The 72,089-nt window shown below is 38.6% G+C and overlaps 5 protein-coding genes, 1 long non-coding RNA gene and 1 other non-coding gene across 7 annotated transcripts; 4 read left to right on the forward strand and 3 right to left on the reverse strand.

Moving 5' to 3' along the window:
* Positions 1 to 3,021: 3,021 nt before the first annotated feature.
* On the forward strand, positions 3,022 to 5,194 carry LOC141609314 (B3 domain-containing protein REM5-like). The gene is made up of 5 exons (XM_074428413.1): positions 3,022 to 3,145; positions 3,425 to 3,695; positions 3,904 to 4,031; positions 4,167 to 4,398; positions 4,848 to 5,194. The coding sequence occupies exons 1-5, from the start codon at positions 3,071 to 3,073 to the stop codon at positions 4,850 to 4,852; spliced, it is 711 nt and encodes a 236-aa protein (XP_074284514.1). The 5' UTR covers positions 3,022 to 3,070; the 3' UTR covers positions 4,853 to 5,194.
* Positions 5,195 to 5,588: 394 nt separating this feature from the next.
* LOC141606295 (protein STRICTOSIDINE SYNTHASE-LIKE 13) lies at positions 5,589 to 7,963 on the reverse strand. Its single transcript, XM_074425361.1, has 4 exons — positions 7,321 to 7,963; positions 6,801 to 7,085; positions 6,358 to 6,525; positions 5,589 to 6,101 (listed from the first exon to the last, which is right to left on the reverse strand). The coding sequence occupies exons 1-4, from the start codon at positions 7,692 to 7,694 to the stop codon at positions 5,693 to 5,695; spliced, it is 1,236 nt and encodes a 411-aa protein (XP_074281462.1). The 5' UTR covers positions 7,695 to 7,963; the 3' UTR covers positions 5,589 to 5,692.
* A 19,481-nt stretch (positions 7,964 to 27,444) lies between these two features.
* LOC141606296 (protein ENHANCED DISEASE RESISTANCE 2-like) lies at positions 27,445 to 31,730 on the forward strand. Its single transcript, XM_074425362.1, has 3 exons — positions 27,445 to 27,760; positions 28,954 to 30,078; positions 31,363 to 31,730. Exon 2 carries the CDS (start codon positions 28,970 to 28,972, stop codon positions 30,074 to 30,076), a length of 1,107 nt encoding a protein of 368 aa, XP_074281463.1. The 5' UTR covers positions 27,445 to 27,760; positions 28,954 to 28,969; the 3' UTR covers positions 30,077 to 30,078; positions 31,363 to 31,730.
* Positions 31,731 to 32,421: 691 nt separating this feature from the next.
* LOC141606297 (RHOMBOID-like protein 13) lies at positions 32,422 to 34,111 on the reverse strand. Its single transcript, XM_074425363.1, has one exon. The coding sequence runs from the start codon at positions 33,435 to 33,437 to the stop codon at positions 32,622 to 32,624; it is 816 nt and encodes a 271-aa protein (XP_074281464.1). The 5' UTR covers positions 33,438 to 34,111; the 3' UTR covers positions 32,422 to 32,621.
* Positions 34,112 to 36,942: 2,831 nt separating this feature from the next.
* LOC141608473 (uncharacterized) lies at positions 36,943 to 37,845 on the reverse strand. The gene is made up of 2 exons (XM_074427824.1): positions 37,674 to 37,845; positions 36,943 to 37,370 (listed from the first exon to the last, which is right to left on the reverse strand). Exons 1-2 carry the CDS (start codon positions 37,843 to 37,845, stop codon positions 36,943 to 36,945), a joined length of 600 nt encoding a protein of 199 aa, XP_074283925.1.
* A 6,985-nt stretch (positions 37,846 to 44,830) lies between these two features.
* On the forward strand, positions 44,831 to 44,937 carry LOC141610420 (small nucleolar RNA R71). Its single transcript, XR_012528329.1, has one exon. It is a non-coding gene; the product is annotated as a small nucleolar RNA R71 (small nucleolar RNA).
* An 18,939-nt stretch (positions 44,938 to 63,876) lies between these two features.
* Positions 63,877 to 66,271, forward strand: LOC141606298 (uncharacterized). The gene is made up of 3 exons (XR_012526643.1): positions 63,877 to 64,113; positions 65,404 to 65,492; positions 66,058 to 66,271. It is a non-coding gene; the product is annotated as an uncharacterized LOC141606298 (long non-coding RNA).
* The last annotated feature ends 5,818 nt before the right edge of the window (positions 66,272 to 72,089 follow it).

The raw sequence follows: 72,089 nt of genomic DNA on the forward strand, positions 1-72,089 counted from the left end.
CGGCACTCACTTTCACCTTATCCCACCACTCACCACCGCCTCTCTTAGATAGAACGCGACTTGCTCTACTCTCATCTCATCGGACAATGAACCGGGTCCAAGATATTCTCCATCTCACGATGCCGCTTGTCAAGAAGGTTTGGTTCTCCGGTCCCTTTGTACTCCTTTGAGTTGAACCTAGCTATGTAAAGGCTGATCTTAGAGTGATCAACCTCCTTATCCTTATTCACTTTCTTTAAGGCCTCAGTAAGAGCATCCTGGTGCTCCAACATCTTAACAATATCATCCGTATTCATGGCCTTAGCTCTCGCATAGTAAGCGTTTCTCTTAGGTGGCATCTTGAAGCTATATAAGAAAGGGTAGACATAAACACATGTACTAAACCTCAAAACACGAAAACAGGCTACCCAGGTGCTACTCGATCGAGTGTCCCAACCTACTCGATCGAGTAAGAGGCTACTCGATCGAGTGCCTCCCATACTCGATCGAGTACCTCGACTCCGAACACAAACGGACCTTCGACCTCTAACATACTCGACCGAGTAGCCAGGCTACTCGATCGAGTGACCCCCTACTCGATCGAGTACCCCTAGTTACTCGATCGAGTACCCTAAAACTCGATTCTGGTCGAAAAAACGTCAAAAACCCACCCGATCAAGTCAGTCCCACTCGATCGAGTCATGCTAACTCGAATATGCTACCCGCATGCTATGACATATTCTAACATGTAAAACAGCTTATAAACACGAGATCATGTCCTAATTATTCATACCAAGCTACTCAACTGCTCATGCGATTAACAAACAATTATATCATGTTATTAATGCCACATAGTAATCACTCAACATGCTTCTCATTCCAACATAGTTCTATATATATATATATATATCTTCAATTTCATTCATATTCTCAACTTCTACTTCAAACATCCAACATTTACAACACACCTCATCACATCCACACACAAGCGAACAAACAACACATACGACTTAACAGATATTCCCCCCATGTGACCGGTTCAAAATTGTAGGGCGAGTTCGCGACTTTAGGACGTCTCCCAAGCCTTTGCATTAGCTCCTACAACCTTTACCCCGGGTTCATTTTAATTGACTCCCTATATTCATTGGGTTCATTGGTTACAGGTTTCAGGATCGTCGCTCTGATACCATTTTGTAACACCCCCATACTCCAAGTGCCTTACCAGGACCACTCAGGTATAAGGACGTTACCATCTCGGTTACCCGAGGCAATGATAATCAAATAAACAATAATGAAACGATATTTAAATAGTAATACTTTAGCGAAAGGTTACAATCACCAAACCAAATACTAATACTAATACATGTTCTCAAAACTACATCTCTTGAACTAATCGAAATGTATATGAAACCCGACTCATGTCATACCTCGCCAATATCTCACTCACCATCCCCGAATGGATCACCACAGGTTTTAAAACATTAACCGCGGTCAGTACTATTTACACAAGAGGTATAATCAACAATACAGTAACCAACACAACTCAAACAATCATACACGATCAAGCACTCCACTCCATCTCCGTCACCGATCGTCCACCTGGACCCGACCACGCCAGTGGGGGACCGCAGCCGTTCCCACCTAAGCCCCGCTCATCATACCGAGCGATAACCCTGTCCCATTAATGTGCACATCCCCTTCCGTGGCGGGTTCCACGAAGGGCGAAACTAGGGCGTGAAGCCACTCCCGCAAGTGACTCCACTCGATCGAGAACGCATCTCGAGAACCACGGACAAACAATCACAATCACAATCACAACATCGTCTGAATCAACCAATTATACTAATTACAAGACAACACCACACCTCATGTAAGTAATACTTGAGTAGGAAACCCTACCGAAAAGCACAATAGTCGACGATCTCACAACTTTGAAGTCAAAAAGCTTCCTCTACGAATCCTCCTCCTAATTATACAAGCACATAATTACTACTATGCACATAACACAACCAAATCCCCAATTCCCAATATTAGGGTTTAACTAACTTTGACGAAATATAATAAAAACGGTATAAAGGTCTTACCCTCGACGCAAGGATTACAACGGTGTAAAGACAAGTGAAATCCGACCTTCCAAGCTCCGGGATTTGTTAACAATGCGATTAAGGTGATGAACGTAGTTTGCTTTCTCTTCTCACAGTGATTTAGGTTTTAGAAAAGTGATTAGAATGAATGACGAAAAGATTATATACCTTAATCGCATAATTAACAAAACCCGAGAAAACAACCCCAGAAACCTAGCTACTCGATCGAGTAGCCCAGGTACTCGATCGAGTACCCCCCTACTCGATCGAGTATCGTAGTTACTCGATCGAGTACCCAACAGGTCAGAAACTATTTTATTTCGCAAAACTCTCTTACTCGACAGAGTAAGGCCTACTCGATAGAGTACCCCAAGACTCATAAATACGGAGTATTACAGTTACCCTACCATGAGGGCGTTCCCCTTTATCCAATCGACTTAGCTACCCTATAAATGAGAATCAGCATGAGCATGAATTGGTTATATCGGTGGTGATATATCAGTCCCTAGGCTTTCCTTTCATTGAATTACAACCTTAGTCATTTCACTGTCTTCATTTATTTTAATTTACATTTCATTTTAGTTAATTTATTTCATTAAATATTAGATAAACAAACTTCAAGTTGGATCAACTTAGCTAAATATAAAGTTAAAACTCACCAGTACTCATTGTTCCTTGTGGTTCGACCCTTAGGCCTCAATTAGTGCAATGATTCTCGTTCACTAGTGAGGTTATTTAAAACATCACTATATCACTCGTTTTAATAGTAAGACAAATATACTTCGTCTTTATGCAATAATTATTTGCGAGATACTCCCTCCATCCCGGTCAACAAATGATTGAGAGTTGAGATACCCTAAAATGAAAAAGGACAACAAATGACCGAGACAGAGGAAATATATAGTAGGATGTCTCATGTTAAGTAGAGTCAATTAAGTGCCCCAACAGTCCCATTTGGCCTTGTGCCCTATAATATACGGACTAGTCAAGACCTTAAAAATCCTTCAATGGCAAACAATTCATCTAACCTAATGAAGCCTCATTTTTTCCAACCTCTAAAGCCTGGTTTTCAATCAAATTTCGTAATAACTTCTCTACTTCCTCGCTTTCTCTTTAATGGCGTAATTGCATGACCATTCTATCTATATATATGTTCTATGAATTTTTGAATTACATATACTACGTACAATATACTAGTAACATTATTAATTTATATATTATCGCATTTCCTTTATCTCAATCATTTATTTATCTTTTCATTAAAATGACACTCACAAGAATATAAAAAGTAAATAAATAATTGACGAAGGAGTAACTAATATACAAAGTACTTGACTATCTATTTGCATTTATGTATGTAGTCAATCCCGAAGGCTTTCCAGAGGCATCTCCGAGGAGATGAGAAGTATCTCATGTTAAGAGATAAAAGACACGGTGTTTGGTACGTCAAAGTATCACATGAAAAAGGAAAGATGCATATGAAGGATGGATGGAAGAAATTTTGCGAGGAACATGATTTACAAGTAGGCGATTTCTTGGTGTTTAAGTATAATGGAAACTTGATTTTTGATGTGCTCATCTTTGATCCTAATGCTTCCGAGCGCACCATTCCTCGTATCCCTACGGTTTCAAGTGAGTTATTTATTCATTGCATCAATGGAAAATGTTAGATTATTTAATTTCATATTAAAATTCTTATGTAATTAGTATATAAGAGGAAAAGACTATTATGCATGCGTGTTTTCTTTTGATATATGAGAATAACATATACGGAATATAAAACAAATCGGTTTTGATAGTTGTTTTGTTGATAACTTATACGGAGTAAAATTTATTGAAGGGGCCGCCGGTGCCAAGATTGAGGGCATTTCCGATGGTGGCTCGGTAGCGAAAGTGGTCTTTAAGCCAAGGGGGTTTCCATACTGTCACACCTCAGTGAAGCCGTACTGGAGAAAAGTGGGTGGAATGGTATGTTCTTTAATATCATACGGAGTACTCTATAGTAATTACTGGCTAAGAGCCTAAGATCGTACGTTATATGTATGTTTATTATTAAATGAGGTGTATAAGATGAAACACGATTTTAAAATTATACAATTGCAGCCAATACCGGTGAAGTTTGGTAGGGAAAATGATTTAAGCAACAAATGGTGTGAAATGATCCTCATAGATCAAAAGGAGAAGTCATGGCCAGTTACACTAAAGCAAAGCTATGGTAATCATCCTTATATTGGAGGATGGGGTGCCTTTGAACAATCCAATGGTTTGAAAGCTGGTGATTCTATTGTTTTTGAGCTCATTAACTCCGGCAAGATACCTATAATGAAGGTCTATTGTAAGTTTTTTTAATATTTTTGACCCTGTGTCTTAAACGAGATTGTCTTGTATAAAACCGTTATATGTTACAACATAGTAATAGTATAAAAGATAAATTAATGATTGTGACGAAAAGAGTAGGTATTATGGAAATAATTAGCTAATACACCCTTTGTTCCAGTCATTTGTTTACAATTGGTTAAGGCACAAAGACCAACGAAAGGGAAAGGACCATTTGTGACGATTGTTAGTGAACAAGTGGACTATAATAGAGATGTACTATGGTTAAATTCCCGATAAAAAAAACTTCCCAATATAGAAAGGTAAACAAATGAATGAGACACATTAAAATGAAATAGGTAAATAAATAACGGAACGGAGTGATGAGCAGTTGAAATGTTGAATTAAATGCTTACTTGAACAACTAACCAAGTAGATAATGCTAATGTAATTTATTGCATTTTGCAGGGTAGTGTATTGTTTAGTCTAATAGTGTGCCTTCATCAGTAAGATGTGATATGATGAAGACTGTCAGATTTATATGGAGCTCATTTTGTATGATAATGTTTATCTATGAACAATGGCGGAGCTAAGAAATGACCTCAGTGGAAATGAACGGTTAATGGTTTAAGGGAAATTTTGAAAAAGTTGGAAAATTTTAACTAAAAACTTTGTAATTTCCGATCGCCAATAAGCGAGGGCAAGCGCCCTTGCTAATAATCCCCCTAGATCCACCACTATCGTCTATTTATGAAGACGTCAATATGCATAACTTTGTACATTTTATGCTAATAATGAATGAACTTATATTTTGTAAGATGGTTTAGTTCTGTACCATATTGACATGGGATAAAGTCCTCTTACATTGGACAAGGGCATGAAGACTTCAATTTGCATGCACTTGTATTACATGTTTCCATCCATTTTGCCCTTAATTAGGCTCGGCATATTTCCTCGGATTAAAATAAACCGATCCACCCGATACTAATTGTAAATTTTCTCTCTCGAGATTGTTCCCTTCCCATTTTCGTGACTTGGTAATTTATCAACTACGTACTACACTCGTGAAATTGACCCTCCATCTCTCCTTGACCTGGCCCGTCAATATCAGGTTAAATTTGTATCTTCTTTAACACCGATTTTTCTTATACATTTGTGAAAAAATAGAAAAAAAATACTTGCATTTTTTGTGACATACATTTCACATCATTTTGTACATTAACCTAAACAATAGATTTAGTATTTATTCATTCAAATCACCCTAACACATAAGAAATCTCTTACATCCAAAAGAAAGATTAATTAAACCCTAATTAACTAATAACAGGATAAGGAAGAGTGGCAATATGATTATGAGCCACAGTTCCAATCCAAAGTTTACCATTAATCTCTCTAACTTCACTAACAAGTTTCATAACTACACCATTTTGATCTTCCATGACTTCAAGAATTTCTCCTTCTTCATTAAACAATGAAATTACTGTGTACATTTTCATGCCCATCATTCTTGCTAAGTACTTCATTGGTATCGGCAATCGAAAATAGATCCTTCTTAGCCATGGATTGTGGATTAGCAACTCTTGTGATGATGTTCTACAACAATCTATTGCAACCCAAAACTCGCCTTTTTCATTTACTCGAACATTGTCTGGAAATCCCGGTAGGTTTGCTACAACGTCTATGCTTCCGGTTTTTGGACCGTCTAGCCACAATCGTAACAATCTGGGTAACTAAAAGTAGTAAGTCTCATGTAAAACAGTTTTGGTGTCAGTCTGTCACACCTTATTTTTACCTAGTCAACTAAATGTCAACTTTGACTATTAATCCACTGAGAATAATTATTTCGATATATTTATACAATGTAAAATTCGTCATATATTTTATGAGAATAATTATTTCGATATATTTATGATTAATAAGAAGATGACCGGACCGTGATACTATGCATGGAAAATATGGAATAGAAGGGGAATAAGACCTGCAATTGGTAGTCTCAGTGAATAAAAGGAAATTTTGATCCTTAGACAATTGAACTCCATTAGGGAAAGCCAAGCCCTCCAATACAACATGTGTGTCTTTGGTAGTTAGATCATACCTAAGAAGCCTTCCTGTTGCTTCTCCCTCCAATAATATCAAAAAATGATTCCTACAATACAATAACAATAATAATAATAAGATAGTCAAACCGTCTTAAGCTAACACGACTTTTTTTTTATGTTATGTGGTTCCATTTAATGTTAGTTAAAATGTCTATGATAAGACAGAGTCTTGAACTGATGTATTTATAAAAACGAAGAAAATAGTCAAATAATTGACTATATCGACTCCAATCTGGAGCGATTGAACTAAACCCGACTTGTCCAACCTGTTTAACGTGTCTAAAGAGCGAAGTTTAACATGTGTTAAGGAGTAGTCACTTACACTCTATTGTATCTTTTGCTAGTATCCGTAAAGAAAATGGACCCATTCTTGTGAATGTCAAGATCATTGGCAAATAGTATGGGCTTTCCATCAACATGGGTTGCCAAAGGGGTTGCAAGACCACCTTCCGGCCCAACAACAAGGAGCCCATAATATGCGTCGGCGATGTATAAGTTTCCAGTATTCGGGTCGAACCTTAGGCCTAATGGGCGCCCACACAACTGCTCAACCTTCCATTGCTTTGGTGTTGTTGAGTCTACCCCTTTTCCACATAACTTCATTGACCTTGTGAAATATTAATCAATAACATCAAATTAGCAATTATTTATATACAATTATTTAGGATTTAATATGTGTGAAAAAACCATTGATTTCATGTGTTTTATGGTGCATTTTTGGGGTAAGAATATATTTTATTTACATCATAATCGACTTTTTAAAAAGCATTGTCTCTATCCTAATCATTTATTTACAGATGTCCAATTGAAATGTCAAGCTACTAACATGGTTAAAAACGTACCAATGAGGCGACACGGTTGCAAATGTCTCCCACCCATTATTCTCGCCCATCCATCTCACAATTCGACCATCGGCCATACCCGTGTATGGTCCTCGACCCAACGGATCAAACTCCAACGACTCCGGCCCAAACACTTGGTCCACAAACTCTAGTTTCGCGTACCGGCCCAATCGACTTTGATTGTCTCTAGGCCATTTCTCCATCACTTCCTTAAAAGGTGCAATTTGGTGTGAAACGGGCTTGAACTTGTGACTTCCTAATGGGCCCATCCTAAATGGATCCATTAATATGAAGCCCAATGCAACCACAAATATTAGAAGAAATGGATGTTGCACTAAAGGATCATCTTTAATTGTCACAATTTTCTTTTTCATTTTTTGGGATCCTAAAGTGAATATTATGGCACTATAATGTAGGAACAAAAGGTAGAAAATATGTGTTTTAGAGTGCAAAAGAAAAGATCATGGAGAAAGATTGAGATTATAAAGGAAATAGTGAAAAATTGAAGATTAATCTCTTAAAATAAGAGAAAACAAGCATGTATGACTTGTGATAAAGTTTATATATTTGGTTTAGGTTGAAGCTAGGTAAATTGCTTCTTTTGTTTTATTGACCAATGACAATTGTATTGTAATTGATCTTTAAGAAAGAGGAAAAGTGGGTGACATTAACCTTATGAGCACATCCTTGTGTTATTTATTTTTTCTATTAGATAAGAGTTAGTTTTAGTGCTTCAATCTAAATGCATTGAGTGCCTCTTTCAACGGTTATATACTTTTGAAAGGTAAAAGAAAAAGGATTAAGAAATCACTTTACATCTAAAAATCAAGTTAGATGCTATGACTTTTTTTTTAAGTATAATTGTTAGAGTTGTGAATTTAATTTGTGATGTGAATCATGGTATATTGTATATCGACATAAAAAAAAGTAGATATAATATAATTATGAATTTATGATTAGTGAATAATGTTTGGTCTTAACTGAAAGTAATTAAATCCCTTGGAAGGTTTCTCGTTTATTATTCACAATATATACTCGAAGTACAACTACAACCCTAAGATTACGATTACAACCGAATATATTTTAGGCTATATTTTAGGATTACAATGTGAACAAGATAATATGGAATATACAATAAAATATGCAAAGATATTTACTAATACACCCCCACAGTCGGAACGGGAGCGGAGCGAACGCTTAGACTGTCTCGAAACCGGGTAAATAAGTACTTGGGAAGACCTTTAGTGAAAATGCCCGCGTACTGATGTTCGGAAGGAACGTGTAGGAATTTAACGAGACCAAGGCGAACTTTTCGCGAACAAAGTGAATGTCAATCTCGATATGTTTAGTTCGCTGATGTTGGACGGGGTTGCCGGAAAGATAAACTGCGGACACATTATCACAAAAAATTAGACTGGCACTGGGAAATAGGCATATGGAGCTCGAATAATAAGTTTCGAAGCCAGCTCGTTTCGGCAACCGCATTTGCTACACCCCTATATTCAGCTTCCGCGCTAGACTTAGAGATAGTGGGTTGTCTTTTAGACGACCAAGACACTAAATTATCACCAAGAAATACGCAATAGCCGGAAGTTGATCGCCGTGAGTCAGGACAACCTGCCCAATCCGCATCCGAACAAGCAGTGACATTGTGATTGTCGGATTTGGAGATTGTCAAGCCGTGGTCTGGGGTTCCCTTTAAGTAACGTAAAATGCGCTTTAAGAATTGAAAATGGGGCTCACGGGGGGCGTGCATGAATAAACAAACCTGTTGAACGGCATAAGTGATATCGGGCCTTGTAATTGTGAGATATTAGAGAGCTCCGGCAAGGCTACGATACAATGTTAGGTCAGCAAGAAGAGGTCCAGCCGTGGTAGATAGCTTGGTACCGGGTTCAACAAGAGTGCATACGGGATTACAGGTATCCATGGAAGCACGGTGTAAGATGTCACGAGCGTACTTGGATTGCGAGAGAAATAAGCCCGTATGATTACAATGTACCTATATTCCAAGAAAATGATTTAACTTCCCAAGGTCGGACATAGCAAACTCAGCCGAGAGTGCTTTAATAATCTGTCGAAGTAGAGTAGTGCTAGAGGCGGTGAGAATAATATCGTCGACATATAAAAGCAAATACGCCATATGAGTGCCATCTCGATTAATGAACAGAGATTGATCACAAACACTACTCGTGAAGCCTCGAGATTAAATGAATGTCGCGAACCGTTGATACCAAGCTCGTGGGGGCTTGCTTTAAACCGTATAATGACTTTCGAAGGCGATATACATGATGGGGAGCAGAGGAATCAACGAAACCGGGGGGTTGATGCATATAGACTGTCTCAACAAGATCACCATGTAAAAACGCATTCTTGATATCCAATTGATGAATTGGCCAAGAGCAAGAACTAGCGAGACTGAGCACTGTTCGAATAGTGGTACGTTTAACGACCAGGCTGAACGTTTCATCGCAGTCAATACCAACCTGTTGACATTTCCCATTTACTATAAGGCGTGGCTTGTAGCGCTGCAAAGACCCGTCAGATTTGTATTTATGACGAAAGACCAGAGGCACCGTATAACTGTAGCATTAGTGGGACGCGGTACCAATTCCCATGTCTTATTTTCAATTAGATCTCGATACTCATCGGCCATGGCAGCATGCCAATTCGGGTCCTGGTGGGCGAGGGTGGGTGACTTGGGTATAAGGGAGATGGCGGGGGAGCTGGTAGCTACTAGGTCCATGGGGACACGGGGTTTGAAAATCCCGCGCATAGCTCGGGTGTTCATGGTGTGAGCACGGGGTGGAGGAGGTGGGGGAGGGGGGGAGGAGGTGGAGGAGGGATATTTGCGGGGTTCTGGGCAGGGGACGGGTTTGTGGGCGGGGAATTGTTTGGGTTGGCAGGCGAGGTATGAGGTGGTGTGACAGGAGTGCGTGGGGAGTTGGGCAGGGGCGGGTCGGGTGGTGGCATAGGTGTTAGAGTAAGTGTCCCCGACAATAATGCGATCACAATTGTCGATCATGATGATCACATGTTTAAATCTCATATTTAAGAATACACGAGGGAAAGTATACCTTCATTGTCAACTGGTCCACACATATCTGTAATGATTGGCTGACTAGAGTTTCACATTACTGTCGTACGACGGTGGTGACCAGTTGATCCCCTAAGGTCATACCTATAGGGTAATGCTCTTAATTGATTATTTAATTAATCGTATGCCGATAAGAGTTAATTAAATTCCTTAAAATTGACAAGTGATTTTGTGAGTAAAATTACGTCTCTTATTGTAATTTGATTAAATAAGATTCGGTCTAAATAATCGAATTGTTTTATTACTTAGATTAATTTATTGTTTATGAAACAATTAAAAATAGAATGAATAATTTATTATAACCACATGTAGATGTGATTTATAATCATATGACCCATTTTGGTACAAGTAATTGTGAATTACTAGTTATTTTTGTATGTGACATATTAAAATGATTTTTTAATATGTTAAAAATGCATTATAATGTAACATGTCATGCAACATGTCACATATGTCACAATTGACAAATGACAAAAATAATATGAACCTCCATTTTATGGGTAGAAACCGGTTTTAGTGGAGGGAGTATTAAGGTTGTGTTTTATATTTTAAACAATTAGAAATACAATGATTACCTACCTATATGTAGCCATGCAAGCCTACTCTTCTTGGGAAAAAGTTGGCTTCAGAGCATCCGCAAAGGTGAGGCTCCCCATATCTTCTCTTTCCTTTTCTTATTCGTCTACCTCATTTTCCACTAACTTTTCCATTTACCCTCCCCATTTCATAATTACATTTATGCAACAATGGGGTTCCCCAATTCACACACAAAAATTTGGGAACCTCCCCAAAAGTAACACAAATTGCCTTACTTTTTTTGGGGGGAGCTCCTCTAAAAACAGTGGAACCTCAAATGTTGGGGAGCTTTGTGCAACAATGAGGAGCCCTATATGAGGAGAGAGAGGACATATGGGGAGGCACCTCCCCACCTTTGCGGATGCTCTCATGCATTGGCTCCCCACTCCCCTCCTACCCGGTTTCCCAAAGAGCAAAATAAAGAGTTTTTTCCTCTTATTTTCATGACTATAAGATTAAAAATATACATGTTGTATTTTTAAGTGTTGCATAAAAAATTACTCTACACTTTGAGAAAGAATAAGAGAGCAAAATCTCACAAAATACCTCCTCTTGACCGAAATACATCAAGAGCATATACAATTTATTTGTGTCTTTTTTGAGGTAGTTTTAGTTAATACTAGTCTCATATTAATTAAAACTATTAAGGGTGTTATCTTGGTACAATCCTTGGGGAGATATTATACACTTGAATCTTATTCTTCCATCTTTGGAAAGCTCAATAACTAGTAAGAAGGTGAACTTACTAGTGCCCATATTGCCGAAACACCAAATGTAAGGAACCCGTTTTCTTTACTCTTGTTTATGTTTTGCATGCATAAGATCCTTAAGTTTTATGACTAAAACTTTAAACCAAAATATGTGATATTTAAAATATAATTTCCAACAAGTGGTATCAGAGCACATGGTTGTTGCATGCAAAATTGGGTTTGTTTTTCCGAGTTAATTAGTTAACGAATAAAACTTGATATTTAGGATTTATGAAGATAAATCACGAAATAATTTTGCATGTTAAAATTTTCTGGTCCTAAATGTATTTTAGGTCATATGGGACAATTTATGGATTTTATTGTTCATTTTATATATTATTGACATTAAAATGTGATTTTTATGAGAAAAATGTGATTTTTATGAGAAAAATGTCATTTTTGGATGAAAAATAACTAAACTTCGAATTTTTCAGTGATTTTTGGATATGTTTTCACATATATTATCTACTGGTTGCATGTTAAATTTCATGAAAAACTAAGTTATTTTGCATAAAATATGGATTTTATAAGTCAAAATCGAATTTAAAGGGTTTATTAGGTTAATATGACTATATGAGTTATATTTCGAATCTGGTCATGAAAATTTTATATGTTGTCACATGCATTTTTACTCAATGTATGTAAAAATATTAGACAAGTTGAACTTCTTATGCATGATTTATGAATTTTTGAGTAAAAATTCAATAAATAGTGACTTAAATTAGCCTATAATGCTAAAACATATTTCATGACTAAAGAAAAACGTCATATGTTGCATTTTATCCCACATTTCGGATCTAAAAGTGAAAAATTGATTAAAATTAATTTTTTCATATTTTAATGGTCATATTTGATAAATCGATAAACCGCAACGATGTTTTTTTTCTCGAAAAATTTTCGGAATTTTTAACCTAAGTTTTGAACATTATGAGTGTCATGGTATTTTTTCCAGAATGTTCATGAGTTTGAATTTCAAAATTTGAAATTATTATAATTTAATTTGGAGTTTATAATATAAAATTGTATTTTTGGGTCCATTATGAACAATATTAAGAAATCAAGTTGAATTATTGTCAAAATAATAGTGAAGACTAAGTTTTGAGTCCTAAGATGATTAGGGTAATTAACTTGAACATAAATATGAATTTATGTAACATATTGTGACTTTAATAAGTTAAATCACGCAAATCAATAAAAACTGATGTAATATATGATATTGGCTCTTAAAAGGCGATTTAGCATAAAATTAAGCATGTTCATACATATTATAATGCTGCATTTTATTTATGATTGTCATATTTTTGTTTTATATAATTTTGAATTATGTAATTTTACTTAGTATGGCCTTAATTTTTAATTGGTATTACCCGAAATGCATGCGAATATCGATTCGGTTGTAATTATTGTGATTTTGTATCACCGTTTTGTAATTTAATAGATTTATTTTATTACAAATGTATAATAGGAAATTATGTAATTTTTATTTATTATTTTGTAATTTCCCGGAGTTTCCATGAAGGCGGTGTTACCTCGAGATGCGTGCCAAGACCGAAGTTCAAGGGACCAAAGGAGTTGGTTTCCGAATTTGTAATAGTTTATTAGATTTACTATTTTAGGAAGGCCATACTAGGACTTTATATTTATGCTTTGCATTTTCTTTATATGTTTGCATGCATCGCTAAATCGCCATAACTAAACATGCATTATATTTACTCGAGTCATCGACCGTGTCAATTATAATTATCGTAGTTCACCGCTTTAGTTCACTTAAAACGTGATAGATAATAAATTGACATGACCTCTCGCTAAATTAATAATTGAGATATAGCCTTACCAAATAGTAGAAACCATGAATCCCAATTTCATAAGGGAGTTAATCCGGCTTCACCGTAATACAAACCTTGTTACGTTGGGTAAGTAGGTAATAAAATGTTATTACATCGAAATTTGGATTGAGTTCAACGGAAGTATTCGTGACCGTAGTCGCATGTGTTCCGGGCTAAAGATAAATATTAGAGTAATTTTATCGTCCGAGAGTTCTAAAAGTATAATCGATTAAAGATTTAATCCACCGAGTTATATTAATAAAGGATGAATTGGCTCACCGTGTCCGAGTTAATATGAATTTGGATCTCGGGATCATTTATCATAGTTGGGTAGAGGTCACTATGTAAATGTTTTACTTGTTAAAATATTTACAAGTATTATTATAACGATAAATGTTTTGTTTTCTTTATTCCGTTATCATATTGTTCTATTTCTTTACCTCAAATTATACGATATCATTTCGATTTTAATTCAAATCTCCATTAAAACATCGTAACTAAAGACAAATATGAATTTTCTTCTAAAACCTCGTGTTATCCATTGGAAGGATATCTTGTGAAGAGTATAGATGAAAGTTATTCATGATCAAAAGGGTTTTTGATTCTTGACTAACATATCTACTTGAAATGGATTATTTCTCATGTGATTAATTGAGTTAAGTACTTTGAAACGTTAAATCATTTTGGTAACTAGATTTGTTGGAAATCAAAATTGACCAAAATACTGCAACCACTTCAATGAAAGTTTTAAGACTAAACGAATGAATTGAAGAGTAGTCTTCATGAAATTCAATTTTGCTTCTCTAAGCAAAGACTCATTGAAATGAGTGGGAGCATTCTCTTAACCGTTAAGAAAAGGACGAGGTTCAAAGAAGTAAAATTAGAATGGAATTGATACAAGGTAATGGTAAAAGTTAAGTTATTGAGAATAACGATACTAAACCTATCAATCCCGGCCGATAAATTTTCCATTTTGGAAGTGTTGGACACTAGAAAGGAAACTACCCCAAATTATTGAAGAACAAGCAATTTAGTTGTGGGACATCTAATGAGACTTTCTTCTCTAAATGTTTATTTGATTGACATAAGTTTTGCTAGTACTACTTCGTCATTATTAGAAACCGATGGTGGTTTTCATCATTGTATTTGATACATAGGATGATTAGAATATGACGACTAGCAACAAATGATGTCGAGAGATAGAGTCATTGTGTACTCAATCTAGTTTTGGGTTTATAGTTGTACCTTAATTATGACTATTAAGTGCATAAACTCTAAATAAGAATATAATCTTGTTAAGATTCAAAAGGGGTTTCACTTTTGTGACCCTATACACCACGATTTATGTATGGCTGGCCCATTATCAAGGTGATTATATTTTAAACCAAACTAGAATGATAGATCATGTAGATGATGCAAGACTCAAAATGGTAACCCAAGATTAAACCTTAAATTCTGAAATGATGAACGCAAAGAGTTATCGAGTACTCTTGGAACCATTAGATTGTTAATCTTATGGTATATGCGTATCTTGTATTCAAAGCAAGATGTCTTGTACCTTTGGTTGAAAAGGAGATCGAGGTTGTAAATCATTGATCCAGAATAGGTTGATCATTTTCTTTTACCAACGATTTAAGTTGACACTAATGTGTTCACTTAATAAGGTAAATAGAAAAATCTTTGAAGAAGTTCAAAGAGTTCCAGGAATCACGATTTCGTCATGATGGGATTATCAAGTGAAGACTATGATATAAGCCAAAGGAAATATGATATAATTTCACAAGTTAATCTCTCTTAGCACGCATTATGGGATAATGTGTGGTTGGATAAATAAATCAAACCCTATTCGATATGGTTTGGACTTTAATCAAGTTACTTTGAGTTACTTGATCCTTTTGGAGATTTTATCATATTGTCTAAATTATTTTTCCACTAAATCTAAAATAATTCATATGAGATATGAAATGGTAGGGTACCATGCTTATAAGTTTTCACAAGAAACAAATGCTCATTTTTCCTTACAATAATCATGAGTACAACGGGTTTGTGGCTTATGAAGCTGTCTTTCTAGAATACAAGTTTATTTCTAGAAGACAGAGTGGGAGAAAATATTCAAGAGCCACAAATGAATTGTATGTTGCAAGAAACTGGTCTTTCGTAGCTACATGAGACGTTCGCCACAAAAGAATTGTATGTCGCAAGAAACTGGTCTTTCTTGGCTACATGAGACGTTCTGTGTAAAACGTTGTTTCTTCGGAACCTAGGAGGTTAAACTCATCACTTGTTGAAGATGATAAATTAGTGTTACTTTTAAAAGGTAAAGAGCTTACAACTTACAAGCAATTGTTTGATTCATTTTACTTCCAGAAAGTAACATATGACTAGTCACAACTCGATTCAAGGCCTAGAACCATGAAACCCCGAAACAAATTCCAAGTGGATTTGTTAGATATCAAAGCTTGATTGGTGGCAAAGGGTTTTGCACTAGTTTAAATCCTTAAGCCTATTTGGATCTTCTTAGCGATTGTATTTCATTATGATGATATATAGCGAGTGAATCTAAAACCCACTTCTTCAATTAGAAGGAATGTATTCAATACATGTCTTGAGTTTTGTAAATTCTTGCAATCCTAAGATAACGTGAAACTTAAGAGATGGTCTTAAGTAGGACATCAATGAGTTGGAATCAATGTTTTGATCATGTTATAAAACTTTTCTCGATAAGTCAAGAATTTGTGTTTATACATGGAGCTTAGTGGGAGTTACGGAAATTTTGATTAATCTTATATATGGATGACATATTGATCACTGGGAATGATTTGAGACTTTTGGAGTATTATAATACATCTTTAATATCCGGATTTATGGAGATCAATCCACATGATATTAACGTCAAATAAGAAGTCTTATGTTGATAAGATTCATGACTAGTTCAATCGAGTTGAACATATTTGATTGATCCATTTGCTTCCGCTGTCAGATCAATTAAATAAGTAATGATGTATAACACTTCATATACTTTGAGTATGATGAATTGTTTCAAAATCGAATTTAAGTAATGGTTACCAAATAGCCGTATAGATGATTCTTTAGTGCTTGAAGAAGCACTAAGGATGCAAAGTTAAGTGTTTTTGATGCAATTCACAAATTTGTGTAAGGGCTTACACTAATGACTGTTGAGATTGCATAAGGTTTCGGACAAAAACCTTATTCGAAACACCTAAAGATGGTTAATAAACCATTGTGGCTATGTTATTTAAGAAATGGATTTGCTAGAATTGTTCTAGGCAATAAAGAACAATGAGAGATGCTTACAACGAAAATTGAGTACACTTGCAATCATGAGATGTGCAAGAAGGGATGAGTCCCGCACACTGTGAAAACAGTGGGAGCTATTCTAAGGCAAGAGAGCCTATATCTAGATTGAATCTAGACAACGTACTCAGAAAGTTTTGTAATACAACTGTTTGCATTACGAAAGGAAAACAAGTATGTAGCAAGGTTGAGCAAGGAATTGCTAAAACCTACTGACCAAGGCCTAGTCATAGGCTTAACATGATAAGTCATGTCATTTCAATTGGATTGAGATGAACAACTACATACAAGATCAAATTGGATTATAAGAATATGAAGTAGTAATCAGGTATTGACTATTCATATGTGATAATCACATTTGTTGTTCGAGTTTTTAAATCTAAAAACTTCTTTTATACTTTGTTACATCCAAACGGGTTGTAGAGACAATATTGAACCCCGTTAAAGTGAACCCGGATTAACATGGTATTTGCCCATAGTCACTTGTATGAGGTGACGTCTCGAAGTGACTAGAGTGTGATGCGATTGATGGCAAGTTCAAGTGCCATAAAGTCATATGAGATGACTAGTCGATCACATAGGCAGACTGTTAGGAACACTTTGTCGGGCCTAATGACCGCTTATAGAGTTCTGGAAAATTTATATAGCCTGGTCGTGGCAAGAGTTACTATAGTATTCTAATGAGTCGATTCTTTTGACTAAAGACAGTTCGCCCAAGGTGGCACAATTTCAGAGTAACTTTGATTTATGTTCCTACGACCTTCGTAAATGGGGTTAAAGGGCTTATTTTGGGTTATGATGAGCTGTGGCTAGTCGAAGGGAATAGTGCGATAGGAATTGTCCACCCCTTTGTCAGGGTTATAACAATATCTCAGGGCCACTCGAGGAGTAATGAACTTGAAATGCGTGGCCACGCTCGGAAGGTATCTATGGTAGATAATTCCGGTCAATCAGTTATTCTCCAGATCGAGGAAACCACTCTCGATATGATCACTTGCAAGTACGACCCGAAAGACACCTTGCATTGAGTGGGATATAATAATAGGACAATAGAATTGGTGACGCACACTTGTCGAGGACAAGTGGGAGATTGTTGGAGTAAGTGTCCCCGACAATAATGCGATCACAATTGTCGATCATGATGATCACATGTTTAAATCTCATATTTAAGAATACACGAGGGAAAGTATAACTTCATTGTCAACTGTCGTACGACGGTGGTGACGAGTTGATCCCCTAAGGTCATACATATAGGGTAATGCTCTTAATTGATTATTTAATTAATCGTATGCCGATATGGGTTAATTAAATTCCTTCAAATTGACAAGTGATTTTGTGAGTAAAATTACGTCTCTTATTGTAATTTGATTAAATAAGATTCGGTCTAAATAATCGAATTTTTTTATTACTTAGATTAATTTATTGTTTATGAAACAATTAAAAATAGAATGAATAATTTATTATAACCACATGTAGATGTGATTTATAATCATATGACACATTTTGGTACAAGTAATTGTGAATTACTAGTTACTAGTTGAAAAGCCCGTGCGATGCACGGGGCTTCTATTAAGATCATCTGTATAAATATATTTTATAGTTGATAAAAGAAGTTCAATTTTAAAATCATTGAAAAAAAAAAGTTCGTGATTAGTGTAGTTGATCATCAATGAAGTATTAGGGCTTTCAACATAGAAGGTTTGTCATTTAGTAGTTATCATTTTAGTTGTGAAACATCAAGTAACATAGTAAGAGTGTGTAATTAGTTTTTCCATTATTGTTATAGATATATATCACTAGTTGGTTTTAACTAAATACAATAGTTATCTCCATAAATAAAGTGTAGCTCACCAAATGAAATGAATTGCCCTTAATAACTGAGACAGACCTTTATGAGTTTTGCAAATTATTGTAACCTATAACAACTACGTAAAACTAAATAGTGTTACGTAAAGCAACGGGCATCATAATTATCTATATTTAGTGTGTTTAGAGAAAATGTTAGATCTCCGATAGCATAAGTTTACCTTGACTATCTACAATTAAGATAGTGTTTTGCTCTTTATATACTCAATCCATACTGAATTCCAATAAAATTAATAGCCTCTAAACAACAGTATAAAAATATATGTGATTCTATTACATAGAATGCATGAGACTCCATTAGGATCATTTTTAACAATATGCATGTTGAATGTTCTACGAATTCAAACGTTGGTTTACATTGTCATGGTTTGATAGTAGAAGTCAACTAAGTTGATAAAAAAAAAGTTCAACTATGTTGAAAATCGGAACACAGAAAACTTTTTGGTTGATTTAGTTGATTGTTGATGGATCATCAGTCCCTTTACAATTCATGGATTATACAACCAGTTGTATATGTTGTACGGTGTAGAATATGAGCTTTGTGATAAAATATCTGAGCTTTATGGTAAATAATATGAGTTTTATTAGAAAGTATTGAACTCATTCATTTACACATTAAAAACATGAACTTTGAATTAGCTCAGAAAAAATACATATAAGCTCGGATTCTTATACCTTGGTTGTACAATGTTTATGGTACAACTGGATGTATAATCCTATTTGTGGTCCCTTTAACATAAAAGTTACTCCCTCCTATTCTTTAACATCTTCCACATTTCCTAAAACGGCAAATTTACTAAGATCTTCCACTTTCCTTATCTGTCTATCTTTTGTGGTTACAATATCTTATGACCCCACATTCTCTCTCTTACTTTCATTTACATCCACATATCATACTCCAACTAAATTCTACCCAAAAACAATTATGGAAGAACATAGAGAATATGAGGGAGTACTTTTTTTTTGGTATTAATTATATCAGTTGTATAGTATCCGAAGTTGTATAACATCCGAAGACACAGTTGTATTATGTAATTACCTATTTGTATTATGTAATTACCTATTTTTATTGTTGTACGCACTATCGATTTTAGTTAATTTAAAACGTCATTCCCAAAAATGTGGTTTAATTCCATAAAATGAACACGTGATAATTGAGACTGGTTTTATAATATTCACAAATTAGATTAACTTACAACATCTACCAATATTCCATTTTGTAAGCATACGACAGTGTAAATGTTGAATGGTGGTACGCAAAACAACATGTATCTTAATTATATATGTAGCGGCCTGTTTGGAGGATTTTTGTTAGATCTCTAAAAAATAAAAATTTATTTTTGGCTATCTACCATTAAGACTGGTTGTTCCCTATGAACTTCATGTGAAATATAAAATACGAAATCTAATTTTTTAGATGTGAGATATATTTTTAAGTCAATTAACGGTCAAACTTTTCAAAATTTGACCTCCAAAAAATAAATCAGGAGTTTTGTATGGATTGGAGGGAGTAGGATATTAGGATACTACTCATAAACTCGATTAGTTTTAGATTAATTCTATTAAAACTATAATTCATTTTTGTTTATTTGAAATGTTATCTATTAACAAAATCAAGTTTCATTATGTTACATTTTTATTCTACTCTTTATTTATAATAAGAAAATGAATAAAATTTCATAACAGAGTTTCAATTTTAAGAAAATGGCTTCAAATTAGTAAATATATATGTACAATCGTTTCACTTCTTAACCAATATATATGAGTTTGACCTAATTTATTACACTAAGGGGTACTTTATATTCAACTAAACCCATATGGGATACCTTATAGTTAACCATTAACAAAAAAAAGGACTATTTTCACTTTAATTTGTTGTCCTGAGGTTTAGCCTAATTTCACTTTAGTGCCGTAAAGTTTGCATAATTTCACTTTGGTGCCCTGAGGTTTTGACTACTTACCACTTTATTGACCTATACATAACATTCTTAGTATTTTATACTCCCTCCATTCATCTTTTATCTTTCCACTTCTCTAATATATAGAGGGAGTATTTTATTGAAATGGGAAGATAAAAGATGAATGAAGGGAGTACTAAAAAAATATTTTAAATGTAAAGGCATTTTTTTTTTTACAATATTATGTTGATTATACTATTTTGTATGCAGTTTAATATCCAATTTTGCAGTTTATTTTACTGAAAATGTAATTAAGATAAAAGTTGACTATTAAATGTTTTAGGTCACCAAAATGAAAATTTATTCAAAACTTAGGTTACCAAAATGGGAAGTAGTCGAAAACTCAGGATACCAAAGTGGAATTATGCAAACCTCGGGGCACTAAAGTGGAATTAACCCAAACCTCAGGGACCAAAATGGAAATTTTTCAAAAAAAAAACTACGAAAAGCTACTGTAAAAACTATTACACTTTTAAATATACAATCAGTATATGACCAAGTAATAAGTCTAATAACCAGCCATACACAAACCGCGGTAATAACTAAGTGAATAAAAACACATAGATGAATTGAAGTTTAGAAAGTAAAAAATTGACGTAACCGCATAATTTTGTATATTTGGCAGTTTGATACATTTTTAACATCTATTATGGATTTGATATGAATTTGAAACCGGTTTGAAGAAAAAAAATAGGTGATATAATAGTAGATTATATGTAGTTATTACAATTTTTCTATATATTTATCGTACACTGATTTATTCATAGTTAGCTGGTTCTTGGATTATTAATCCCACATAAAATCGTAATTCTTGACTTTGTTCATTTGTATTTATTTTTTTGGCTCATTTGACAAAATCGATATGAGATTTATTTAATATTTTTAAATGGTAGCTCAATTTTTTTAATCTTATGTGAATATTATTCGTAATCTAATCATACACATTTGATACGTTATAGAAAGTCAGAGCTAAAACTATTTCATGCCTTCATTGAAGTTGTTTATTTTTAATATTGTCATTGTAGAAATTTTTTTCTGCCAAATACTAAGTAAATTTTAATCTTTACTTCTTTTTCCTATTATGACATGTTACTTTTTCCTGAAATATTTTTTTTCAAAATAAAAATTAGTTTTTTTTTTCTAAGGTTTTTTTAAGACAATTACGGGTTTGGTTATAATTAACAACTCGAATCTTTTGTAAATCTTTTAAATATTCAAAAAAAAATTTACATAAAATTATCTTTGTTACTACACGAGTTTCACTAAGTAGTAAAAATCGATTTTTGACAATATTTTATATTTGTAAGAAATTAAGATCTCTTTTTTTTCTCACAAAGATTAATTGTATGTTTATAAAATAATTTTTTTTAACACTTTTATACGTTTATTATATGATTTTTTTTTGCGTTATAAATATTTCTAAAATAAATATTCTTTATAAAGTTATTTTTCTATTATTATTTTTGTAATGTATAATCGATAAATTATTAGATCTACTTCTATTAGTATTATTATTTACTTCTATTAGGATTACTTTCTCATAAATTATTAGATCTACTTTGATTAGGATAATTTTCTCATAAATTATTAGAAGGGAAAAGCTAGATCTACACTTATTAGGATTTCTAAAAAAGTTGGACTCTCTAATATCGCTCGAAAAGTTCCTACTTTATATATATGTATTGATTTTTGTATGTGACATATTTTATTAATATGATGATTTTTAATATGTTAAAAATGCATTATAATGTAACATGTCATGCAACATGTCACATATGTCACAATTGACAAATGACAAAAATAATATGGACCTCCATTTTATGGGTAGAAACCGGTTTTAGTGGAGGGAGTATTAAGGTTGTGTTTTATATTTTAAACAATTAGAAACACAATGATTACCTACCTATATGTAGCCATGCAAGCCTACTCTTCTTGGGAAGAAAGTTGGCTTCATGCATTGGCTCCCCACTCCCCTCCTACCCGGTTTCCCAAAGAGCAAAATAAAGAGTTTTTTCCTCTTATTTTCATCATTCTATAAGATTAAAAATATACATGTTGTATTTTTAAGTGTTGCATAAAAAATTACTCTACACTTTGAGAAAGAATAAGAGAGCAAAATCTCACAAAATACCTCCTCTTGACCGAAATACATCAAGAGCATATACAATTTATTTGTGTCATTTTTGAGGTAGTTTTAGTTAATACTAGTCTCATATTAATTAAAACTATTAAGGGTGTTATCTTGGTACAATCCTTGGGGAGAGATTCTACACTTGAATCTTATTCTTCCATCTTTGGAAAGCTCAAGAACTAGTAAGAAGGTGAACTTACTAGTGCCCATATTGCCGAAACACCAAATGTAAGGAACCCGTTTTCTTTACTCTTGTTTATGTTTTGCATGCATAAGATCCTTAAGTTTTATGACTAAAATTTAAACCAAAATCTGTGATATTTAAAATATGATTTCCAACAATAGGGGGCTGTATGAGGGCGTCGATGAGGGCAGGGGAGAGGCCACTGGTGGAGGGTATGTGGGGGGTGGTCGATGAGGGGTTCGCAAACGGGAATTCTGATTCGTCGAAGGTGACATGACGCGAGATAATGAGCTTAACACTACTAAGATCAAAGCATTTGTAACCTCGAAACTCTTGAGGGTAACCAATGAAGACACATTTTGTGGAACGAGGTGCGAGTTTGTGAGGTCGTTTGGACGATAAATTTGGATAACAAGTGCACCCAAACACGCGTAGGTGAGAGTAGGATGGGTGTTTGTGGAAGAGAGCGGAAGTTGGTGAGTTGAGGTGGAGGAGTTTTGTGGGCAAAATATTATGCAAGTGCATGGCCGTGTGAAGAGCGTCCACCCATAAGGCGTGGATGAGTGGTGTAGCAAGGCGAGGAGAATTTCATTAATGCAACGGATCATGCGCTGAGCTTTGCCATTTTGGGACTAAGTTTGTGGACAAGAGAACCGGAATATAAGTCCATTTTGGTTAGCAAAATTGTGAAAATCATTATTGTCGAATTCTCGGCCTAAGTCACATTGGAAAGCTTTAATATTTCTCTGAAATTAAGTTTTGACATAATTACGGAAATTGAGAAATTTTGTGAAGGTGTCGGATTTGAATTTTAGCGGGTAGACCCACACGAATTGTGTAAAGTTATCAATGAAATTAAATAATACTTGTAACCGGCTTTACTTGTGACGGGTGAGGTCCATAAATCGCTATGAATTATATCAAAAGGTGCGAGAGTAGTAGAAGATGAATCATGAAAGGGCAATCGTCTGTGTTTGCTTATTTGACAAGAATGACATAAAGACGAGTTTGATTTGCTATTACAATCAATACGAGAATTTGACTTAAGAAAACTTAAAATGTTAGCACCCGGATGACCAAGACGGGAATGCCACACATCGGATGAAAAAGTTAAAAAATGCTGGCGTGACTCGGAGGGCGTCGAGGTGGACTCGGTTGACACGGGGTATAAATCACCATCACTATTGCTCCTCAGAATCAGATTCCCATTCGCTAAATCCTTCACAGAAAAACCACACGGGTCAAATTCGACAGAAATGTTATTGTCTTTGGTAAATAATTGTCGAACGGAAATTATATTTTTGATAATTTTCGGGGTATATAAAACATTGTGAAGATGAAGGGTTCTATTCGGGGCTGCTAGAGTGGTTGTTCCGGACCCATGAATTGGAATGCTAGCACCATTACCGACATAAGTAGAATGTATCGAACTATGATTAAGAGGGGAACGGAACATACCTGCGTCGGCACTTAAATGCGAGGAAGCACCGGTGTCCATATAAAATTGCCCTTGGTTAAAGGGCTGCAGCTGAAGAGCGGCAAAAGCTTGAGCCAAGTCCGTGGGTTGTATTTGTTGCTGACCGTCATTAGACGCCATGTGGGCTTGGCCAAAAGTTGGGCCTGATTGTCGAGAGCCACCACGGCTGGAAGTAGACCGAGGGGCAGAGGACGCAATAGGAGCAGGCCAGGGTTGCCATGGAGAGGTCTAGTCGGGGTATGTGGGGTACGGACAAGGAGGTGGCGTCCACGATGCAGGCCATCCCGGTAGAGAACCCCACGGTGAAACACTTCCATTGGCGACAGAAGATGATGGCTTGGACTGATGTCGAGAGGCCCCACCATTATAATTACCCTTGTTGTGCCACCATTGCTTCGCTTGTGTTGGCGAGAGGAGGTAGGGGAGTCAGAATCGGTGGAGGGGGCAGATGGAGCAACGAGAGCCGTGGCATCTTCACGACTAGACTGACGGTGGTTCTCCAACTCAATCATGCTGCGGGCTGTTTCAAACGCCGGTAGCGTTTGATTTATGTAGGCCGCGACCGTATCATACTCCTTGGGCAGACCACGTACGAGTTGAAGAACCAAGCGTTGATCAGTAATGGTTGCTCCGACGTCTTTCAATTGGCCCGACAACTCGCGAAGGCGTTGGCAATAGGCATCAAAAGACGGGAATTTTCCGAGCTTGAGATTGTGGAATTCGCTCTCAAGACTGGCGGCACAAGCGCCCTTGTTGTTGAGGAAGATGTTTTTGACGCGATTCCAGGCCTCTTGAGCGGTGGAATCGGGTTCAAGAACCCATGGCAGGAGGTCATCAGACATTGTGCCATATATCCATTGAAGGACATGTGCATCGATCTCATACCACGCCTCATATGAGGCATCCGTTTTCGCAGGAGCGGGTGTGCCGTCAATATGGTCTAAGACCTTGTATCCACGAGTGTGAAGAGTGAAAAGGTTCACCCAAGACGCGTAGGATACCTTAACGACATCTAACACACGTACTTTGTTTTGGATGTTAGTCACGGTGTAGACGGGATGAAGAGAAGTTTTGGGAGTCGAGCTATCACCGTTGGCCATTGTAGCGTGAGGCTAGGAAAACGATGAGGCAGCGACGGGTGTTTTGCCAGGGGCAAGACGTGGGCACAGGAGGAACGATTTAACCTGATACGTAATTAAATCCCTTGAAAGGTTTCTCGTTTATATATATTATTCACAATATATACTCGAAGTACATTACAACCCTAAGATTACGATTACAACCGAATATATTCTAGGTTATATTTTAGGATTACAATGTGAACAAGATAATAAGAATCTACAATAAAATATGCAAAGATATATACTAATATTAACTATGAGCGAATTTATGGATTAAATTATTGAGAACTTGAAAATAGAGTATCAACAAGACAACAACTAAGATTATAGGGTAGTTTAAAAAGTAAAAAAATATACTAAGCTAAAAAAAAAAAAGTTAAATACTAGATGCATATCAACTATCGCTATTTGAATTGTTATCGAATCATGAAATCATACATTTGAGTATTGACATAAAAAAGAGTAGTGCTTGCAATGAGATCATGATTAGGGGGTTTATGAAAATGGGTGTAAATTAATGTAACTTGATCCTAACTAGAAGTAATTTTAGGGTTTAAATTATTGAGAACTCACATGTACTTGCATGTATGGAGCTATGATATATTCCCTCCAATAATTTGTTTACATTTGAAACATCAATGGGTCTCCCTTGGGACGGATTATCATTTGTGGCGGATATTGTGTGAGTTAAAATGGTAACAAAATGGGTTAGTGGAGAAAGGAGATCACATGAATAGTGTTGCAGAGAGAGAAAAAGTGAGTACTTTATGAGGTAAAATGGTATGCGTCACTCAAGAGTGACGGATATGTGCCGTCACAAACAAGAATTTGTGTTGAAACATAACTTTCTTATTCTACGATGCACGATTACGTGCATTTTCATGGTGAACCAAATTATGCTTACTCCATATGTTCTAATTTTATTGGGCCGAGAAACGAATTATTTGGTTCGATTTTAGGTCGTGTTAGTTCAATTGAATTTATTTAGTTGAGTCATAATTTTGATTTCATTTCAACAATGGTGTAATTCGGTCATTTATTTAATCGGATTGAGTTATTTACCAAATCAAGTAAAATTCAGGTGAATATTCAAACTACAACATCTTGGTATTCAATTAGATACTAGCTCAAATCGTGTATTCTGACTCCAAATATATTTTGTATGGTCTACTCGAATACTCCTAACTTGAAGTGGTCATCAGGTGGAGCATGCTCGATTGTTGGGCCAGCGTTAAGGCTAGGATTGGTAAAGTTGGACTGGAGCATGACCCAGGTTGTATTATGGTTGACACGAGGCGGACTGGCCGAGCTCATGTAACCTCTTTTCTATTAGGTCAAGACATTGCATCGATAATCGACCTTATCTGAGTCGGGGCATCACTGAACAAGCCCAGGTCCAAGAACGTATTGGTTGCGAGGCATGCGGGTACGCCGAACCGAGCCAGCTCGGCATATTAGCCACCTCTACATCTAATATACTCCCTCAGTCCCGATCATTTGTTGTCCTTTGGTTTTGGCACAAAGACCAAGGAAATAGGAGAGAGTTAATTAGTAAATGACATGTGGACCAGGACCAAATTGAGTGTGAATGACCAAATTGTTCATCAAATACAATCCTAAAGTAGAAAGGACAACAAATAACTGAGACACCCAAAATAGAAAAGGATAATAAATGACCGGGACAGAGGGGGTATAACTTCAACATTAGAAATCCACAAACAAAAACAAACCTATTGATTGTTAAAACTTTACTCCTTAATTATCAAGTAAGTTACCCCAATTAGCAAAACAAATAGAAACAAATACAGTACTTGTTTCCTTTTCATCTTAGAGTGACTCATTTCTCCATCATCTTCAAATTGTCAGTTTCAATTAGCAGCTAATCTATTTGTAGGACCCAACACTCCAATAGTAATTGTTGCTTAAAGCTTTAAACCTCCATTTATTCATAACTTACTTTAAACTCCTCATTTATTCATTCCTTTAATTAATCTCTTGACTTAGTAATACTTCATTCAATTATTCAATTATATTCAGTTTATTCAATTATTTTCTGTGTCAAACTCAAAGATACCCAAATATTATTGTTTCTTAGAGACCCATTTTTTTCTGGGTTCATCTCATCAAAGCTTAAAGAAAGGTCAGTTCTTTCAATAATTTTGATACTTTATTTGATTGGAAATTAATTGAATTTGTTTTTAGAGTTATTATTTTTGTGGGTTTTTGATTATTTTTTTGTTTGCTTGAATTTTGTGATTATTTTGGTCTAATATTTGTTATTATGCTGAGATGATGATTCAAATTGTTATTGGAATTATGTTGTTTTAGGGTTTTCTGAATTGGGTATTTTTTAGATTTTCATGTCATGCCGTGATATAGAAGTTTCCTTTTTTGATGTCAAAGAATGATGAAAGCTTGTTGTATAATTTAGTCAGAAATGATCATGTGAGACGGTCTCTCAATATAGTCAATGGAAGTGCACCAAAAAGAAACAGTGTTAATCAAAGACGTCTCACATGCTAATTTATTATGAGACGGTCTTTCAGGAGACCTACTGTTTAGTCGCAATTGAGGTGCTCAACACACATGAAACATCCCTATACCTCTGCAGTTTTAATTATATTGTTACACTACATGATCATAATAATAAGAAAATTGCACAAGATTAGTTAATCTCAATGTCGGTTTATTTCTTGGCTTGTTGTGCCAGAAAGTTAGAGTGTAAGCTGTGATAAGAGTATATAACAGCATGGTAAGCTTTTAATGGGAAGTTAATGGAGAAATGTGAAAGATATCACAAGCATTTTGCTTTAAAGTCGTAGACTTGTAGAGTTGATGGGTGTTACAAACCAAGTGATGAAAATATGTAATGCTGAATTCGTGTTCTAGTTTCTTGACAGAAGTAATTGACATGTATTTGAGGAAAGTGAGATGAATGGGGGGCTATTACGCGAAACAGATCTTTTGCGTGAATTTCTTTAAGCCTGATGACTGCATGATGCTAAATCAATTTCTTTGAATCTGTTTTTTGTATTATTGAATGAATCATCCTTGTTGCTGCATTAACACTTAGTTCTGGCCCTCTAAAATGTAGTTGTCGAATAGATGGTAAAAATGGGAAGAAAGATAACATCACATGGCATTTGTGTCCAGTGGGTTTTGTATGAGACGGTTTCACTTGTGGGACCCACTCAAAACTTTTATCTATTCGTTGATTGATTATAGAGTTATTGGATTGGTCTCATGTGTAATACCATTCCTTCTATGTAAGATTTTGTGGTGTCCTTTTTATTCAATCTACCCTCCTCGTTAACGATGCACATTTTTGAACAGATAACCCTTTAAGGTTATGGCAAACCAAAATGAGAAAGGTGAACCCGAATGGATGAGAAGGGTAATATCAGAAGGCGCTGTTCCAATGCTCGAACCAGAAAATTGTCCCAATGGTTGGGCTTCTCCCTCTGGAGACATATTTATGGTTAGAGGTCCTGAGTACTTCTCGAGCAGAGTGAAAATACCTGGGGGCGAATATCTCTTGAAGCCATTGGGGTTTGATTGGATTAAAGGTTCGTCAAAGATTTCTGAAGTTTTGAATGATCCTAATAACCGTGTAAGGAAGGTACTCGATAGTGAGTTTCCAGAAGGTAATAAACCTTTTGTTTGGGCTTTCAATCTTCAAGTTCCAGGTAAAGAAAACTACAGTGCAATTGCGTATTTTGTAACTCCAGAACCATTTCCCGAGGATTCTGTGGTCGGTCAATTTTTGAAGGGGGATGACTGTCTTAGGAATTCAAGGCTCAAATTGATTGCAAACATTGTGAAAGGCCCTTGGCTTGTTAAGAGAGCAGTTGGAGAACAGGCTATTTGTGTTATTGGCCGAGCTCTTTCATGCAAATATTGTGTAGGAGAGAACTTTCTAGAAGTGGATATTGATATTGGGTCTTCCGTGGTTGCCAATGCTATCGTTCATCTTGCTTTTGGTTATATCACATCCCTAACAGTTGATCTAGCATTTCTTATTGAGAGCCAAACAGAAGTAGAGCTTCCCGAAAGAATCTTGGGAGCAGTTAGGTTTTCTGAACTTAAACCAGAATCGGCTGTTCCTTTTGAAGCATCATCAGTTTCAAGCACTGATACTCCTCCTTCGGCTTTGGGTATACGCATATGGAAGTCACTTGGACAAGGTTTTTCTCAACTTCTTCATCCTGGTCCCCAAGACTTTGGTCCCACTCAACATGTAAATGGCACAGTCGATGGCGATAAGAAATATGAAAACACTGCTCCCACTCAACATGTAAATGGCACAGTCAATGACGATAAGATATATGAAGACACTGCTTCCACTCAACATGTAAATGGCACAGTCGATGACGATAAGAAATATGAAGACACTGCTTCCACTCAACATGTAAATGGCACGGTCGATGACAATAAGAAATATGAAGACACAAAATAGTGGTAAGTGCCTTTATGGAGTAGAGCTACACTCATAATTTAATTATGTGAATTGACTTCCGTGTACTCTCTTTACAAGTAGTAGTTGTGCCTGTGAGATGACCTTTAGCAACAAATCTTGTGAAATTATCGTCTTCACGATACAGCTTCTTGGCATAGACTTATTGGTTTTTGTAGGTTTTGGTGAAGTCAGTCTGGTTTGTCGTTAAATTTACTACTGTATTAGCCAAGAGACGGTGTACAGTCGAAATCTTAACTTATCTCCATGAGTATAGTGATTGTTCAGTTTGTGTTCTAGGATGCTTGGAATTGATTATTGAACATTGTGATGGTAGTCTTAGGTAAGTTGGTATCCAAATTTAGAATGCCGAGGTGGCAAGGTGATAATGAAAAGCTATAGAGTTCATTCTTCTTTCTTTCTTTGTGTTGGGGTTTTGGAAGCAACACCACGCGATCTTATGGCAGGTCACATGAATAAGGCATCCCGAGACTCTACTATTGGGAGGCTCGTCAAGGTGTTGAGTGAATGTTTTGTGATGATTTTATATTATTAGTTTGTTACGGTTTTTTTTATGTCCTTCCTGAAATTCCTTGTTATGGTTGTGATAGTGTAGCAGCTAAATTGCACTTGGTATGTTTTTATCCATGAAATCATGTTTCCTATTGCTACAAGCATATGCTCCTTGTTTACTCAGCCATACAACGAAAAACATTAACCTTGTTAATTGATCGAAATACTTAATTGATGATCTGCAACTCAGATGTGTTGGATCGGATATTTGGATTAGAGATTTAGTCATGGGCTTCAAAACTAGCATTAGTTAGACACGCGAACAAGAAAATGATGCATTTGCCTGTGTAGGAACTAGGAAGTAGGAATGGACCAAGGATTCAAGGGTCAGGAACCCAGACCGTTCCTGCGTTCCATTCCCTGATTTGTCTATTATCTGCTTTGTAGTATCTTCATGTTAGAGAACGTTTGAGCTCAATTTGATGGCTGTTTTGTTTGAACTGCCTCCTCGACTTGTTTCTGCATTTGTCTGTTGTTTCTGGATGGCTCATAATGAAAACTGCATTGATAAATCTGCTGAAACTGTGCTGGTTCCCGATAGTAGAAGCATTGATAATTTAATGAGTCGTTTTGCTTTATTCCATCATATTTCAAAATCAAAGAATAGTAATTCTACAACTTCACCTTTTATTTGCCTTTCTGTCGATGCAATTGTGTCAAAATACAAATATGTGATCAATTATATGAATCTGACATCCATCCTGGCATGACTGCAGATTAACTTGTAAGCCGCAGCGAGCATGAGCATATTAGACAAGGCTGCATTCCTCTGCTCTACATGCTAACACTTTCGCTTTGTTTTTGCTGCTTAATCCCTTGAGGGAGAAGGGGAAGAAAAGACGAATTCGGCTTTGTTTATGTACTCTCCAAATGTGTATACTCACTCTGGAAATGTCTCCGTTAATTTGTAGCCGCGTTGTTTAAAACTTCATATAAGATTGTCATTAATCTTGTAATCTTGTATATGTAAAAATTCTCTTGATTTGGGCCGACTATTAACCGGTGCAAAGGTTACAAGTCTGACAACTGAACATGGCCTCGACAATAATACTTTAGCAGTAAATGATTAATCTGCATTTATTTTTATCACACATGAGGCTTTAAGTTCAAATTCTCGCAATGACTTTTGTATCTATACTTTGGTTGAGGAAGACGATAGTTGCTTGAGATTGATGTTCTACTAAATCAAAGACGAGTTCACAAAGATGATTTATCTACTCTCGTATTATCTCTTTAATCATATACATTCTTCGCCATGAGGATAATTGGGATTCGGTTGAATGAATAACTTAACGTTGAAGGTCTTAAAAACCGGATTGTTCTATTCAAAACAAAATCGAAATTTAGAAGATTATCCTTACATGTCATAATCAGGAACTTGCTTGACAATATAATTTGCTCACTGGGTGAGCTACAAAGATTTCAGATGTCAATTATCTTCAAATTTGATCATAGTGTTCCTGAACGCACACACTCAGGATCAATCATAATAGCCTGCTATTTCGAGGTAAAAACAGAATAGTATCGACAGACACGAGTCACACGACAAAGGTATCAGCTTATTCAGTCATCTTGGGATACATTTAAATATTTCACCCGCTAAACAAAATTTCAGTTCATAGCATAGCCATACAATGTACAAAATACTCGCAAGAATCATCGTCTAACTCTTAACTAGAGAGGCATCAAGAACACTGTACAAAATATACGGCTTACGAGACAAGTCCTCCTAATTTCCATGATCCTGAAACATTGATGAAATTTGCAAGGCGGTCTGAATGTGGCATCAGGCCAACAAATGAATTGGTAATCACGGAACCTTATATGAGACAATCAATTATGGGGATGAGACCGTTTCCCAGAACAGATAAGAGTAAGGAAGACTAATTGAATGAATAGAGACCCAAACCATTGTTTATATGAACAGCCAAAAAAGGTGTCAAAAAAAATTCAACAGACAAATTGTAAGGCTTTACTATACTAGTTCGACTCCCCCTGTCGGCACAGAACTCATCTGCAATGTTCTACCATTGGCAGGAGCAAGAAAGCGAACTGAAGGCAGTGAAGGATCTGTGACCGGTTCAATCTCAAGGAACTCAAAGTCATAAGCACCAGAACGCTTCAAACTCAACACAAACACGACAACCATCCATCCTAACATCGTAAAAGCCCAATAGTTATTCATTCCATGAATTAATCCCCATCCAATTGCATACCCAACAATGATCCCTGACAAATGCCCTAGAAAACTAGCTTGTGGAACAATAATCGAAGTAAAGATCAGTGACTCAAATGGCGCAAAACTGATAGGCAGAGAAAGAAGCCCAAAGAGGTTCAACTTAGAAGACGGTTGCTTCACAGACAGAATCGTCATCCACCCGAAAACAACACAGGAATACCCAACAGCTGTAACTCTCCGAAAATGCTCAAGTTTCAGCCTCTGAATTAACACATGATAAGACCCTAAAACCAACATTCCGGATACCACAACCAAAACAAGAGTATAATGAAGATAAAACTGAACACCAAGACCCATGTCACCTAATTGTTCTACAACACCAAGACTCCAAAGAGCACTCATATTAAAAACAAGATGAATCACACTAATATGCGAAAATGCCGACGTTATAATCCTCCAATGATGTCCTTCAAGAGCAGTTTCATAACTCAATCCAACATGTGAATACCCAATATTTTTCTTCTGAATGTAGTACCATATTGCACTACATAATGCTATAATACAACTAGTTGCAGGCTTTTCCAAAATTTCATAAAATAATGGCTTACCCATCTAATCAAAACCCTAATTTATGCCAAAATAATGATCACCCAGATCATAAAATCCAATTAACCAATTAATCTTAATACAATCAAGGGTTCTTGAGCGAATTGTGAAAACCCCAATCTGATCAAAACCCTAAATTATGTCAAGATAACAAATAACCCAGATCATTAAATCCAATAAACCAACTAATCCAGATATAATCAAGGGTTCTTGAACAAATTGTGACCCCAATCTAATCAAAACCCTAATTTATGCCAAGATAATAATCTATCAATCCAATACAATCAAGGGTTCTTGAGCAAAATGTGATAAAATCCCATTAATCAAAAACTAACCTAATTAACAAATTATCAACCCAATTGAAGAATTAAGTGTTAAAGATTGAAACTTTATGCAATTTTCAAAAAAGGGGAAATTGGAATCAATCAGAAAAGTATGAATTTTACCTCGATCGAAGGATTATAGAAGTATTGAGAGACCCAGGAATAGAATAGGGTTTTCAGAAAAGGGGAAGAATATGATTGTATGAGTGAAATGAATGGAGAAAAATTGGGGGGTTTTGATGGGAAGACGAAAGAACTAGAAATTGGTAGGTTGAGCTAGAGTGAAGAATCGAAGACGTATGGATGAAGTTTTAGAAACGAAGGAGAGAAAATGGGGCAAGCCACCGACATGTTTCGGAAAATAATCTAAGGCTTCTTTTGTAAAAAAAAAGGTAGTTGAATCACGAAAAGGTAATTGGCGAAAAAACCTAAAAGTTTAATCAAACCTTTGAATAGCGAAAAGGTAAAAATTATCACCGATAAGAATCGATTATATAAAAATGTGTTTACAAACTAAATTTGAAAAGGTAATGATTTTGGTAAAATGACGTAAAAAGATATGAAAATTATTTAATATTATAGAATAAAGGGGTAAAAAATGGAAAATAAGTCATTTCGTCTGACTGATTTCTCAAATCTTACCCTCCTGCAGGTAGCATTTCATTTCAGTCCTTATTTCACCAAATAAGCTACTTGCCAAACACTTCAAAAAAATCGTGAAATTTGAAATTTTGGTCAAATAAGCCTACCCAAGATCGCCGTCTTGAAACAGAGCCTAAGTTTTAATTTAAGTTTTGTTAAATTAGAAATTGTTCAATACATAAAATTAGGATCGCTCTACTTCTTGCAATGTAAGATGCACGGTCCCAGAATGATGAAGTCGTCATCTTCACTACTCCTTCCAAACATTTACTATCAGTTTTAGCGAGACTTTTCACACGAATACTCAAATTTATTTAGTCATATATATTAGCCTGTTAGCTTAACTATTGGTTAGCTTGTATATGTATTTGCATCTTTCTTTATCAATATAAGTTCATAGTTCATTGTTGTTAATTTTTTATTTTTTATTTTTGAAAAAACTCTAACTTGGATTAAACTTCATTAATGCAATCTGTTAAGGATATATCAACGATACGACGAGGGATAGTCGTAGCAACAAAAAATTGACCGCAACCTAAAGAACACAAGTGTGCAAGCTCGTGAGCAACAACATTACACTTTCTGCTAACAAAAAACCAAGATATAGAACTAAAATCATCACCAAACGACAAAATTTCATAATTTCCTAAAACACAATATTACAGAATAACAAAGATATTATACGAGATATTATTATACGATATGTACGAGATATGACAATATTGCCTAATAACAAGGAACAATCTAAGTTCTTCTCTTATGGAAACACAATATTACAAAAAAAAACTCAACCAAAAACAACAAAGATTGAAAATTTATGCAAAAACAAATAAAAGGTATTAGAAAATCGAATAAAGATTACCTTTGATGAATGAGGGTAGACACGAGGAGCATTTTGGATCAACCAAGGATTCCATTGGCTTCATCCAATGTACAGCAAACCCTAATCAATGTAGATATACAAACAAATTCGTATAAATTTAAACTAATTACATAATTCTCTCAAAGTCAAATTAGGGTTTATTGAAGTACCTCAAAATATTAATACCAACCTGAAATTTTAAAAGAAACAAGTAATTTTCTCGATTAATAACCATAATATGAATCCTAACAAAGTAAATCCCCAAAATTCCACATTATTTTGGAGTGAGATAGTGCGCAAATCCTAGAAATTTCGGATCGTAAAAAGAGGCAGGAGATGGTGATGCGACCGGTGACGTAGGCGTTTGGCGGGTGAGGTTGGTTATTGAGAATTCAGAGATGAGAGAAAGGGCAGAAGATCGAAAGAAACTAGGTTTCCGGAGGGAAATTTTTGCGCCTTATTTTTCAACAATTAATTAAAATTTTGCGGAAATTCCATTTCGTTGCACAAAATATAGCTTTTGGCGATAAAAATAAGTTTCGTTGCATTATTTTTTTATGTAAAATTTTTGTTGTCCTTATATTTAACTATTTTATTGCTTAAAATGATTTATGTTGTAGTGCGCAACCAATGGAGCTTTAAAGCGTTCAATAGTACCATTTGCATACCTCTTGACCCTGTAAACCCATTTACAAGCAATAATATTAACATTCGATGAAGGAGGAACAAGAGAGAGTCCAAGTATTGTTTGACACGAGCGCTTGGTATTCTGTATCCATGGCAGTACACCACTGCGTATATTGCGCAGCCTGCTTTAGGATTTTTGGTAGAGGATTAAGTAATTAAATGAGTATAAATAAACACATGGACCTTGATAATAAATTTTTCGTAACTACCATATATTTCAGGAGTATAAACACATGGACCTTCATACTGCTTTAATTCATCTATTCAGTAAGTCATTAATTATTGATATCATCTATTCATCAACTAACAAGTAGTTCAGTAGACAATACAATAATTATATCTAAGAAATCAGGTCTGCAAAGAAAGGTACTCCTTTAGCAGGGATCCACTGATTGCCTTGGATGAAGTTTCTGACTGTGAATCTCTGAGTTTCTTGGCGATCATGTATGGCTTTGTGTCACGGTCCGAAACTTTGAGTCGGGGCGTGACGCGCACCCTTGTCTAAACACTCGACAAGAATGCAAGCGAGAGAGCTAATCACTAGTGTTTGTCAAGCACTAGTGCATTCGTAATCGGTCTCGGGTTGTGGGTGTCAGAATCCTAGTCTCGATCGACACACACGGGCTTGTTAGTGAAGTGAAGGCAATAGTCGTTCACAAGAAAGCAACAACAAGCAATAAGAAGGCAACTTGGTGGGAAGTAGATTTTTGATTGACTAGTACTCCCCAAAGAGGGAAATTTGATAGTTACATCCTGGTAGCAGGAAACATTGAAAGTGTAGAATAGCGATATACCTATTTAAGGAAAGAAAAGCTATGCTAATTTATGCTAAACTAGGAAAGTATTTACTAAAAATATACAAGAGGAAATGAAATTACATAGCATAAATAAAACTAATGGTTCGAAGTGTGAGGATCGTCACACTCTCCCCCACCTAATCTGTTGCCGTCCTCGGCAACGCTGGAACTCTTCAAGTCTTCAAGTCTTCAAGGCTGAATTAGTCGGCTGATGTTGCTGGAAGTTGGTTGGAACGGATGTTGGCGCGCTTGCTCCTATTGCGGGTTGGATCTTCAGGATCTGGATAGTATGGCTTCAAGCAGCTCACATGGAAGACCGGGTGACACTTCATCCAGGCAGGGCGGTCAAGCTTGTAAGCAACTTCCCCAATCCGCTTGATCACTTGGATGAGGCCTTCATACTTTCGCACCAGCCGCTTGTCTCTTCCCCTAAGAAATCTCATCTGCTCCTTATTCAACTTCACCATGACCATGTTGCCTACCTTGAACTCTCTTAGCCTCCGGTTCTCATCTGCCCACTTCTTCATGCGGCGGGACGCCTTCTCCAAGTAAGCGCGAGCAATCTCAGCATTGACATTCCATTCTTTAGCAAACTCGTGAGCTTTCTTCGTCCGGCCACCATAAGAATCTGCAATTGTGGGAGGCAATAACGGCTATTGACCTGTGACAAGCTCAAACGGGCTCTTGTTAGAACAGGAGCTCGTTTGAACATTAAAATAGAACTGGGCAACATCTAGGAGGCGCACCCACTCCATCTGGGTTGCGCCCAAAAAATGTCTCAAGTACTCTTCTAACATGCTATTGAATCTTTCCGTCTGGCCATCTGTTTGAGGATGGTAACTTGAGGACATCCGAAGTTTATAGCCCAGGAGCTGGAACAACTCTCCCCAAAATAGTCCCGTGAAGCGAGAGTCGCGATCACTGACTATACTTTGAGGTAGTCCCCAATATTTCACAACATTCTTGAAGAACATCGTGGCCATCTCTTCAGCACTGCACGTCTTCGGAAGGGGAATGAATGTGGCATACTTTGAGAAGCAATCCACAACGACAAGGATCACACTGAGAGCCCCTACCTTCGGTAACCCAGATATCAAGTCCATCGAGATACTTTCCCATGGTCGAGTTGGTACCGGTAAAGGATTTAGCAGCCCCCCCGGCTACTGTTTCTCTCCCTTGTCTTGCTGGCAGATCAGACAGGTATTTGTGCACTCCATCACATCATCCTTCATCTGCGGCCAGTAGTAGCTTCTCTTTAGTAGGCATAAGGTTCTCTGCCACCCCGGATGACCTGCCCATAATGTATCGTGGCACTCTTGCAAGAGAATCTTTCGCAGCCCTGCCGCTTTTGGAACGAAGATCGATCCGATGTCCCTTCGTGAACAAGAGGCCATTCTCCATCCAAATTTTGCGAGTCTTCCCTTCGATGGCTAATTGTTCCAGATTCCTTGCCACCGGGTCCTGGTCGAGGTGCTTTTTCAGCTTAGCCTGAATATCGGTAGCCACTGTGGGCAAAAACTTGATGGTCTCAAGTTAAACCTCGCAAGTGCACGATTTTATCGTTGTACACTTTAAAGGGTCGATCCCACAAGGAGTAGGTGGAGTACTAATCGTTCTAATTCACAAGCTTAGCTAAGTCGATAAAAAAACAAAGAGGGGGGTAACAAACTAACACTAAACTAACAAATTTAAAGACTATAAACTAGACAAGGAAAGAACAAGCTAAGAGATAAAGGATAGATCAAATAAAGAGAAGGACTAGAACTCGGTTCTCCCACGAATATAAGTAATTCCACATACTAATTTCCTCTAAAACCCAAACCTTAAGCATGCAAATTCCTCTAAACTACCCTCACCAATTTCCCCCACAAATTAGCCTTAATGATAATTAGTTAGTGAAATTACCCATATCGGGTCAAACCGAGTCCTAGAAGGAGACTACTCACTAATCATGTTTTTAGAGGCAAAGAAAACAACAAAGATAGAGTCTTTAAGCATAAACATGGTGATAGGATGAATTTTACTTCTAAACATGCAACAACCCAACAATAATTATGAAGAAAGGTGGTTTTAATCTAATAGCAAGGATGAACAAACCAAAAGACACAATCTTTAACCCAATCAACTCAAAGATTAAGTCTTTGAGGACAACTAGCCCAAGAAGAACAAAGGAAAGAGAATCAAAGAAAAGAAAAGCAATGAAAAGATGAACAATGGTGTAAACAACAACCATCAAACAAAAAGGAAGTAACTTTAACCACAAGCAAGGTAAATATTCAAAAATAAGGGAAGCATAAACTAAAGAAGTATGAAATTAACAACTAAAACAAAGAAATAAATATGAGGAAAGGAAATATACCAACAAAGAAGAAAGAAAATAACTTGATTGAATTGATTTCTTCACAAAACTAAGAACAAAGTGAGATCCAATGTTCTTCCCAATTTTCTCTACCTAACCAATTTTTGATCCAAAAACAAGTGTTATGAAAGTTGTTCTTACAAGGTTGCCCCTTTTCTATATATACCATGGGCTTAAAAACATCAAAATACAAACAATTCTCAAAAACAGCCCGGTTACTATTCCCAGCCGGTGTATCGATACACCGTCCGCACTGGAGTTACACCGGCTGGAGGGGGTTTACACCGGCTGGAGGAGATACACCATGTAAGACCAATTTTTACACCGGCTAGACCCTATTTACACCATTCCTGCTCACGATAGACCGGCTGGGGCACCTCTTTGGTCATTTTTTTTGATTTGTCATTGACTTTTTGTTACACGGGCTAGCCTTAAGTTACACCGTGCCTGATCGTGATACACCGAACAAGGCTAATCTTGATCCTTGGCCACCAAATGTTGATCGGTTTTGCATGGGGAAGCGTGCAACACTACAAAAAGCTTAGAAAATAATCCGGCGAGACTTATTTAGGCAAATTAATCATAAACTTGAGTAATTATCAATTAAATGCACCAAAATTAGGACTAAAGCAAGGATTTTTGACAAGAATGAAGGGGCGATAACGTAGTTATCAAATCTCCCCACACTAAACCCTTACTCGTCCTCGAGTAAGCTCAAGTATGATCAAAATGCAATACAAGTCAAAACTCCAATCCTAAAGTGAATGCACAATATAAGCACCACTTAATTATTCTAACTAATATCATCCGAACGAGTATTAGCGCACTCAACGCCCCTTCAACTCACAATTTGACACTCATGAGGGGGAAGTGCCCTATTGCAAGGCAAGTTGGGTCTTGTTAAAAAATTGCGACGCATCTATCATGAAAGCACGTAACTAATCAATAGAATGCATCTAGCAAAATGATCCACTTTCCTCATCTAAGTGGCCGGATTTTTCAAACAACAAAACACGGTCTTGGTCGGGAGTACCGTCTCAGAAGTGCCAATTGAGGTGCCAACCCCCAAAGCATGGCTCAAGCAACCCTCGTGTGACCAATGCCCAAGAAACAAATTCAAGAGCGGGGTAAGGGGAAGAAAGCAAGTCCGCCGAGAATTACTAAACCGACACGAGATTCAACCCAAAGACCCATGACCAAGGGGACCTAGGGTACGACATCCTCACGGTTTTCACTCGTCACTCAATGAAAGAACAAGGTGATTTTTGTGACAAAAAGTAACCAAAATCACTCACCTAACTCGACTAGCGAAAACGTGCCCGCAATCTAATGTGTAAGACCGTCCTATGTCCAATGAAATGCAAACAATGATAAAAATGCATACAATATGAAGCAAAGGGTTGTAACGGGGCTAGGGAGTAGGTCGAAACGGGATTGGTGCAAGCACCGTTTGGATATGTGGAGTTCAAATCAAGAATTGCCGACACATCTAAACCCATTTCTTATTGCAACACATGAGACACGTCTATGCCCTAACATAGCATGGATCACCAAAACTATGCAAAAATTGCATAAACCCAACTCAAATTGGAAAAACTCAAAAGTACTCCTCTTATTTCAACAAATGGTAACGTCTACACCGTAACAAAGACTCGGTTTCCCAAGCTATGCAAAAAATGTGTAAACCCGACTCATTTTGGAAAAACATCAATTTGCCCTTTTATTTAGCAACGGCTTTTTCTACCCCGTTTAATGATGAGGAGGGGTGTTGCTTGCCTTTTTCTTTTCTTGACAATATATATACAACACAAGTAACTCATTTTTTGGATTTTTCATGACTTTTTCACTTTTCTATTTTGTTTTTCATTACCTTTTTCAAAACCTCTTATCTATTTACAATGCCGAAAACACCAAGCTTTTGACCCGAGTGGACACGTACATTATCCACCATCATAACCCAAATCACCTCCTACAACACAACTACAAAACCGACCAATTCTTGATTAAGGAAGGGTGGTTATGGAATGTAGCTATCTTGGTGGGTTTGCCAAATGAATAGGCTAAGGCTCAAGGGGGTGAATCAAAAAGGGAAATAATGGAAGGGAGAAAACAAGGCTATTTGGCTATGTGAGGTTCATATGCAAATGGACTTTTGCTTCATATCATGTGCACAAAAATGTAATGCAATTTCATGGTCTAAGGACGCAATGACACACTTATGCGTCTTGATGTGACATGCCTCGTGAGGAGGCCTACTCTCAAACCTAGATGAGGGTGGGGTATGGATGTACCCACCCTAGGAGGCTCTACCCTTACCTTTGAGTGGCTAAGTCGATCCCTAGGTCTAGTCTACGGTCCTAGGTCTCACAAGATCGGTCTAAACTCATTGGTCAAGCCCGCTTCCCTTGGCTAACTAAGAGGCCACGGGTGCAAGTCACGGGGAGGGGAAAGGCACAATTGGACATAAAAACTCATCATGGGGTACTTGGTTCCCTTCCTCGACCATGTTCGTGCAAAACATTTATTTACAAACGGATGCAAGACTTTAAATTGAAAAACATGTATATACAAGAACATATGCATGCAAGAATTGAACACAACAAGGGTAGAAACATGCAACAAGTCAACTAAACCTAACAGCACATCAATCACCAATAATCCAATAGTTCCCCAAAGGAACATCCAAGGCACAAAAACCCATCCTCCTCCATATTATACAACAATATAAAAAGAGAGAGAATGGAAAAGGAGAAAGAGATAGGAACGTGTATACCAAGCGGTCTTCTAGTCTCATTTTTGCCTCAAATGGTTGATGCCTATGCCAAAGGTTAGCCGACAAACAATATATATATACAATGCAATGTTTTTGTGATTTTTTGAAATTTTTCAATTTTTAGTCATTTTTTTGAATTTTATCAATTTACAAGTATTTACAAATATAAACAAATATTCACAAGAGTGGATATTTCCCTCCCCACACTTGAGATGTACATTGTCCTCAATGGACAAAAGCATAGGGAGTGAATAAGAAAAAGAAAGGAACATATTTTTGCATTTTTGATTTTTTGAAAATAAAAATAACATATTTTTGGTATTTTTGTTTTTGGAAAATTAAAATGACATGTTTTTGGTTTTTTTTTTAGGCCCTCCCCACACTTATTTATAAACATGGGAGGGCATTTAGAGAAATAAAAGAACATGTTTTTGTTGGTTTTTGTCATTTTTCAATTTTTTTTTTTGATTTTAAAAATAAGAATGCAATGCATGCTCTATACTATATGCAATAATTGAAAGGAAAATGCAAACTATACTACATGAATGCATAGAGAGCCAATTTAGATTAACTCCTATTTGGGTCATGTCACTAAATGCAAAATGCGATAAAAACTTAATTAAAGAGAAGGAGAATATATACATTGTGGTGGTTGTTAAGTAACTCCACCAAACCTCTTCATCAAAGAGTCTTCAATCAACCGGGATCCCCCTCTTGGAATCTCGCTATCCCTTTAACAACTTCAAATTTTCCCATGGAGTAAGAGCTTCCAAGATTTGACAACACTTCATGCACACCGCTTATGGCGTGGTGCACTTCCGACCATTTCCGGGCAATTTCTTCTTCAAGCTTCTTCTTGTCATGGACAAGAACTTCTTCATTTTCAAGGCTTGGTTCACATTTCCCTTTTCTTTTCACCTTCTTTCTCCATTTTTTTGGTTTCTTCTTCTCAACCCTTGGCTTCATTTTTGGAGGGGTATTAGTGCTAGAATCAAATTTGGGAGGGATCACATTGGGGTGATCCCCTCCACCCTCAAGCTTCAACTCTTCTTTTCCTTTTTCATTTGTTGGACAAGCTTCTAATGGATCCAAAAATGAAGGCCCTAAATTAGGTTCATCCAAGTTATCTTCCACCATATCCACCCTACAACAAGAGTTGCCCATAGGAGGAGACTTCATGGAATTGTTGAGTTCAAACTCAATCTTCTCATTACCCACTTGGAGTGAGAGTTTTCCACTCTTAACATCTATCATAGCACCTCCCGTGGCCAAGCAAGGCCTACCCAAAATGATTGGCACATGGCTATCTTCGGGCATGTCCATGACAAAGAAGTCGCATGAGATCACAAGTTTTCCAACCTTCAAAGGAACATCTTCAATCACACCCAAGGGATACTTAACCGAACGATCGGCTAGTTGTAGGGAGATCTTTGAAGGCTTCAAATCTCCCAAGTGTAGCTTCTTAAACAAGGAAAGAGGCATTAAGCTAACACTAGCTCCCAAGTCACACAAAGCTCTCTTTATCTTCACCCCTTGGATAGAACAAGGAATAGAAAAGCTTCCCGGGTCTTCAAGTTTGCTAGGAAGTTTGTGAGTGAGGATTGCACTACACTCCCTAGAGAGGTTAACGGATTGTACCCCTTCACTCTTTCTCTTCATAGTCACAAGTTCCTTTAAAAACTTTCCATAGTTAGGGATTTCGGTGATCATGTCAAGAAATGGTATGGTGACATTCATACTCTTCAAAATATCAATGAACTTCTCATATTTCTTCTCAAACCTTGGCCTTGCAAGCCTTTGTGGAAAGGGTACCGGTGCTACATACTCCCTTGGTGGTGGAATACATTCTTTGGCCTTAGATGCAATAGGTTCATCTTGCTTTGGAGGATCAACCATCTCCACCTCCTTAGACTTCTCCACCCTAGTCTCATCTTCTTCCACAACTTCAACCGGGTGCTCTTTCACTACTTCACTAGACACCCTCTTCCTCTTCCACTTAGGATATTTCTCAACCTCCTCCAATTGCTTTCCACTCCTCAAAAATACCGCATTCATCTCCCTTGGGTTAACCGTATTACCCGGAAACTTCCCCGGATTTTGAGCCAATTGCCCCAATTGTTGAGAAATTTGGGCCACATGAGTTTCCGTAGCCTTTTGGGATGCTCGTATTTCATCATTAACCCGGTTTTGTGAGGCAATGTGGTTGTCAAGGTTTGAGTCGACTTTTTGGTTGGCAATCACCAATTGCTCAAAGGCTTGCTCCCAAGAAGGTTTTTGAGGGGTTTGAAAGTTTTGGTTTTGAGGTTGGTTGAAATTTTGTCCCTTGAAACCCCCAAATGGTTGTTGGTTTTGAGTGACAAATTGTTTTCCTTGGAAACCGGGTGGGATTTGTCTTTGGAATTGAGAGTTTTGATTGAACCTTTGTTGTTGTGGTGAGGAAGTGGTTGGGTTTTGAATGTTTTGTGAAGCATAAGACAAGAAAGGATGAGTTATTTTTCCATTACCAAATTGGTTGTTGTTACTATTGAACCCTTGCCTTGCACTTGTGGATTCCCAAACTCCATTTGCTTGCTCATAGCATTCCTCTTGGAGGGGTGCAATCAAGGGACACCTAATGGGAGTGTGCCCTTGTTCCCCACACAACTCACAAGACAAGACTTGCCTCATATCGGAGCTTGAAGGTTTTGAATTTAGCAAAGCAACTTGTTGGGTGAGTTCATCTAGCATACCCTTAACCTCCACATTCAAAACCGAATTAGAATCCTTGCTCTTGCCCTTCCTCAATTGCCTATCACTTCCCCATTCCATAGTTCTTGAGGCCATCTCCTCAATTAGTTCCTTTGCCGCTTTATGCCCCAAAATGTCTAAGGCACCTTTCCCCGATCCCGCATCCAATGAAAGCCTAAGGTCTTGAGTCAACCCTTTGTAAAAATTGTTCAGTAGCTCGGCCTCGGAGATGCCATGGTGAGGGCATAACCGTTGGAGCTTCTTATACCATTCCCATGCCTCATATAAAGTCTCATCCTCTTCTTGAGTAAAGCTTTGTAATTCACTATTGACTTTGGCCGTTCTTGAGGGTGGGAAATACTTGTTCAAAAATGCCGATGCCAACTCATCCCATGTCTTGAAGGAATCCGGGTCACAATTCTTTAACCAATCCTTGGCCGAACCCCTAAGAGAACGGGGGAACAACCTAAGGCGAACCGCGTCATCGGAGACCCCATTTGACTTGTACATATCACAATTTTCAAGGAAATCATTTAGATGATCATTTGGGTTCTCCAAGGGACCTTCTCCAAATTGGTTGTCTTGAACAAGGTTGAGCAAGGCATTTTTAATCTCAAAGTTGTTAGCTTGAATTCTTGGCCTTTGGATGCTTGGATTGACTATGTTCTTAGGAGCCATAGTCTCTCTTATCGGAACCGGATCACCCATGGTGTTAGGTTCTTCTTCTAAAACCCCAAAAGGATTTTCAAACACTTCGGTAGCTTCTTGGTGATTAACTTCTTCAATGGGCGGTGTATCAATTGGTGGTGTATCAAGTAAACCCCTTCTTCTTAGAGAATTAAGTCTTCTTGCCGTGGCTTCAATTTCGCGGTCAAGTTGATATATCGGTTGACCTCGTCTTCGTCGCCTACTCATGCAAAAGACCTAAGCACTTGAAAGAAAGGATTAGTAACAAAGGACTTATCATAAACTAGAACAAAAAACGATTAATATCAAGTCGTACTCCCCGGCAACGGCGCCAAAAACTTGATGGTCTCAAGTTAAACCTCGCAAGTGCACGATTTTATCGTTGTACACTTTAAAGGGTCGATCCCACAAGGAGTAGGTGGAGTACTAATCGTTCTAATTCACAAGCTTAGCTAAGTCGATAAAAAAACAAAGAGGGGGGTAACAAACTAACACTAAACTAACAAATTTAAAGACTATAAACTAGACAAGGAAACAACAAGCTAAGAGATAAAGGATAGATCAAATAAAGAGAAGGACTAGAACTCGGTTCTCCCACGAATATAAGTAATTTCACATACTAATCGTTTCGGCTAATCAAAAGAGGTAGAAAGGTAAGGGGGAGATGGCTCTAATTCACCTAGAACCTCCCTTCCGGTCTCGCACTAGGACACTAGCTACTCCGACTAACCCCCCTCCCGGGTTCGAAAGCCGGTCTCCCTAACTCAAAACCCGACAACCCCAAGAACATGCATTTTCCCAAGGAGGTCAAGTAAATGGTCAAGGTCATTAAGCACTCATCATATTCCGGGTCATCCCACTCCCCCTTCCGGAGGTCGATTTCAAACGCTAGCCTAGAGGCACCCTCCCTCGGTTCTCCCTTCCGGTCTCAACCTTAGTTGGTGACAAGGCCAAATTTCGGGTGTCCAATTTACAACCTAACCAACTTCCGTTGGTGGACAAGGGTCACAAGTTGACACTACCCAAAACCCAAACCTTAAGCATGCAAATTCCTCTAAACTACCCTCACCAATTTCCCCCACAAATTAGCCTTAATGATAATTAGTTAGTGAAATTACCCATATCGGGTCAAACCGAGTCCTAGAAGGAGACTACTCACTAATCATGTTTTTAGAGGCAAAGAAAACAACAAAGATAGAGTCTTTAAGCATAAACATGGTGATAGGATGAATTTTACTTCTAAACATGCAACAACCCAACAATAATTATGAAGAAATATGGTTTTAATCTAATAGCAAGGATGAACAAACCAAAAGACACAATCTTTAACCCAATCAACTCAAAGATTAAGTCTTTGAGGACAACTAGCCCAAGAAGAACAAAGGAAAGAGAATCAAAGAAAAGAAAAGCAATGAAAAGATGAACAATGGTGTAAACAACAACCATCAAACAAAAAGGAAGTAACTTTAACCACAAGCAAGGTAAATATTCAAAAATAAGGGAAGCATAAACTAAAGAAGTATGAAATTAACAACTAAAACAAAGAAATAAATATGAGGAAAGGAAATATACCAACAAAGAAGAAAGAAAATAACTTGATTGAATTGATTTCTTCACAAAACTAAGAACAAAGTGAGATCCAATGTTCTTCCCAATTTTCTCTACCTAACCAATTTTTGATCCAAAAACAAGTGTTATGAAAGTTGTTCTTACAAGATTGCCCCTTTTCTATATATACCATGGGCTTAAAAACATCAAAATACAAACAATTCTCAAAAACAGCCCGGTTACTATTCCCAGCCGGTGTATCGATACACCGGCCGCACTGGAGTTACACCGGCTGGAGGGGGGTTTACACCGGCTGGAGGAGATACACCATGTAAGACCAATTTTTACACCGACTAGACCCTATTTACACCATTCCTGCTCACGATAGACCGGCTGGGGCACCCCTTTGGTCAATTTTTTTGATTTGTCATTGACTTTTTGTTACACGGGCTAGCCTTAAGTTACACCGTGCCTGATCGTGATACACCGAACAAGGCTAATCTTGATCCTTGGCCACCAAATGTTGATCGGTTTTGCATGGGGAAGCGTGCAACACTACAAAAAGCTTAGAAAATAATCCGGTGAGACTTATTTAGGCAAATTAATCATAAACTTGAGTAATTATCAATTAAATGCACCAAAATTAGGACTAAAGCAAGGATTTTTGACAAGAATGAAGGGGCGATAACGTAGTTATCAGTGGCCAAATCACATCTTTGGCTGAGGGCATCGGCGACTCTGTTCGCGGCTCCTGGTCTATAAGCAAATTCCACATCGAACTCTGCCAACAATTCTTGCCATCTAGCTTGTCGGCTGTTCAGCTTGGGCTGAGTCAAGAAGTGAGATGCTGCGGTATTATCAATCTTGACAACGAACTTTAATCCCAAGAGATAGTGCCTCCATCCCCGCAAGCAATGAACAATAGCTAGGAGTTCCTTCTCTTGTACTGCATAACGAGTCTCGGCTCCATTAAATTTTCTGCTCTCGAAAGCCACTGGGTGACCCTCTTGGAGTAGCAACCCCCCCCCGAGGGCGTAATCAGATGAATCTGTCTCAACTTCAAAAGGCTTCGTGATATCCGGCAACGCCAAGACCGGCTCCTGTACCACCGCTTCCTTGAGCTTCTCAAAGGCCCTCTTCTTGTCGATAGACCACTCCCACTTATTATCCTTCTTCAGCAAGTCGGTGAGCGGGGCATCAATTTCGAGTACGCTCGGATTAATCTTCGATAGTAGTTTGCGAGCCCCAAGAAAGAGCGGAGCTCAGACACATTCCTTGGGGTTCCCCAGTCCTTGATAGCGGCAATCTTCTTCGGGTCCATCTTCAGTTTGCCTTTCCCACTATGTGACCAAGGAAATTCACTTCGGGTTGGGCAAATTCACATTTTTCTCTTTTCATGAATAGGTGGTTCTCTCGTAGCTTCGCGAACACCAACTCCAAGTGTTTTACGTGTTCAGCCAATGAGCGACTATATACAACGATATTGTCCAGATATACCACCACGAATTTGTCCAAGTACTCGTGAAAAACATGGTTCATCAACGTACAAAACGTTGCAGGTGGGTTCTCAAGCCAAAGGGCATGACCAACCATTCGAAAGACCCATACCTCGTCACACAAGCAGTCTTCGGCTCATCTCCTTCGGCAATTCGAACTTGATGATAACCAGATCTCAGGTCGAGCTTGGTGAAGTATACAACGCCTTGTAATTGATCGAACAAGTCCGCTACCAATGGGATAGGGTAGCGGTTCCTCACCGTCAGCTTGTTCAGAGCCTGGTAGTCGATACACAATCTCATACTACCGTCCTGTTTCTTCTCGAAGAGCACAAGGGCTCCATAGGGAGTTTTGGAAGGTCGTATCGACCCCGAGCGAATCAGATCGTCTAGCTGTCTTCGTAGTTCCGCTAGTTCGGGAGGCACCATCCGATATGGCCCTCGAGCAGAAGGTCTTGTGCCCGGGAGTAATTCAATTTAATGGTCCACCGAACGTCGGGGTGGCAGACTGATAGGTAACTGATCAGGCATCAAGTCCTTATTGTCTTCTAGCACCTTCTCTACTTGTGGTTCCACGCATTCAGCAAGGGTGTCTTTTTTCATGGACACGGTACACAAGTATGTAGGCTCTCCCTTTTGAAGTCCCCTCTTCAACTGCATTGCCGAGAGGAGTGGCCCCTTTTGCTTTCGGTCAGCTTCAACAGCTTTCACAAGACATGGTTTTGATCCCACCATTATTAAAGACCCATTGTGGGGCGCCAGAAAGGTCGGGGTTCGCTTCAGAAAATCCATGCCGAGGACGATTTTGAAGTCATCCATCGGGACGCTGGTGAAGTCGAGCTTCCCCGTCCATTCGCCCATCTTGATCATCACTTCTCTAGCCACACCCTGAATTGGCAAGGCCTTGGAATTGACAGCTTTCATGCCGCCTCCTTCTCGGTTCAACTTCATTCCGAGTCTCTTCGCTTCATCGGGGGTGACAAAATTATGGGAGGCTCCTGTATCTATCATAGCTCGAGTAGTCTTCCCATTGACGCTTATCTCCATTGAGCCCATCATGTGGACTGCTCCCATTCGAGCTATTTCTCCTTGCTCACTGGCCTCATCATCATCGCACCCCTCTGCATCCTGGTCTATTCCACCGGGATTCTGTTCTACCGACATCTTGGACAAATTCTTCTTGAGGGTGTTGAACTCCCCCTGGTGAGGGCACTCGGACATTCGGTGCGGTCCTTTACAAAGGAAGCACGCGAACGACATCCTAGCAGTCGACGCTTCAGAATTACTACCCTTAGAAGAGGTTGGAGTAGAATTCGCCGAACCCCATCGCCTATTATCGCCTCCAGGACAGAACCGACTATTACCCGTAGAGGGAGGTCTTGCCTGTGAAGCCGTCCCTCCAAACCTTTGGTTGCTTCCGCCCGTTGCAGCGAATCCCTTCTTTTAGGAGGTTTCGCGCTCCGTATAATAGTCAACTAACCTTTCAGCCGCTGTCATCGCAGCCGAGAGGGACTCTGGTCGCTGTCGCATGATTTCTCACTGAGCCCACTCCTTCAAGCCATCAATAAACTGAAATACCCGATCCTTCTCGGTCATGTCTGCTATCTCCAACATACAAGCTGAATACGCTTTCACATAATCACGAATCGAGCCTGTATGTTTCAAGTTCTTTAATTTCCTTTGAGCTATAAAATCGGTGTTCTCCAGGTAGAATTGATCGTTGAAGAATCGCTTGAAATCGTCCCATGACTCTAGTCTAATGGTCCCTGCCTCGATCTCGACATGTTTCGAGCGCCACCATTGTTTAGCGTCATCCGTTAGGTACATACTCGCGGTGCTGACCTTTAGACCTTCGTCGAGCGCGCTCACTCGGAAGTATTGTTCCATGTCGAAGATGAAGTTATCGACTTCTTTCGAATCTCTCGCCCCACTATACTTGAGAGGCGTAGGCGGCTTCACCTTAGGAGTTCTACCAAAACTCCCGTCCTATGTTCTCGAGTTGCTCGACTTTTTCATAGAGATAACCCATATCCGAGTTATACTCATTCGGAATTGCCTCTTCGACGGCCACAAGGCGGCTCTCGTGCCTCTTTATGGACTCGTCTACGGCTTCGAAGCGGGCATCATGCCCCTTTACCGTCTAATCAACTACTTGGTGAGTACTCTCCAAACTCACAATGAGAGCCTCCAAGGATGGAATTTTCTCGTCCATCAATCTCTCTAAAGCCGCTACTCTGACCTTAGTGTCACTTTTGTTCCCACTTAGATCTACCGCCTTTGATGCCATCGTATACAGCTGTAGATACCTCATTTCTGCACCTCTCGCAAACCAACCGGTGATGATTGGGCCGCATGTTTGCTACGCGGAACGATTTGTGACAGTTCGTAAGATTATCGTCAAGTGATTGCTCAAATATTAATGTCTACCTCTTAGTTGTCATCTACGTCCCGATACGGTCGTTTTGACAGTAATTAGAGTACATTCGGAGTCCGGGCCTAAAACCGTCTTCATTTTCTGATAACCGTTAAATCCCCGAGTCGAATGTTCTGGAATGTTCCGGATATTTCTATTCCATATTTCATAAATTTTATCTTTTGGTAAACAATTTCCCGTAATATTCACATAAGATATTAAGGAAAACCGAATTATTTCCGTCCTACCATAACTCAAACACGGAAATCTTTCTTCCGCAGGAGGAAACCCCTTGGGAACAGACGCAGCAGGTGTTGCGCCTCTTCCAAGAGACGCAGTGGCTTTTGCGCCTCTTCCCAGGCCCTTTTCTGCGTATTTCTCGTATCTTTTTCATATCTTTCCGAGATTCACTTCCAAAGAGTCTCCAAAACCCTAATTCCTTCACGTGATTAGTATAAATAGGAGCCTTCGCTCCTCATATTTCTCACGCGAGTGTCCGCCCTTCTCTTCTCCCTTTGCATTCTAGACTTTGTTCTTACTTTTTGGCGTCTACGTGCTTGAACATTCGACCACGTAAGCTCGGATCCTTCTGAGTACCAGCCTCGTTTGCATGACCGACCAATTTGACCAACTCCACATCAATCAACTTAATTAATCGTTTTCCTCTTACGAGGGCACTTTCTTTGCATTCGCGTCGAGCATCACTAATCGATATCTTAGTCCTTCTCGTTTCGTCAACATGTAAGTCTGAGGGTGTAAATCTCTCTTTTGTTTATTGTATTTATTTATTATATCATCATCAATTGTAAGGTTTATGTCGAAAATACCATTAAAACCGATTTCTAAAACCATGCTTTAAAACCTCTTTTTATGGATTTCCAGTAGATAACCGTCGAGAAAGGACGCAAAGAATCAAGCTGCGCCTCTTCGAAGGAGTGCGTTCTGTTCGCGCTCTTCGTGAGGCTCGCCAGCCTTCTGCTTCCTTTCTTCTTCGCTCGTTAGATCTCTGTTGTTCGTCAAAGTTCTTTTATTTGTTTCGTTTGTTTGTTAATTCTTCATCATAATAGCATATAATTCACATGTATATTATAGTCATTATCTTTAACATGTTTTAAATCATCACAAATCCGACTTAAATCCCTTATAATCCAATATTTGCGGGTTTTCGTCATTAAATTCAATTCCGGGTTATAGAGATTCAATTCATCAATATTGAGTTTCTGGAATTCGTCTTTGATATAGTTTTCATCTGTCTTTTGTCGTATTCATCGCATATTCGTCATTAATCCGTCATATCTAACTTAATTAATTGATTTAATTCGTTTCATTTGTTAATATCTTTCACTCCTGTAATTAATCCATCTTAATTCGTTTAATTTCGTCTCGTCCATGTTTATCGCTTTCATGACTCTCAATCATATGTAAATATTCTATTAAACACTTTCATCCGAGTAAATAATTTTAATCAATCATTAAATTCACCAATTGATATTAACAACACGCAATTCCGGCTTCCCGGCGATTCGGTCAGAAACAGACGCAAAGAATCGCTGCGCCTATTCCAAAGGACGCAGCTCTGCTGCGCCTGTTCCGGGTTGAATTCTGTCCCTGAACTCCGTTTTTGCCTTGACTTAGTTATTTAGATTACGTATAATTAACTATTATCCGTATTATCACCTTCTGATCTGTTCGTAATTTTATTCTTTTATTCTTTTTTCTCAAATTATCCGTTTTAAAGGTATTTTCGACATAAATCGCCTAATCCAGTGTAATTATTGTAATTTTCTTTTGTTGTATTTATCATATTTCTTGTATCCACTTGTATGTTCTCACATGTAATTGAACTTAAATCCTACCTCGACCTTAATTGTATGCTAAACTATGTGTCAACCGACTTAGTATTAATTTTCACATGTTAGGATTAAAACTTGGATGTTGCATTGCATGCATATAGCCGACGATATATCAAGTACGAATAACTTCCCTAATCATTAGTAGAGGCCGCTATCGAGGCGGGCGGGATTAGGTGTTCGATCAAAAGAGCTTCCTAATACGTACCCTCACCCCTTACTCCAGATCTCTGTGAACATCCGTGTTCATTGACATCCACGAGAGTCATTCTAGACATAGAATGCTAAGGGTAACGATTGCTTAGTGTTCATGTCTTTACTTTGTGTCTTGACATGACACGAGGTATTTGAACGGTTCCAATTTCCCATAAAAATTGGTGGCGACTCCATACAAAAATGCAAACGCTTGTTTCTCTTTTCCTCCCAAGCGCCCCCGTGGGCCCCCGCTGTCAACAGTTTGGCGACTCCGCTGGGGATAATACACTTACGTGTAGCAAGGGTGAAACTTGAACAAGGTTAGGGAACAGTTTGTACAAGACAATTGTCGGTTTTCATAACTCGGTCTTCCTAGACCGTTTTATTCGGCCTTCCTAGGCCCAACCCAACCCAACCCATTCGACCAATCGTCCCGTCTAAACCGTCCTAATTCTTATTTGGGCCTAAGGATGGATAGCGATTGACGTCATCCATACCATGATGCTTACTCTTGTTTGTATCAAGGGCCTTCACTACTTGAGGAAATGGACTAGGAATCGGCCTTACTCTTGTTTGGTACGAGCCTCTCCACAGACTTCGGGTTTGATGGTTCGGTATGGCAACCCACCCTTTAAACCAAAACCCTTTTAAATGCACTCAGCATCCCGTTATAATGCTTGTATAAATGTTTGTACCTTACGTGATCACCACTTCTAAACAAAACCATGACGAGTTTTCAAAAATCAAAACCCATTTTCAAACAAAATTTCGAAATAGGCTTTCAATTAGCGCAAAATCCGGTCAAAACTCTGTCCGTTTGTCGTGTCAAAATTCGGGCCACAAGCCCATTTCAAAACCTCACTTTGAGTCCACTCCTACAACTACACTACAGTTGACTAGGACACACATTTTCAAAAACCTTGTCTTTCTTCAAAGCTCACTCAACACAAGTGGCACACACCCACTTCACGAGTCAAAACATTTCTTCTTTTAGCAAGTGTGTTAGAGTGGTCGATCATGTTTTGATTCGTCGCCGATCTTTTGTCCAGTTTTCAAGATGCCTGGATCCAGCGAAACAAATCTCCACCAACTTCAAGATGGTAATGATCGAATCCTAGCCGCGCTAGCCGAAATGCAAGTCACCCAAGACCAAGTCTATGACCGCCTTGAACTCATTGAAGGCCGTATCTATTCCGTAGAGGGAAGGTTGCCCCCTCATGAAAGTGAGGTAATAGGTGACTTTGACAATGAATCCAAGGATGAAAATCCTCTCACGGGGATGACTGTAGCTGAGAAAAGACTCCAATACTTAGAGGAGCAATTGATGTACCTTAAGGGGGATGACATTTATAGGGAGAACAATCGCAAGTATGAGGCCGTCAATTCCAAATTGCCAACTAATTTCAATATGACGGATATCCCTAAGTTCAAGGGACACGAGAACCCTTTGAACCACATCCGTGCCTTCAAGGATTACATGTCTATCAAAAGCATCAAACCCGAGATGTTCTTAAGGATCTTTCCTTCATCTCTTGACACTATCCCAAAGCAATAGTTCTACTCCTTAGATCACAAGAAGGTCGCTACTTGGGAAGACGCCGCAATCGAGTTCTCTAAACAATATGCGGATAATGCCGAGATTCAAGTCAACATGCGTACTCTAGAGGTTCTTACCCAAAATGACAAAGAAGGATTCACCGACTTCCTAAGTAGGTGGAGGAAGACTAGCACCCAACTAGTTGAACGCCCGGATGAGGCTACCCTTGTGGAAAAGTTTGTGGATAATCTCAAACCCATCTATGCCAATCATTTGAGATACCAAAACATCAAAACTTTCAAGGACTTAACCGTACTAGGGACAAGGATTGAAGATGACATCCGTAAAGGACTCTTGTCCAAAACGGTAGGTCGAGGATATCAAGGGTCCACAAGTCGTTCATACGGCTCTACTAGCAAGACCGATGAAGTTAACCTTCTCGAGCCATCCAAGAAAAGCACCCCACCAAGGAAATTCACAAATCTTGGGGACACTTACTCCAACGCTCTAAAAAGGTTAATGAAGCAAGGTAAACTCCAACCCATTGGACCTACTCTCGAACCCGAAAGAAAATCCAAATTCTGGGACGAGAACTCGTACTGTGAATACCATAGGGGCAAGGGACACGACATAGAAAAATGCTACAAGTTGAAAAACGTGCTTCAAGACATGATTGAAGATGGTCGACTACCAATACCACCGGGAGGTAAGCCCAACAACACTGAGAATCCTCTTGGAGTTCTAGTGATCACAAGTGATGAATCTACCTTAGATTGCTCACACCTCATTTCTCCATGCGAAAATGAAATTTATGCAATCGAGAATGAAGGGCTCTACTCTACTATCTCCCCTACCATTTCCGACTTTATCACATGGGCAAGGAGTGTGGATAGACAAGTTTGGGAATTAGAAAACATAGTGACAACTCTACATGATCCCAACGCAACACCCGAAGAACATGCGCCACTAATCTTCTCTCAAAATGCTACTATGCAAGAAGTAATCACCGCGGTTGATAAACTAGTTGACCAAATCATACGACTAGAAGGTGATATCATGAGAATGAGAGAGCTAACTGCAATCAATGGAGTATGGGCCGACGATGACGAGGACGAGTATCTCACTGAAAACTCCCTAGTCAAAGAAATAGTCCAAAATGGTGAAGCCCAAGATGTGGACCACCTAACTCGTTCGGGTCGTCCATATCAAAGCACTACTCAAAATGGTCCAACCAATGTCATCACACCAATTGACAACAAAGATGACTCCACTGATCATTTGCTCAAGCAATTACAGAAGACAAAGGCTGATCTTTCAGTCTGGCAATTAATAGCAAGCTCATTCCCACATCGCCAAGCCTTACTACAAGCTTTGGCCAAACTAAATGTAGCACATAACTCCACTCCTGAATATGTAGTCAACTTGGTCTTCCAAGAATCACCGAAGCTAAGTAACCCTATTACTTTCTCGGACGAAGATTTGCCACCTTTTGGCGCTAGTCACAACCTTGCTCTATACATCACTGTCATTTGTCTAAAGAAGAATGTGCCAATGACCTTGGTGGACGATGGTTCTGCAGTCAACGTCATACCCCTCAAAACAGCATACAAGCTAGGCATGAAAGAGTCGGGTTGGACCCCTACCAATCAAGGTGTGCGTACATATGACGGTACACGATGAAAGGTGGTAGGACTTGTTAACCTAACCATAGCCACAGGGCCAATCGAACGAAAGGTTAACTTCCAAATAGTGGACATCGAAGCTTCCTTCAACATACTTCTGGGAAGGCCGTGGATTCACGCTTCCAAAGCGGTAACATCCACTCTTCATCAAAAGATCAAGATCCCACTAAATGGCAAAGTAGTGACGATCACTTCTGTTGGGCCCTAAATTATCCTGCCTGACCTGATATAGGCCAGGCAACAGCCAAGGACAACTTCCAGGCAAAAGACATCTGAAACCAGGCATTGATTCAACACGGATAGGCACCAAGCAGGAGTTGATGAAAGACAAAGTAAAGATAACCAAAGAACCTAAAAAGGAAAAGCACCAGGCCACTGCAGCGACAAATAGGCGATTGATATATGTTCCCTACAAAAAAGGAAGACCAATTCCAGAAAGCTATGATATAGGAAGCAGTCAAAACAACGGCTAATAAAGAGGCAACCACCTCCGGGTAAATAGGGCACATTCCCTATTTACCAGGAAACCCTAAACGGCATAAGAAGGAGGAAGAGATCTGCTATAAATAGAAAAGAAGAGAAGATTAGAAGGGACATCAGATATACCCTCACTTTTACTTATATTTTTGTATTCTTAAGCTATATATTCGCTTTATCACGCCCGATATAACAATACTCTGTCAAGCTATCTAAAACCATAGTAACAATCACTCCTGGCTTGGTGCCCGTGGTTTTTTCCCTTATTCCCAGGGTTTTTCCACGTATAAAAATCTTTGTGTCATTGTTTATTAGTTCATTTTGCACTTAATTATACCAATTAGGCGAGTTGTTTGAGTTAGATCACCCTACATATAAATCCCTGGCGGGACAATCTAGATCGGTAAAAAAGCACAAAAACAATTGGCGCCCACCGTGGGGCATCTAACTCAAAAATAATCAAAGCCCACAACCAAATACCACAAAAAACTAAGAAAAAATGGCGGAGATAGCGTTGAGCAACAATTAGTCTGCTTGCCAAACAACAGATTGTTGGAGATGGAACAATCAAACAAAAAATGATCCAGTTTGAAGCGAAGTGGCAAAATTGAAAGAATCGAATCCACCTAAAAATACAAACGGGAGAAAAAGCTTCAGGATCAAAGTTGAAAGTCCATCCTGGCACACCATTCTCCTCAATCATAAGGAACATTGATTTCTCCAATATTGGTACTCCTACTCCATCAAAGTCCAAAGCGGGAGAAGGAACGGACTCGGGAGAACTCCAAAATGAAGAGACCTCATCGATCGACTAACACGACCATTATGATGGCTATGTTTCAGAAATCCAAAAACTTCACGAGAGATTTGAAAATATTCCGGAGTTCCTACCCCAATTGAAGAAGCAAATCCAGAGAGCTATCTTTGATTCACCCTTTGTGGATGAAATAGCAAAAATAGACTTGCCAAAGAAATTTGTGATTCCCTCAATGAGAATCTATGATGGAACCACGGATCCACAAAACCATGTTGCCTATTACAAGCAAAGGATGCTTTGGCGGCATCAATTCCCGATGAACTACGTCAAGTCTGCATGTGTAAGGGATTGGAACAACTCTAAACGGACCTGCCTACGCAATGGTACATAAACCGCCAAATGGAAGCATCAAGTCCTTTGGCGACCTGGTCAACTCTTTCAATCATCGGTTTGCCGGCAGCAGGAACTAGAAAAGAGATCCGGTGACCCGTACGGGGTTAAACAAAAGCCTGGAGAATCCATCTGATCCTACATGACAAGATTCAACAAAGAAAAGGTTTCAATCCCGGATGTGATGTTGGAACGGCCGTTGAAGCTTTCGAGGCAAGGGCTACCCCACGGACGGTGACTTCTACGATGCAATGACCATGAAGTCCTGTCATACCTTTGAAGATGTCCAAGCATTAGCCATAGGCTATATCAGTGGAAGAAGACAAAGGCTACAAGGCGATAATGCGACAACAACTCGGGATATGACAAAACCAACAAAAAAGCTCTAACCACAGAGGAAGCGGTTCCGAGGCCATCTCCCTACACGAGACCCGACGGATCGAAGTCAACTATACACATGAACAACGAGGTAACTCCTATACTTATCCTCAAGTCCAGGAATATAACTTCTCTGTTGACATTGCGGGGCGATCAAGAGACTTGACCATATGGGAGACATTGTCAAGTGGCCAAAGAAGTCAGACAACCCCAACTCAAGGAAGGACACCACCAGGTGGTGCGAATTTCACATGGACATAGGACACACAACAGAAGAATGCCTGGGATTACGGAGACAAGTGGCTTACCTGCTAAAGAAATGATACCTGAAAGACTTGATGCCAACAAAGAACAGGAAGATGATGGAACAAGAAAAAACACGAAAAGGCAACAACGTGACTTACCCCTGCACCACCCATTTATGAAGTCAAATTCATCAATGGAGGATCGAAAATTTGTGGCCTGACCATTTCAAATTTGCAAAGAAAATTGTCGAGAGTCAAAAATGAAATCTCCTTTTAAACCTATCAATTTACCTCAAATTACTTTTGACGACACGATATGCGGGGCATTCCGGACCTCCACCATGACAATGACCTGGTGATCACCATACAAATAGGGACCGTACGTGTCATGAGAATCCTGGTACATGGAGGCGTTCAATAAACCCGATCATGCTTGATGTCCTTAAAGCAATGAAGATTGATGAAAGCCAAATCATAAAGAAGTCTAATGTCCTAGTGGGATTCAAAGGAGAAACAAGAAACACACTCGGAGAAATACACCTGCCCACATACGTGGAAGGAGTATCTTCATACGAAAGATTCGAGTCCTGGATCGCCTGTCATCCTACAATGCCATATTGGGAAGACCATGGATCCACAACGTAAGAGCCATACCCTCCACCTATCACCAATGCATCAAAATACCAACAGAATGGGGAGTAGCAACCATAAAAGGTGAACATAAATCGCCCAGAATGCTATACTTTGAGTCATGAAGCCTTCCAAGGCGGGTAAGTCCCTCGCCTAGCAATTACATTACCACTGTCAGACAACTCATGTGGCAGAAACCAAAATGGAAACCGATCAAGTAATTTTAGACCCTGAGTACCCTGGACAGGCACGTCTTATGGTAGGATCGATGTCCCCGATAATATCGGGCCGAATTAGTAAATTTTCTTAAAGGTAAATCTTCATGTTTTGCCTGGTCACATTTTGATATGACCGGAATAGATGCCAATATTATTACACATAAACTAAATATAGATGAGTCTTATAAGCCTGTCCAATGAGAAAAAGAAGAAAGTTTGCTTTGGCGAAAGACATGCTATCATTAATGAAGAAGTAGACAAACTATTGGACATGGGGATGATAAGAGAAGTTATGTACCCTAACTGGCTAGCCAACGTAGTGGTGGTACAAAAGAAGAATGGCAAGTGGAGAGTTTGTGTAGATTACACAGACCTCAATAAAGCCTGCGCCAAAGACCCATTTCCGCTCCCACACATAGACGCAATGGTGGATGCTACAACAGGGCATGAACTCCTGACATTCATGGATGCCTCAAGTGGATTCAATCAAATCAAGATGCACCCATCTCGATCGGGAACATCTGCATTTATCACGGAAAGGGGCATATCTTTGCTACACAAAGAATGCCCTTTGGCCTGAAAAATGCATGGGCAACATACCAACGCCTGGTCAATATAATGTTTAAGGACCAAATAGGAGACACCATGGAAGTCTATATTGATGACATGGTAGTTAAATCAAAGAAAGTCAAGATCATGTCGGGGACTTGGAGACAAACCTTTAAGATCTGGAAGAATTCAATATGAAACTTAACCCATCCAAATGCCATTTTGGAGTATCTTCAGGAAAATTCCTAGGTTACATGGTGACCAAAAGAGGAATAGAAGCCAACCCATAACAAATAAGAGCCATACTAGAACTGGAATCCCCAAGTCAGTCAAAGATATTCAAAAACGACGGACGAGTTCTGACCCTGAATAGATTCATTTCCGATCATCGTAAGGTGCAAGGCATTCTATGACCTACTCGGGAAGAACAAAGCATTCAAATGGTTGCACGAACACGAGTCGACCTTCCAGAGCTCAAAACATACCCGACTACACCTCCGCTACTTGCCAAACTGGACATAGGAGAACCCCCGACGGTCTACCTATCATCACGTAAACAAGCAGTAGTGGAGTCCTGACCAAAGAAATCGATGGCCAACATCCGTTTACTATGTAAGTAAAAGTCTCCTAGACGCAAAACCGGTATGGCCTACTTGAAAAATATGTACTTGCTTTAGTAATGTCCGGCACTAAACTTCGACCTTATTTTGAAAGTCACCCAATCATTGTAAGAACCAACCCGCCTATCAAATCATCTGAGAAAGCCCGAGTTGTCGGGCGGAATGGCAAAATGGTCGATAAATCAGCACCTATGATATAACCTTTGAACCCGGGACGACAATTAAATCTCGGGCACTAGCGAGACTTCGTGGCTAAATTCAGTCCTACCCTAGAACCAGACCTCATAAAAGAGGTCAATCTTCTTGACACCCAAAAGACAGACCAGAATGGACTCTCCATGTAGATGGTGCAACAAATATGAAAGGCACTGGCCTAGGACTAGTCCTAAAGTCACCACAGGGAGATCTAATTGCACGGGCTATTAATTGTGAATTCAAAGCCACGAATAATGAGGCTGAATATGAAGCCCGATTCTTTGGATTAAAGGTATGTATAGAACTCGGTGTAGCAAATCTCAAGGTAAAAACTGACTCTCTCTTAATTTCCAATCAAATCAAAGGAGTATATCTTTGCAAAAGATTCAAAGATGATACTCTATTTGGAATATGTCAAAAACCTTTGCAAAAAATTCAAAACCTTTGACATTGACCAAATACCAAGGGACCTAAATACCCGAGCGGATGCCCTAGCTTGACTGGGATCAAACTTCACCCTGCTTTGTGTTTGACAAAATACCCATCGTCCACCTGTTGGAACCAACCATAGAAAGGCACGAACAAATTTGCCCTATCCAGGAAGATACAACCTCCTGGACTAAACCTTACTATGATTGGTTCCTACGGGATACTCCTACAAATAAAAACGAAGCAAGGGCCCTGAAAATCAAAGCATCCACGTATACCATTATAAATAACACCTTGTTTAAAAAGTCTCAGTGGACCTTACTTACGTTGCACGGAACCAAATGAAGCCACCAGGTCATAGAAGACATACATGATGGATCTTTGCGGAAATCATAAAGGTGGAAGAAGCCTGGCAAGAAAAATTCTCGGACAGGCTACTTCAAAGCCAACTTTGAGAGCCGATCGCATAGCATCTAGCTCAAAATGTGAAGCCTATCAAATCCATTCCCCTTATATCCATCAACCATCAGAGCTACTACATTCCATCTCAGCCCCCCGGCCATTCATGAAATGGGGCATGGACATAGTAGGCAAGCTACCTCGGCGCCAGGACAAAAAGCCTTCATGCTAGCAATGACCGACTACTTTTCCAAATGGATAGAGGCGGGCTCTTACAGTGCAAGTCAAAGAAAAGGATGTCATATCATTTATCAAAAGGAATATCATATGCAGATATGGAATACCTTCAGAAATAGTCCGTGACAATGGTACACAATTTGTGGGAAAAAGAACAAAGAAACTTCTCGTGCACAATGGAATATCAACCTAGTCACATCTACACCAAAGGGCTACCCTAAAGCCAACGGCCAAGCGAATCAAGTAACAAAGTAGTAATCACCGCTGAAGAAAAAGCCGAAAAGAAGAAAAGGAAGATGGGCGGAAGAGCTCTCCCTAGTCCTATGGGCTGACAGACCACACCCAAAACAACCACAGACGGACACCATATTCCCTGGTCTATGGCTGCGAAGCGATAATACAGCAGAAATTCATGTGCCAACTACTAGAAGCGGCTGAACACAATAGAAGAGAACATGCCCTATTACAGGATAACCTACTCTTAACAGAAGAACTAAGGGATGCAGCCAAAGTCAGGATAGCCGCCTACCAACAGGCAGTCGCCAGAAGTTACAACAAAAATGTCAACATCAGAGTATTCAAAGAAGGAGACCTGGTACTAAGGAAAGTTTTCCCCAACACCAGAGAAAAGAACGCAGGCAAACTAGCCCCTACATGGGAAGGACCGTACTTAATTGATTCAATAGTGGGACAAGAAGCTTACAGGCTACAAACTTTGGAAGGAGAAATGATCCCCAGATCTTGGAACATTTCCCACTTAAAACTATTTCATATCTGAGAAGCAGGTAAAACTACCTATCCTATATACATGTCAATAGAACTTCCTGCTATGTGCTAAGTTGCTTGCCTGTTATTCTTAGCTTCACCTAAAACTTTATTTTAAATCCTGAAAACTTGTTTAACGCCTTATTTTCACTTATTATATGTTACACTTTAGGCTTAAACAAATGTTCAGGATTGAGGGCCACTCCACCCAACCTCGAACGCATTTCTAAAAATGCTCTAATTTGGCACCGCCGCCCGACCCGAAAATTAAACTGAGCTCGGTACATAAAAAGATAAGTACAAAGGTGGAATAGACCATAGTACTTGTCAAAGAAGCCCTCTGACAGTGAGGGCCATAAGCCCTCCCGACCAAGAACCACCCTCATTCTCAAAAGCCCTCCCGACAGTGAGATAGAGCCACCATTCCCCATAAACACGGAATGAGGGCCATAAGCCCTCCTGACAGGCATTACTCTAACAAAAAAATCACATGAATGTACAGTACAAATTCCGGTCAAACACAAAGAAAAAATCAAGAGAAGAAAGGATATATATATTAAAACCTACCCAGGAATATACCCTTCCCAGGCAACAAACCGTTTATCCAAGAAAAGCCAACAAAAACCAAAACAAATCCTAAATTATTTGTTCAGGGAACATCCCCCCTGAATAGGCCAAAACAACACAAAATTCCACAACAGAAAAAAATCAAACTAGCCCGCCTTGGACACGATGGAGAGCCAATCCCCTCATCGCCACCTCCTCTTCTTCATCTCCCTCCCCTTCAAAGATCACTATTTTTCCCTTTGGATGGAGGAGAGTCCACTTCCTCGTCGGCATGCAACTTACAAAGCTCGGGATAAGTGGTATTGAGATCGACCAACTCCCGATCGGGATTCCAAAAAGGCCCGACTTCAAGAGCTCTTTCATAGCATCCACACGGCCCTTGCCAAAGAAATACGATGCGACATCTTTATACCTAGCCTGGACCTCATCCCTCTCTACACCAATTCTTCATTTACTTTTAATCGCTCCTCTGCATAGCTTTGCTTTTCCGGCCTTCAACTCTTCCTGGGCAATATCAAACTTAGCCTCGAAGAGCTTTGAGAGCATCCCGAGCGATTTCACTTTCGAGAAGACTCCACCAAAGAACCGAGCCTTCCCTGCCTCATTATCCTCCTTCAAAGAATGATTCTCAGCCTTGGACACCTCCAACTCAGCTTTAAACTTGTAATACCCCGTATTTTTTATATAATAAATTAAACGGATATTATTGAATTAAACGTATATTATTGAATCAAACGGATATTATTGAATTAAACGGATATAATTAAACGGATATTATTATAAATTAATTATTATACATTTTATATTATTAATTAAGGCGGGATAATTCTTTGAGTCGATAATTACGTAAATTATTTTAATTAACCGCGTTGTACCGATATAAGTTAATTGTGTCGGGTTTATCCTACATTCGACTTTTAATAAAATATATTTATTATAAATATTATTATTATTATTATATATTATTATTATTCTAATATTATTATGGCATGATTACTACAACTTCCTTTAATTCCTTTACTTTTCTTTTTACGTAAACAAACACACAAGCATGCTACTTTTCAATACCCTTTACACCTATCCTTCCCATGCCTTGTCCCTTCCTTTTCACCAACCCCAATCATCAAGCTTTCACGCATAATGAGAGGGAGTGTGTGAGCCTGGGCAGTGTCGGCATAGCAAGGAGCAGCTAGGGGTGTTTTGGCAACGTCATAGGCGGCCCTAGGTGGCGGTAGTGGCGGCAGAAAGGTAAGAGTACAACCTCTCCTCCTCTGTTTTTTGATTTCCAGTCGGGTTTTATTGGGGTTTTCGTGTCTTGTTTGGGCGGTGCTAGTGGTTGTTGACGGGGCAAGGGGGTAGTAGGGTGTGGGACGAGTCAGGTGGTGGTGTTTAGGGTGGTTGTCGATGGTGATAGTGGCGGTAAAAGGGAGCAGCGACAGGGGGTGGCAAATCTAGTGTTAGATGCATTTTCAGGCGAGTTTAGAGGGGTGAGTTTTGGGTGGCACCACCGTCGACTAGGGGGAGGTCGACAAGGTGGTGTTGTGGTGTCTGTGGTCGTGGGTTGACGGCGAGTTGATTGGTGGTGGTTGGGTAGTGAATAGTTGTTGGTTGCGGTGGAGGGAATGAGAGAAACAGTGGGTGTTGGTGGAGCACGGCATGGAACCAGGCCAAAAGAAGGCCACGGTCTGACTCGCCGGCGAGAGTCGACCGTCGTGGGGTTGGTTGCCGGTGGTGGGGCTGATGTGGGGGTTTGGGCTGGTGGTTCTCGCGGCCTTGTGGTGGCGCGTGGGTGTGTGGGGGTGAGTGTGAAAGGAGTAGTGTGATGACGGGTTTATTCGAATCGTTTTGAACGGGTTTTCATTATTTAATCATTATAATTCGTATTGGGTCGTATTCTTAATTAATTAATTAATCCCCGAGTGCATTAAAATAATTAAAGACGGGATGTTTGAGTGTTTAAAGTTTGATTCGGGTTTTCATAATTAATCGATACAAATTGTTTATTGGTCGTACTTTTAATTAATTGATTTAATTCTCGAGTTGATTAAAATAATTGATGACGGGTTATGTTTGTTTATTGAAGCGGGTTTTTCATAGTTAATCTTCATAATTCGTTAATTGGTCGTGTGCTTAATTAATTAATTCAATTCCCGAGTTATTTAAATAATTAAAGGCGGATTGTTGAGTTATTCAAATTAATTAATTCGGGTGTTCTCAATCGCATAATTCGTTAATCATTTAATTATCGTGTTGGTTTAAGTTCCGAGTTAATTAAATAAAATAATAATTAATTAATCAAAGACGGGATTTTGAGTCGGGTTTGTAAAAGAGAAAAGTTACTATATCGGGAAAGTTTCCATTTTAAGAAATTCTACTTTAATAACTTCTATTTTGGGAAATTGGGTCAGATACTAATCGGGTTATTTTAGTTACCAATAAGGCATAAGTTGGTGTCGGGATTGTATTACGGGAAAGCTTCTATTTTGGGAAATTACTATATTTAGTAGTTAGTCATTATAATTATTATAATTGTTTTAGGTGACGAATTCGTGAAGGATCGATAATCAAATTCATTGCTTTATTTTCGGGACTGCTTAACTGCTTAATTGGATTGCTGGCACTTTGAGGTAGGGAAATACACTTACTCTATTATCGATGTTGAATTGTGTTGACTGGATTCTGGTTGTTGATTTACGTTACGATTTATATACATATTGCATTGCATTAATTATTGTTGAGCATTTCATATGCATTGGAGTTGAAGGATGAGGCGGTAGTGAGGATGTTGAGATACGATGTGAGGTTGTGATAAACAGTATTGGCCTTCGGGCTCCGTGATTGCCCTTAAATGGGTCCGTGATTGCCCTTAAATGGGTCCGTGATTGCCCTTAAGTGGGTCCGTGATTGCCCTTAAATGGGTCCGTGATTGCCCTTAAGTGGGTCCGTGATTGCCGTTAATCGGTCCGTGAGATAAAAGAGAAATGAGAAATGAGATATGAGATATGAGATTGAGTTGAGGCGGATAAGGAGGTGACGGAGTATCATGCATATCATATTTACTGTTTTATTGGTTTTCCCTACTCAACCATTGGTTGACGTGTTTGCTTCTGTGTCAAAATAAAATTGATGCCTGCTTTAATTGATGGCATCCTGTGGGGAACCATTTAATATTTCCGGTTAAATGGGGAGCAGATTTAAATAGCAGGTTTTGAGTTAGCTGGATATGGGGAGCTTGGACGTGTGAGCTTTCGGACCTGCAGGAGTCTAGATCACAAATGTAGTTATATCACTTATTTAATTTCCGCTGCGAGTTGTATTTATTTTTACATTAGGTTCTAGTTGATTAAAAATTGTAAGACTTATTTAATCATTAAAGTTTTTATTTAAAGTACTTTGGTGAGTTGGACTTTGTTATCTACTACCTCGGGAAACCGAGATGGTAACAGTCCGTTTTATGAGGGAATGTCTTGACGAGGACTTCTTTTATAAACCGGGGTGTTACAAAACTTGTCAGCATCTTTTTTCAAGATTTGTACCTCCAAATCCAAGGCATTTTTTAGACCATGGACCGATTCCAGTTGACAGGCGCTCCTCAGCACATCATTAACATTCTAAAACAAAAGAAAAATGCCTATCTAAGCCACAAAAAAGAAAACACACACAAAAACCCACAATAAACAAAGACAGAGAATATATACCTCCTGAAGCATGGTAATCAGGTTGGCAGCATAGTCCCCGGAACGATACATAGCGAAAGCAAAGCACGGGCAGAAGCTTCCTCTGCATGGTACTTGAAATAGGGATCATCAACCACAAAAGCCTGAGCCTGAATTTGATCCTTGGCAAACTGGACCTCATCCATACGAGCCCTGACCCCCCTGACCTCATGAACTCCTCTAGACTCATCCACTCTCTTCCTCTTCTCAGGACGGTCACTATCATCCACAATCTTTTCAGGAGACGCCAACTGAACCTCCTGCACAGGTTCCTGAACTTGAACAGCACTGTCACTTCCCGTTGCCTCACTGCTCTCACTACTACAAATACAGGCAACCACAACGGCCCTTTAACAACGCTTATTCACGAAAATCATCAAAACACGTTGTAGAATTTATTCCGCGAATTTTACCAAACTTAATGACAACGGTTATGTGTTGTTAACCGTTGTTATTGGTTTTAACAACGGGTCATACTTAAACAACCGTTGTTAATGAAAAAACTAATAACAACGGTTAAATTTTAACCGTTGTTAATGGTTTGGCGCCAAATTAGTGAAAAGTAATCACAACGGTTATATTAGAACCCGTTTTTAATACGTTTTAACAACGGTTGTAGACTCAATAACCGTTGTTATTAATATTATGAAAATCTTAAGAACAACATATTGCTTTATTCTCGCTATACGCTACAAACACAAACACAAGCTAATACTTGCTACTATATCATCCTCCATTCCTCCCGATCGTCTCTCTGTCTTCATCTCCGTCAATGTTGTCACGTCTTCTCTCCCTCATCGCGCGTGTTTATCAATCCGGTATATATATGTTTCTTAGCAACGCTTATTATAACTAGATATAGGATTTTTTGGGTTATTATCTAATTTGTTGATAATTTAGCTTAATTGCTTTCCTGAATTTCGTTTATTTGTTTGCCTATTATTGTATTTTCTGAATTAGTTGCCTATTATTACGAATGTAGAATAATGACTCGAACTTGGATGATTGATGCAAATATGAGTGACCGCACCTACAAGGATGGTTTAGCTGAATTTTATGAATTCGTTTCGAACAATTTGAAAGGTTCTTCTAGTATTGCATGTCCTTGTGAAAGATGTGGTAATATTAGCTATATGGCTTTTCTGGACGTTAAAATACACCTAGAAAAGTGGAGATTTAGTCGATCCTATACACTTTGGATTTTTCATGGGGAATCATTAGAGGAAGAGAATAACTCAAGAAGATGATGTTGAGGTACACGAAAGGCTAAATCGATGATCCCGAGTTTGCCGAGTTTTTGAGTTGGAAGAGTTGGAAGTAGAGAAGTTGAATGTTGGGTCTATAGATAATGAAGAGAATGATGATGAGTCCATTGCTTTTGAAGATGTAGGTGATGACACTAGTAATTGGGATGACCTTAACAACATGTATGAGAAGTTGTGTGAGTCTGAAGCACCTTTTTATCCTGGTTGTAAGTTCACAAAAATGTCGTTTGTGGTGAAGTTGTATAATATCAAGGGGGCAAATGGGGTGAGTGACACGTGTTTCACTAGTTTTTTAGCCTTGATAAAGGAGTTGCTTTCTGATGGTAATGTTCTACCCGTTAAGACATATGAGGCGAAAAAACTAATAAGAGGAGTGGGTATGAAATATGAGAAAATACATGCATGTCCAAATGATTGCATATTGTATCGGAAATTATATCAAAACTTAACCAATTGCCCTAAATGTTTGGAGTGGCGTTATAAGGATAAGGAAGGGATCCCGGCTAAGGTGTTGTGGTATTTTCCATTGATACCAAGAGTCATAAGGATTTATGCGAATCCCGATGATGCAAAAATGTTAACTTGGCATGAAACAGGAAGAATAAATGATGGAAAGCTAAGACACCCGGCAGATGGTAAGCAATGGAAATCGTTCGACGCTAAGTATCCCGAGTTCGGCAATGAACCTAGAAACTTACGTCTAGCGCCGTCCCACGATGGAATGAACCCACACGGAAACATGAGTAGCCAACATAGTACTTGGCCAGTAGTGTTGGCTATTTATAACTTACCTCCATATGTGTGCATGAAAAGAAAGTATTTGATGTTGTCGTTGTTAATTTCCGGCCCTAAACAACCTGGAAATGATATAGATGTATATTTGGAACCTCTTCTAGATGATTTGCGATTGTTGTGGGATAGTGGGATAAAAGTATTTGATGCATATAAGAACGAAACTTTCAATTTGAGAGCGATGTTATTGTGTACAATAACTGACTATCCGGTTATGGCGACCTTTCTGGGCACACAGTTCATGGGAAAGAGGCTTGTCCATTGTGTGGGGAGGATATCGAGTCTGAATACTTGAAGTCTTCTCGTAAGTATGTGTATATGGGAAATAGGAGGTTCTTGTCTCATGACCATTGTTATCGCAAGATGCATAAAGCATTCAATGGAAGACAAGAACTTCGTCAACCTCCTAGAATTTTGAGTGGGCATGAAGTTTATCAGAAAGTAAAGCATATTGAGATAGATTATGGGAAGAAGAGCGGCTCTAAATTGTCTACTCGTGGGTATAAGAAAAGATCCATATTTTTTGATAAACTTCCATATTGGCCTGACCTGGAGGTCATGCATTGCCTCGATTTCATGCACATTGAGAAAAATGTCTGTGATAATATTATCAATACCCTTCTGAATGTTCCTGGTAAAACAAAGGATAACGCCGCAGCTAGGGAAGATATGAAAATGATGGGTATTAGGCTAGAGTTGGCACCACAGAAGAGAGGTAATCATACATTTTTACCGCCAGCGGCTTTTACCCTTTCACGGAATGAGAGAAAAGAGTTATGTGCATGCTTGAATGGAATTAAAGTGCCACATGGTTATTCGTCGAACATCAAAAGCCTAGTGTCGATGCAAGACCTAAAACTCACCGGGTTAAAGTCACATGATTGTCACACTTTGATGCAACAATTACTACCTGTGGCTATTCGTTCCATTTTACCTGAAAAGGTAAGATATGCTATAACTAGATTCTGTCTCTTCTTCCAGTCCATATGCGAGAAAGTCATCGATCCCGATGACGCGGATTCATTGCAGGACCTCGTTGTAACCTCTCTTTGTCAGTTGGAAATGTATTTTCCACCCTCTTTCTTCACTATCATGATTCATCTAATCATTCACTTGGTTAGGGAGATTTTGTACCTTGGGCCCGTGTACTTGAGATACCAGTATCCTTTCGAAAGATTGATGAAAGTCTACAAGGACTATACATCTAATCGGTATCGTCCGGAAGGTTGTATTGCTGAACGCGCTATTTTAGACGAAGCTCTTTCATATTGTTACGCTCATCTCTCCCCTGAGGAGTTGATTGGCGTTCCTAAGAATCGTCATAGTGACTGGATGATCGGAAAAGGTATTAGGGGCCGGGTTGAAAAAATTGTGACACGTGAAATGTTGCATTTAGCACACATGTATGTGCTAAACAACGAAGATGAGGTGCAACCTTATATTCAACAACACAAAGATGAGCTCAAATACGATCACCAAAACAAGACCGAGAAGTGGATTGCGAACGAGCATACGAAGACGTTTCCAGTGGTTTAGGAATATTGTCTTACATTACTTGATCAAACTGGTGATGACATCTCTCCTAGGTTACTACGTCTTGGTTTAGGTCCAAATGCCCGGGTCACCTTTTACAACAGTTTTGCCATTAATGGATATACTTTTTACACCCGCGAGCAAGATGAGGTGAGCACAATGCAAAATAGTGGTGTGAGTTCCGAATTTGAGGCAATGCACTTTGCTACTTCAAAAGATAAAAAGCCTATTTGGGGAAAATGCCTTTATTATGGTGTTATTCAAGAAATATTGGTACTAGATTACATTGATTTCACAATGCCTTTGTTTCGATGTAATCAAGGTTGATAACAACATCCATTGTGTCCGAAAGGATAAGATGGGATTTACGTTGGTCAATCTGGGTAAGGTTGGCAATAATAAGGATGATCCTTTCATAATGGCATCCCAAGCTAAACAAGTGTTCTATGTCACCGATCCTATGGATAAGAAGTGGTCTCATTGTACTTGTCTATAAGGAAAAGAAGGAGTAGTCCATCCGATAATGGTGATGATGATCGGGATGTCGTTTTTGAGGGAATGGATCAGTCTACCACTGTATCTTATTTCGACGATGTTGACACTGATCATGAGGACACTGAAAGCATCTATATGCGAGATGACCATGGTGAAGGTATTTGGGTTAACGAAGAAACTATGACATCCAAGAAACGTCCCGATCCTGAGATAGTTCATCGGGACACGGTATGCATGCATCTTTGGTGTAAGTTGTCTTATTTTCTTGATCTTATTATTAGATGTGGATGTTGGTGTTGAAATTGCTGAATAATGTTGCAGTATGTATTGTTACAGGTTTCGACTGTAATGGAATTACAGTTATTTTTTAAAAAAAAGAGGTTCAACAATAACAACGGTTATATTTAAATTACCCGTTGTTAATACTTTCAACAACGGGTGTAGTACCTCTACCCGTTGTCAATTATTTTTTTTGACATATTTCATTTTGGCGCAAATTTGGTGAAAATATATTACAACGGGTATATTTTACCCGTTGTAATAAACTTTTGACAACGGTTTACTTTTATTGACCCGTTGTTATTAACATATAACAACGGTTCTTCGTTGAGCACCCGTTGTTAATAGTTTGTCTTAATAAAAAACTAATATAGAAACCCATCCAAAGATGCCATACACAAACACACACAACATTATTACTCCAACCGTTGGTATCCTGTGTTAATTCTTCTCTCTTCCTCGCTTTTTACATTCTCGTCGCCGCCGCCGTCGCCCGATTTAAAGCCCGATTCCGTTGCCTTCCCTTATCATCCTGCTCGTTCTCTTTATCATCATCATCAACAGGTATGTTCACTTTAATTTTGTGTTTCGTCATTAGGGTTTTAAGACGATCATCTTGTTTCTTTTTTCATGCATCTGTTTGTTTTTCGTTTTCTTTGTTATCTTTATCATCCCGCATCATCTACTTTACTCCTCTTATCAGGGTTTAGGATTTTAGAAGCTCAATCTGTTGTTTTAAATTTTCATTCCTATTAGGGTTTAGGGTTTAGATAATACTCTGCATGTACGTTGTTAAGTTGTTCATTTACTATATCATTCATATTTGGGTTTTAGGATTATCATGGGTGAAAAACGTAAAAGAAGTCAAAAGAATAATGAGCCTGGTGATAATAAGCCTGGTGAGAGGGGTGCTACGAAGTGCAAGAGAGTCCTTGCAGCTATAGCCGCTAAACAGCCGTTCGAAATAACATGGAGTGAGATGGGTTTCCCTACTGGTCCAAATGCGGGTCTTTTCTCCAGTTGGATTGGTGCTTGCACAAGACAGTTTGTGCCTATCCATTTAGATGATGTTAGAACTTTGAATCCAAAATTGGCGGAGTTATACTTGGCTCGTGTAAAGGAAGGCTTTATTATACCCGATAAA

The sequence above is a fragment of the Silene latifolia genome, chromosome 10 (assembly GCF_048544455.1).
Source record: "Silene latifolia isolate original U9 population chromosome 10, ASM4854445v1, whole genome shotgun sequence".
NCBI lineage: Eukaryota > Viridiplantae > Streptophyta > Magnoliopsida > Caryophyllales > Caryophyllaceae > Silene > Silene latifolia.

What these genes read in the sequence shown, in the direction of transcription:
- LOC141609314 (XM_074428413.1), top strand. Translation starts at nt 3,071, where the DNA reads ATGGCAAACAATTCATCTAACCTAATGAAGCCTCATTTTTTCCAACCT. An exon ending in CTGGTTTTCAATCAAATTTC is followed by an intron (nt 3,146 to 3,424) that starts GTAATAACTTCT and finishes TTATGTATGTAG; the next exon opens with TCAATCCCGAAGGCTTTCCA. An exon ending in GGAGAAAAGTGGGTGGAATG is followed by an intron (nt 4,032 to 4,166) that starts GTATGTTCTTTA and finishes ATACAATTGCAG; the next exon opens with CCAATACCGGTGAAGTTTGG.
- LOC141606295 (XM_074425361.1), bottom strand. Translation starts at nt 7,694, where the DNA reads ATGAAAAAGAAAATTGTGACAATTAAAGATGATCCTTTAGTGCAACAT. An exon ending in GCAACCGTGTCGCCTCATTG is followed by an intron (nt 7,086 to 7,320) that starts GTACGTTTTTAA and finishes ATATTTCACAAG; the next exon opens with GTCAATGAAGTTATGTGGAA. An exon ending in AGCAAAAGATACAATAGAGT is followed by an intron (nt 6,526 to 6,800) that starts GTAAGTGACTAC and finishes ATTGTATTGTAG; the next exon opens with GAATCATTTTTTGATATTAT.
- LOC141608473 (XM_074427824.1), bottom strand. Translation starts at nt 37,845, where the DNA reads ATGGACTTGATATCTGGGTTACCGAAGGTAGGGGCTCTCAGTGTGATC. An exon ending in ATATTGGGGACTACCTCAAA is followed by an intron (nt 37,371 to 37,673) that starts GTATAGTCAGTG and finishes CCACAATTGCAG; the next exon opens with ATTCTTATGGTGGCCGGACG.
- LOC141606297 (XM_074425363.1), bottom strand. Translation starts at nt 33,437, where the DNA reads ATGGGTAAGCCATTATTTTATGAAATTTTGGAAAAGCCTGCAACTAGT.
- LOC141606296 (XM_074425362.1), top strand. Translation starts at nt 28,970, where the DNA reads ATGGCAAACCAAAATGAGAAAGGTGAACCCGAATGGATGAGAAGGGTA.